This window comes from Eleginops maclovinus, chromosome 18, assembly GCF_036324505.1.
Source record: "Eleginops maclovinus isolate JMC-PN-2008 ecotype Puerto Natales chromosome 18, JC_Emac_rtc_rv5, whole genome shotgun sequence".
NCBI lineage: Eukaryota > Metazoa > Chordata > Actinopteri > Perciformes > Eleginopidae > Eleginops > Eleginops maclovinus.
Window position 1 is genome coordinate 3105782 of NC_086366.1, and position 72089 is coordinate 3177870.

The 72089-nt window shown below is 42.7% G+C and overlaps 2 protein-coding genes and 1 long non-coding RNA gene across 4 annotated transcripts in view; 2 read left to right on the forward strand and 1 right to left on the reverse strand.

Annotated features, from left to right (window-relative positions):
• The first annotated feature begins 478 nt into the window (after window positions 1-478).
• LOC134879699 (uncharacterized) lies at window positions 479-2517 on the forward strand. Its single transcript, XR_010167861.1, has 3 exons — window positions 479-560; window positions 790-843; window positions 2027-2517. It is a non-coding gene; the product is annotated as an uncharacterized LOC134879699 (long non-coding RNA).
• A 7498-nt stretch (window positions 2518-10015) lies between these two features.
• LOC134879744 (SPRY domain-containing SOCS box protein 4-like) lies at window positions 10016-53588 on the forward strand. Of its 2 annotated transcripts, XM_063906234.1 has the most exons (4): window positions 10016-10289; window positions 22302-22389; window positions 37424-38306; window positions 52403-53588. In XM_063906234.1, exons 3-4 carry the CDS (start codon window positions 37598-37600, stop codon window positions 52528-52530), a joined length of 837 nt encoding a protein of 278 aa, XP_063762304.1. In that variant the 5' UTR covers window positions 10016-10289; window positions 22302-22389; window positions 37424-37597; the 3' UTR covers window positions 52531-53588. The 2 variants fall into 2 exon arrangements, with proteins under 2 accessions (XP_063762304.1, XP_063762305.1); XM_063906235.1 differs by lacking the exons at window positions 10016-10289; window positions 22302-22389 and adding an exon at window positions 29173-29356.
• A 16213-nt stretch (window positions 53589-69801) lies between these two features.
• The window catches only part of LOC134880335 (calsyntenin-2-like), a 260050-nt gene continuing 257762 nt past the window's right edge, over window positions 69802-72089 (reverse strand). The window contains exons 16-17 of the mRNA XM_063907247.1: window positions 71364-71548; window positions 69802-70029 (exon numbers count right to left, since the gene is read on the reverse strand). Coding sequence (XP_063763317.1) covers window positions 69823-70029; window positions 71364-71548 — 392 coding nt within the window. The 3' untranslated portion in view covers window positions 69802-69822. The remainder of the gene's footprint in view (window positions 70030-71363; window positions 71549-72089) is intronic.

Sequence of the window (72089 nt, forward strand, 5' to 3'; positions counted from 1 at the left end):
CTCTCCTCTAAATGTACTTAAAGTAGTGACAGTAAAAGTAGTCATTGTCTGATTGGTCCATTTCAGAATAATATCTCTGATATGTTTTATAATGATTGATCATTAAAGTGTTCTCAGAGCTGGTAAAGGTGCAGCTAGTTTGAATGGCTTTGTATACTGCAGGGTAGCTGCTGGATTTACTGCAGGTGAACTACAGTCTGATTTAAGGGAGATTATATTTACCATCATTAATCCTAATCTGCCTAGCAACAAAACGACAGTAAAGTACAGTACTTCAGTAAAGGTCATTTCCACCACAGATTATTCTTGTTATTTCTTGCTGATCTTTTTCTAATTGATGCATGTATTTACACAGCTGCATAAAGTGACACAGTATTGCCGTTGAGATGCAGACAACATCATATATGTATTGTGAGGAGCGCTGTGTGTTTACTTTTAAAACACAGACTGAATTGGAACCTTTTAACTGCGTCACCATGGAGTCCAGCAGTGCACCTTTCAGACCTGAACCCACGAGAAGACGTCCATCAAGTTATCCCAACTACTCTCACACATCAGCGGTAAGAGAAACAACATTTCTGCAGCTTCCTATGTGATGGTCTGTAGTTTACGAGAGCGTATCGTTTGGATTAAATTGACTCTTTAAAACTTATGTTGATATTTAATGAAAGTAGAGTTTGTTGTTTTGTATAAAATGGCAACTGGTAGTGAAATGCATGACCTGCTGACTCTGCACAAGTAAGACTGACTTATGGTCTCTAAATAATATGGTAATTCCTGTTATTGCAGATGGCTGAACATCAGGTAGGAGATAACAGCAGCAGAATGAGTCCATCAGCAGAGGTAAGTTCCTTTAACTTTAAGAAGTCCCAATCCCGGTTAAATAAGTATTTATATTTGAATGAAAACAATCAAACTGTGTTTAAAGCTCAGCAGTCTAGAGTCCGGTGGTTGGCACACGACTCAAGTTTCCATAATTGTTTCCATGGTTGTATTTTTTGAGTGTAAACCAGGATTGGTTGCTAGGAAACCTCTGGCAAAATCAATCAAAAAAGTAAACAGGAAGTGACCCGTAGCAAAGAGGGAGTGTGCTAAAGCTAAAGTAGCATACGCAAGGAGATGGTAACATCTGATCATTCACATTTACTCAGAGGAGTAGAAGTACTCAGATGTTGTACTTGAGTAAAGTAGAAGTACTCAGGTCTTGTACTTGAGTAAAGTAGAAGTACTCAGATCTTGTACTTGAGTAAAGTAGAAGTACTCAGATCTTGTACTTGAGTAAAGTAGAAGTACTCAGGTCTTGTACTTGAGTAAAAGTAGAAGTACTCAGATGTTGTACTTGAGTAAAAGTAGAAGTACTCAGATCTTGTACTTGAGTAAAAGTAGAAGTACTCAGATCTTGTACTTGAGTAAAAGTAGAAGTACTCAGATGTTGTACTTGAGTAAAGTAGAAGTACTCAGATCTTGTAATTGAGTAAAAGTAGAAGTACTCAGATGTTGTACTTGAGTAAAAGTAGAAGTACTCAGATGTTGTACTTGAGTAAAGTAGAAGTACTCAGATCTTGTACTTGAGCAAAAGTAGAAGTACTCAGATCTTGTACTTGAGTAAAGTAGAAGTACTCAGATCTTGTACTTGAGTAAAGTAGAAGTACTCAGATCTTGTACTTGAGTAAAAGTAGAAGTACTCAGGTCTTGTACTTGATAATATTAAATAAAAAAGGTTCCTTAAAAAGAATATGCCCGTGAGCGCCAACCCCTCCGTATTTACTTTTAGAAAAACAACAAGTTCAGTCTGAATCAAACAACCAATCAGTGCGTCTTTGTGCAGAAGTGTTTTCAAGTGAATAGGTAGTTATATTTGTTTCCTTTATTCAGCCGTATTTTAGGCTACAACAAGTCAGGATGCATTTCGAGGTTTCATTGAAGCCTTACTATTTTTCTGTCAAGTCCATTTTTTACCTGTATTCATGTGTCCTGTAATACACCTGTGTCGCTATCTCTGTTGATTGGATATTTTGCTTTTTAGAAAGAGACCTGCAAAAACCCAGATAGACTTTATTATGAGGGTGAGGAGAGTATCATCGGAGAACAGCTGGATCAACATCGGTCTAGCCGCACTGGAGAAAAACCCCACTCCTGTGACCAGTGTGAGAAGAGCTTTAGCCAGGCAGGCAATTTGAAGCGCCACAAGCGAACCCACACTGGAGAAAAACCCTACTCCTGTGACCAGTGTGAGAAGAGCTTTAGCCAGACAGGCAATTTGAAGCGCCACAAACGAACCCACTATGGAGAAAAGCCTTTCACCTGGGACCAGTGTGAGAAGAGCTTTAGAGAATCAGACTGCTTCAGGATCACCGTACCGCCTCTTATCTTATCTTATCTTGTTGGAGTAAACCTTCACCAGTGCACTGAGACTGTTCAGAGACAGTGAAGTGGACTTCTTGACTCAATGTTAAAAGATGTCGTGTAGATTTTAAAAGTTGATCAAATGTTTTCAATAATATTCATATGCGTGCACTTCTGTTGTCAACTTGTCCTTTTTTCAACATTAAAAACAATACAGAGCTCCCTAAAGAACAAGGCACCACAGAAACTCAAATATAAGAATGATCTATCTGTGTTGTAATTCAACAGCCGTTAAGCCTCTCTCTAACCTGTGTGTATAGAGCCTTCAGCCTCATATAAGCTGGATAGAGCATCCCTTTGAACCATAAACTACAACCGCTGCTGACGGAACTCATTCAGGCCATTTTACCATCAGGAAAGAGGTCCACAGGGGTCTGTCCTCGGGCCATTCATGTTTACAGTAGATATACATCATTCTTTCCAGTCGATATTTTAACGTCAATGTTTTTGCTGATTCTGTCGCTTTATCACAACCCTTAAATCAGTGCCAACAGCTAGACAAATGTCTATGAGTTATATAAAGTAAACATCCTTAGAAACCTTCAGAATATACACGGTGCAGCGGATGTGAAAATGTCTTGCAATCATTTCAAGAAACAACCTTTAAAGATATGTTGTACATTTCCAGAGCCTACATTTTACAAGACACTTAAATATATTAAGAGAAATATCTGATGTATTTTAGTTTCCTAAACAGGAGGTTTTATCATTCAAATTCAGGCATCATCTAATGCTAACTTTTGGAGGATAAAGAAGAATTGCAAAGACACAAATTTACAAAGTTAGTGAAATAAATTCCTGAATGTGTACATAGCAACTAAACTCCCAATAAATAAAGGTGACACTAACGGACTAAACTAGCCTCATTAATTCCACAGAACGAGTCCGCGCTGAAGCTAAAGTTTCAAGGTGTTGAATAAAGGAAATAAAACCAAACGTTACTAAAGTAAGATTATACGTGCAACAGAAAATATCCGAGGCAGCTCTCCTTCTTCATCATCCAAACCCCGGCATGCAACAGGTAGACTAAATACCATTGAACTACACCCAGGTAACAATCGCTGTGTGAGGCAGTCCATATGATAATATCAATAATGAATAATGAGTAGATAATATATTCTGGAGGTTTTCTTTTCATTTTTATGGAAGCACAGCTTGTCTCAAAAGGATTTATTATCCGTGGATTTTATAAATACATGTTTAATAAAGTGACTCCTGAGTTTTGTGTCTTTTATAATGAGATCCGTTACATTATTAAAGCTGTTAAATTCATGAAAAATAAGAATGCAACAGAACTGTTGAGCGTAATAGAGGAATATGATCTATATAAAAAGCCTTGTCCCTTTTAGATGTATTTATTTTTGGTTTATTTTGTCTCTTTTTGATTAGTTTGTCTTGTCTTTTGTATGTCCCTGTTCCTAATGGCAAATTGCGAAATATCTGTAATCCAAGTTGTATTGTACTTGTAAATGTGAGAGTTATTTTCCAGCCACCAGATGGTAGGGTTGACCTGCTTAGCTCCAGCCCATGACTTCCTGTAGCTCACAGTCACTGGAGCAGATACTGAAAGAGGACCTCCTGCTGCTGCCTCATTTATCAAGCCAACATAAAGGACAGAGAAGCAAAGACCCACCGCAAAATGTTAGAGCTTATTCTGCAGCTCACACACTGTTGTGACATGAAAGGAGGCAGAACCACTACTGTTGAATTTTGCAAACTAAAGCAAAACATGGACTAAAGCTGCTAGATGAATAATGGCACAGCCTCAGCTGGAAAACACTTACCTAATTCACAGCTCGTTTCCTGGCCTGAACAACAGCAGCATTTCGTCACGTTAGCTCCAGCCAGGACCGAGTCAGCCCGAGTCACACACCGCATGTGTTTATTCTGTCACACTGAAAGGGAGGAGTGTGTTCCCCAAACATGCACCACAACCTGCCAGTAACACCAGCGTCCAGGGAGTTGGTTGTGTTTTAATTTGGAGAAAATTGTGACCTGACAGAGCCAGCGGAGTGGGGTTGTGTAATGACTGTTTACTCTGAGCTGGAGGAAAATGGAAAGGAGGACAGAGACAAAGAAAGTGCTGTTTTCCTTTTTCTCTGACATGCTTTTGGTTCTTTGTTGTGGTGTTTTCTGTTGTCTGGCTTAACCCTGACAAAAAAGGATAAGTGCCCTGTGAAACAAAAACAAGTCAACTTTGACAAACAAACAAAAAACTCCTTGACATTTCATTGGCTGTCTAAAGACTCCCTGTCCTTCCACTCCCTTGAATCTGTCTGTTTCCGTTGCCTCTTGAACTTCCTCATTGTAATCCCGACCAGTAATGGCAGCCTCCCCATGAGGCATATTCCTGCAGGTGACTCACTAACTGACTGAAGAGATGAACGAACTTCAGGCCGAGATGGAGCAGCCGGCGCAGCATGGCTGTCTGTCGGCTGCAGAAATAGCTGCAGGTAAAACGCTCAGTAGCCACAGGTCATGAGCAGCTAGGCTCCAGATTTAGACAAACAATCCTTGTTGTTGATCAAAGAGGACAAAAGGACAGGAGGAGACATTATTCCCATTTTCAAGTTCATTGTGCCTCTACTCTACTTCAAAAAGCTCTGTATTTTTCTCATACTGTCTTTCACCCTCTGTCTTAAACCACAGCTCTGATTGGTTAGCTGGCCGGCTCTGTTGTGATTGGTCAACCACTTTGAGATGTCCCGCCCCCTTAGCCTACAATGTGTTTGAGCGCAAGCAAATAGTAGCGTGAGTGTGACATAGTGATGTCACTATGTTCCAGAAGTGAAAAAAGGAGTAAAATGAAGGCGTTTCACGCGGGAGGGAACGCAGGGATTTCAGCCTTTGCAGCCCATTTACATGCACCAATATAACACACTATAGGAAAGGGAAAACCCCCAAAAACCATATTAGGTCCTCTTTAACGTGGTTGTGTTGTGATGACCCGATATTGTGAACACATTCAGATTTATACATACCTTCTAACATCAGAGTTGTAGTTTATTTATATTTAGTTGTGTTGTTTAAGGACGTTATTCTCTTTTATTTTTACTTTAATCACCTGAGAGTGCTGCAGCATAGTAAGTAGTCCCAATATGATTCACCTGCTCTGTGAAGTACTTATTCTGCACTCATGCAACAATTACCAGCGGTTGTTTGGAAACACCTTTCATGTCAGCCTCCTTTTTGTAATTGTATCCCGAGTTGGATACCGTGTAAGGTGTCTCAATCCCTCTGGAAACATGGCAGGAAAATCACCATTACTGACAGTTTCATCAACTTTAATCTCAAAGTAGATACACAGGGGTTTCTGGTATTTGCCTCCCCTTGTTAAAGAAGCAGCCACAAATTTGCAACTCACCCAAAGGAAAGCTTTTCCTCTTCTTCCAGTCCTGATCGTTTTCACATGAATGCATCAGAGGCATGGTTTGGTTGAACATGTATTAATAAGCGCAACAAAAACTAAGCCGGAGCTGCTCAATTTGTCATCATTCTTGAAGGTATGAGGGCGTACAATTGGATGTAAAATGTCACACTTATTGCTGCTAGATGAGAAGTAAAGGGATTACCAAAAATTAAATCTGAGGAGAACCTGAATGTCTGTATGAAATGACACACTATTTATTCTATAAGTTGCTGGTGGAGAAAAGATTGTCGAAAATGTTGTGGCAATCGAGCAATCAGATGGTATCTAGTGGTGCAGAAACAAGTCCTAAAGCCTGGAAATAACTTAGCTTCCTAACACTTCTGTTCCCTTTTTGAACCTGTTTGAAGTTAACTTGAGATAACTTCTGTGGTGGTCTTCTCAGACATAAAGCACGTCAGTAATTACCCCACTTGCGAATGTCCCAAACCATTGTGCGTCCTAAAAATGGCTTAAAGAGACTACCAAACGCCATCACAGCCAACATTAGCTGCCTTTAGCTTAGCGTCTGTGATCACTAAGCTGCTGTCGGCCTCCGTGATGTGGTTCGTTTGTAGCCTAATGTTAGCTTTTTACTTCTGCCGATTGCATCTACGCTTGAAAATGTACAAAGTGTGTTAATATGTGGAGTTTATCCTGCTGAACACGTGTGTTAGGTATCATGAATGAGTGTTAGCAACAGAACTTCATATGAAATGGGCAAATCCCACTGCTTTTTGTCGAGGGAACCCTTACGATGCTACTGTATATTCCAGGTCTGGGCTACAAAAATACGTCATGACTGCACCCCCCTACATGATTAGTGAAATTGTTCATCCTTTATTGCACAGAAACCAGACACAGAGAGTATGACGCTTTGTGTGAGCCAGTCTGGTGACATTAGACAAAAAATCAAATTTAAATTGACTGAACTTTGGCTTTGTTTGAACCTTTCTACCCACTGTGGTCGACTGTGAGCAGCACAGTGGCTCGGGGGTGAATCAGGGACAAATCTCTGCAGCACACACACACACACACACACACACACACACACACACACACACACACACACACACACACACACACACACACACACACACACACACACACACACACACACACACACACACACACACACACACACACACACACACACACACACACACACAGTAAATCACCTACACATGGGGGGCAAAGGGAAGGGAAGTTGAGTCAACTCTAAACAAAGTTGTCCCCTTTACTTCCTAACAAGCAGTCTTCCTCATGGTGATTCGGTGACATTGTTTGACTGTCAGTACACCATCCAATTACACCGGCTCCACTACCTGCTGGGGGGGGGGAGACCCACAGGATGACAACATGACACATTTAGGAGTGGAGAAAAGACAGACAGGAAGGCAATTCAGAGGGGAAAAGAGAAAGGTGAAAGGAGCCTAGATGCAGGGGGTAGCGAGGAAGAAGACGTAACGAAAGACTGAGAGGGAAAACATCTGAAGCAAAGTGTGTGTCGGAGAACTCGGGGAGGATTCATGGAGCGCCGGTGAGAAAAAGGCCCGGCTGGTTCCTCTGAAGTCAGGCAGTGAAAGGCAAGCCGACGGGCAGACTCACACACACACAGCCTCTAACACACACTGCCTCAGCCTCATTCACAGGCAAAGGGCATGTACAATGCTGGCTCTTACACAACACCAAATCCACTGTGCACACACACACACACACACACACACACACACACACACACACGCACACACAGCATGGGAGCTCTGACTCATGTTCAGTTGGAAGTGTCTTCACTGACATTAACTTTCTGACTTTTTGAGTAACAGACACTTTACTGTTGGCAGTGACAGCTTGATAGGTGGATAGATAGACAAATATATATATATAAAAGGTGTATGTTTCAATATAAAGTGATGTATAACTCTTAAATGAGTGTAAACCTACGTGATAGCAGTATTGACTGTGTAGTTATTGCTAACGCTATTGATTTAAAACAATAACAGTCTATGTTTTCTTTACCTATTTCAGTTTCAAGTCCATAGCACTTTCTGTTATTCCCAACAGAGCGCTGTGATTGACCAATTATACTTAAGGGTGTGCTAATCTAAGCTAACTGGCCCCAGATTTATATTTGACACTCAAACACGAGAGATTTATTGATCTGTTCTTCTAACCTTGGAAGAAATGGATGATGAATAAGGGTATTTTGCAAAAAACGGTTCAACTATTCCCTTTATGACTCAGTGCAAAGGAGCGAAGAAAATCACTGAGTGTTTTTTACGCTGACAGGCAAATGATCCCCGCTGTGTTAAACCCATCAACTTCAATTCTCTGGTTCTCTTTGGAATTGATTTGAGGCCAGCTGCTCAGGGAACGATGGTCTAGATTTCACAAAGAGCCTAAATTCATACCGGCCTCTTTTACAGACTGATGAATACACCTGCTGTCGATGTACCCTCTCAGGCGGGACACACAGATGTATCATTTAGTACGGGACAAAAGCAAGGACGTTCAGTTTTAAAATCTTCAAATGCTCATCAGATTAGCATTGTTTTACATGAGACTTGGTATAGAAACTGTGTACATCAGTGTGAAGGGTCAGTGCGGTGGTTGCAGTGAAACCTCCCCAGAGTTAATCTCATAGTGGTGAGCTGGTTTACACAGTTTAGTGGTGAGTGGCTTTAGATGCTGGGAAATTAGCTTGTGTTTAATCCATGGAAACAGCTGCTGCCACTTAATGGCACTCTAAAGGTACTCTTCTTTTGAACATGAATTATTCAAAAGGGAAAATCAGTATAAAGTATCCAATCAATTAAAGATGTGGAACGATTGAAAACGATACAGGTAATCTGCATGATGTAATAAGACATAATGTGGACATTTTAATTATAAAAAAGAAGTGACTTTTCAGCCCAAAAAATTAAATAAAATGGATGTTTTCTGTCATTTCTTACAATAAGAAGCCTTCATTTTGACTTCGATCTACAGTTTTTCACCTGTGGTCCTAATCCTCTTTTTTACAATGCAAGTGAAATTGTGTGTACGACTAAACATACCAATTAAAGCACCACATTTAAGCTTCAAGAGATCCTCAAGAGCTAGACAGATTATGATGATGTGATTATGCTCAAAATAAAACTATGCTCAAGTTTCTTATAACAAGAAGGAATTAAACAGGAAGTTTGGTCATGAAATACAAAATAAAAGCATGGAATAAATCACGTTTTGGAGTAAAATAACTTAGAGAAACACTAAAGACACTTAAGAGCTCTGAGTTGACACTAATATGCAGTAATGTCTGCATATAAGATGCAAAAAAAATACCCTAAATAGCGTTTTTATGAAGAGTTGTGCAGTATTTTTCACATTTTATTAAATGTAACTGTACTTAGTCCCTCAGATAATTAGATTTTGTGTAAATATTGTCCTGGTTTAAAATGTGTTACAATACTCTTAATAAAGTTTGATAATCGGACTAGTTTGTATTTTTTTCTATGCATTCTTCCTTCTGTGTCTTTGTATGCACTACCAAAGCAAATTCCATGTATGTGTAAACCTTGGTAATACAACCGATTCTGATTTTGATTTTGATGCACGTGGTAATCGGAAAACGTGTGAGTCATGATGCATACAAAATAAAAGCATGGAATAAACCACGTTTTAGAGTAAAAACAAAAAATGCACTTACAAGCTCTAAGTAATTGCTCCATAAACTAGTATGCAGCGTTATACCTGCATTTTAGTTACAAAAACATCCTTAAAATGGTCTCTACAATAGGGGTTTTATGCATATCATCATCGGAAAAGCTGTTTTTACTCTGGCTAACTTCACACCGGTCACCTATGATGATGTGATTATGCTCAAAATAAAAGTATGCAAGGCATGAAGTGGCCTCCACCCTGCGTCAAGGTTTTAGAATTAAACAGGAAGCTTGGTCATGGGGCCTTCAAAATAAAAGCATGGAAGCAGCCGCGTTTCGGAGTAAAACACCTAAGAGCAACTTGAAAAACATCAGCACGCATTGAGAAATTGCTGTATTCATTATGGTGCAAGGTTATACCTGCATATCAGATGCAAACATACTCTAATACGTGTTTTTACAAAGGGCTTTCGTGCTCATCACACTCGGAAAAGGTGTCGTCAATCTGGCCAGCTTCACACTGGTCACCTTTCTTTGATCCCGACCCTGCAGCCAATCAGCGGCCGGCAGAGACACACGAACGGTGGTAATATCCACGGGCTGGAGGCAGGAGGAACAAAGAAAGCCGTCCTTTCACTTCGTCAATATCCACACATATCCACGTCGGAGAGGCACGTTTTTTAAAAATTACTTTGAACACTTTGAGCACTGTTAAATGTCTCTCTGCGTCGCGAGTGCCGCTGCGCTGTTTCGCTGAGGAAAGAGGAAACTTGGCGTCGAGAGGTTTTTGTCGGGTCGCCTTTCTCCAAACCTGGATATCTTGAAGGTAGCGCACGGTGAGTTAATTTTCTTTCCTCTTCCGAAAAACTGTAATATAATGCTTTAAACAACCGTAAACAGAATCGTGACTGTCTGAGGTTGTCGCTGTGCACCGGGAGAAGAGGAAAACTCCTGCTTCAAACTTTCCTCTTGTTTTCCGCAATCAATCCTATCTGCTGGGAGCTTGTTCCAAACTCCATTACATATTTAGTTGATTTTAGGTTTTGTTTCCCCCTGACAAACAAATACACAAATAAGAGCTTATCATGAGATGTTTCCTGACTACGTGTAGCCCTTACACCCATTCGGTATGTAAGAATTAAGATGAGTGGCTTATTTAATTCATTTTAAACCCGTTAATTGATATTTCACACAGGTATGACTGCTGCTACAGCTATGTATGACCCAATTAGTAATAAAACAAATCTAATTCCCTACATTTCTTTTCCTGCGCCGATTAATAAAGAACACACTACTAGCACATTAAATATACTTTATTATTGTTATGGTTCAACTTGTAGCTATAGCCTAGATGATGTCAATACTAAACTCCTTGAATATGATTAGAGGTTTTGGCTATTTTTACTCCATTGAAGAGAGAGGACGGACGGTTCAAGTGAAGTAAAGTCAGCTGCCTTTTTAAGAAACACTTAACACAGAAAAGGCTTTTCTTCATGCACAAAAGACTTAATTCCTCTGTATGTTTGCTGAGAAAATGACAATAAGAGACCTGATTCTGTGGCTTGTGGAGTTTTAAAGCTATTTATTTAAGCTTACATTATTCCAGGTGAGCAAACAAGGCAAGCTAATGCCCTAAAACCTATAGCAAGTGGACAATTTGACTTCCATTAGTGCCCATTTGATTTAAAGTGGGCTTTGCCATTCAAAGGCTAAATGCTTTGCGTAACAGCACCATCTGCTTTGCCCTCCTGGGCATTTGCAGGCTACTGTCCAGATAGTGTTCTGAGAGAATTGTGTGGGTGGAGCACAGCAGATGGTGAGATGGAGAACATAGCCGGCTGATGTGGCAGCAATCTCACTGTTGGTCACTCTTTTTTCAGTTGCAGTAAACACAAAAAACCAAAAAAGGGAGCAATTTTATCCACCGTAGTCCGCCTGCATGACGAACGGTTCGGTCATCAATGAGCTTCCTTATACTGCTGAAAGCCAGGTCACAGAGGAACTGTTGACCCCCTCACTCTATTTCCCTCCATCTGGGGTTTGACCCTGTGACCCCTGTCTGACATCAGTTGAACCCCCCCCCTGTCAACACCAGTGCAGATCTCTACTGTTGAATTACAGGAAGCTCTGGGACACTTCCAAGTTGATTTGCAGCCCAACCTCCATGCATGTGTTGCGTAATATACCCCACTATATAACATGTCCCTTACAGCAGCAGTGTTCTGCTTATAACGTGGAAAAGGAAGTCATTGAGCACGATAGGGACTTCTAGGGGATGATTCCCATTTAACAACATGTGATTTAGCTCAGGCTTCTATCCAGAGTGACTTGCATACACTCCAATATTGCCCACAGTAGCAGGTTTGGGGTTAAGTATAGAACTGCGGACCCTCTGATTGCCAGATGCCATTTACCTTTTCAGTTAGACTTAGTCTTCTAACTTGGGCTGCACAATTTGTAACTAGTTGCGATTAATATTGCATAATCATGGGGTGATTTTTAAAGTGGATCTGCACCAAACAAACACATTTCTTAAGTCTGCAGAGAACAGTTTTTTTGGCTTCTGTGCAGCTCCACAATACTTTAACACATATTGTGCTTTCTGACATTGAAATCATGCACTAGTCCATATTAGAATGTGTTTATTGTGCAGCCCTAATATAAATGTGTATCTTTCACTTGCAGCAAAACTCTTCTCCGTTCTAACTCGCAAAGGGAGGTGGTCTTGGTTTTTGACCTGCATGATCTAGAACATACTGTGTTCTTTTTAACTGATGAGAAGTTACAGAAATTGGTGTTAGTGTTGCTCAGTCAAGCTGTAATGCAGCCTGGAGCGTTTCTAATTGATTTTCCTTTGCCCTCAGAGTTATAGTTCCCTTAGCTTTATGCTGCATACTGTATAAGAGGTTCACGTTAAGGACGACTGTGTCTGCCAGGGAGTGCGGGCGTTGCTTCGATCCCAGCCACTGCAGTCAACATGTCGATGTATCCTCGGGCTGCACCTAACCCCTGAGTCACATGGGTGAATGTGCATGAGTGTAAGCTTCCTAGAGCAAGGTGTACTGCTCTGCATGAATGAGGTGTGAATGACTGGTAGTCTGTAAAGCGCTCTGAGCTGGGCTGCTCCCATTTAAGACATGCCTCATGTTAAGGTCATGTACCAGTAGACTGTCAAGGGAATGATTAATGTAGATCAGATGTATCTTGAACTCATTTTCAGTCACTTGGTTGTCAGGAAATCTTTGTTCTGCAGACATAAATCGATCTCCACTCTCGTTAAAGCCTGTCGAATAATTGTCCACCGCTACCCTACTGTGCACCCGTTCTCTCTGCAGCACCCAACACTTAATCTCTCTCATGCACACACACACAGCAGCACACACACCAGCGATGCTTACTCGGCAGAATGTATAATGTTGTGAAATCCCATTAAGAGCGATCCGGCTGCCGGGCCGGGGCTGCATGGGACAGCACGTTATTTTAAAAGGCCAGCGGTGCCCGTGTGTTTGCACTGAGTAATGGAATCCAATCACTTTAGGGGCTCGTTTTCTGAATAGAAGCGCTTGTTTTTAAAGTGCTGCCACTGGTGTTTAGTTGCTCTTGAAGGCCGTTTAAATGATTTTTGGATGAGCTTCACCCGCGGAGAATCTCTGTTCTCCGTGCCGCTGCAACACTCCGGTACCTGTGGTGAACACGGCGTAGTTTTGGCCCGTTTAGAAGCTAGAATATCCATCCTTTGTTTACTTTGCCCTGTTCCCGATCAGATCGTTTATGAAAAGGCTTTCTGCCGGGTTCAGTTTTGAGTGCTAGCCATTATCAGCTCGGTCATTTTGTGGGCTTTCTCTACAGAAAGGGATCTTGGGTAAGTCGGTTTTAAGCTCTGACTGCCCACCAGTACCACCCATTTGGTTCAACCTGCGATCCACTTAACCCTTGTGTTGTCTTCCTATCAAGTTTTGTCCTCATGGTTGGACTATTTATAAAGCATAGAGTATAAATAAAGGACTTTTAAGGCAGCTTTATTCCACAGGTTTTACTCAATACACCGAATTTACTCAAAATCAAACCTAATTTCTGAGTAAAACGGAAAACATTTGGAATGATTTTACAAAGTGTGTGTGTGTGTGTGTGTGTGTTCTGAATAATGTCCCTAACGGCCCCTCCTACTACTGACTTTTATTTATACAGCACATTTCAAAACAAGGCAATTTAAAGTGCTTTACAAAAACGATAGGCATTTAAAAAGCAAAGAGAATAAAGTGAACATAAAACACGATACAATAATTACAGTGCAACGTTGGACAAGAATGTTCCATCAAAGCGGGAAAAATAAACGTTTTCAGCCTGGATTTAAAAGCAGTAAGAGCTGCAGCTTTCTGGGAGTTTGTTCCAGATATTTGGAGCATAACTTACTGTCTGACTGTCACACCAGCAGCGTCCCCTGCTGCATACATTGTTTTACATTTGAAGTGACGATGTTTGGCAGCATAACACCGTTAATGAGGGTTGCACGATGTCAAGTCTCTCTTGTCTACATGAATTATGGGCGAGTTGTGGGAACGTCTTCGGCTTCTGCAACAACTCTCACCATGAGCAGCTCCAGCCTCTGACGTGTGCAGCTCTGGCTCCCGGTGCAGATTGCTTGTGTCGCAGTTGAACCAATTTTGGGAGCCGGCTGCAGGGGAAACCTTTCACCGCTGTGATGGTAGCACATTGCCACACGATCAGGCTGTCAGTCTTCATTGGATATGACCTGAGAGAACCTCCTCTCACCACAGGAGTTAGATTTATTATACTTAACCGTGTGTAGTCAATCCTGCTCATTGTGTTGTTTTTAGGGGCTGATTGTTACAGCATTTGTTGCTCCACATGCAACCGGTGCTTCCTGTCGCCGCTGGGTGAGTGATGTGTGCCGGATTCTCCCCCAGCTCTGCAGGCGGATGATGGATGTTCGTCACTGGGGAGAGAGAGCATCGTGTACCAGACGCGTTACTATAGCTGCTTATCTTTCTTATCTGAGAAGGATGTGGTGTAAAGTGCTTCTCCTGGAAGAAGCACCCACCCACGTGTTTCTATACTGGTACACCGAGGCTCGGCATGCAATGAGAAGTCCTGTGAATGGATCTTGACGGTGGCTGTGTTCACTTTAATGCACTTAAAATAACAGTGGAGGAAAGTAGACCGTCAATAGAGCAATAGCAGTATGCTTCAAAGCTCGGGTGTTTCTAATGTAGCTCAACTTAAAGTAAAGTTATATATGGAAATTAGAGCTCTATATTTCACACCATTTTATAAATTAGGTACGGTAATTGGGGAAGTAGTGGGACATATAGTAACGGTCAGTTTCTTATTAACTGCGGCAATCATAGTGGGTTTAAATGCAGTCTTTTTGTGAGCTGGTTTTGTTCATTTCTAGGGATGATACTTGAGATGTTTCCCTGTACGACAACAACCTCGTTAATCAACCTGGTAATTGGGTACCACTTTAAAATAAGACTACCCTTATAAAGGGTTTACGAATAGTTTGCAACTCATTTATTAATTAGCTTGTGAATACTTTATGAATCAGTAATCAGCTTTTAGAAGACAAGAGATAAACAGGGGGACTGTGACCGGCTGCTTGCCAAATAGTGAGCCCACATTTATCCGTACTGCTAAGCCTTATATCGGCTACTTGGCTTAAGAGATGCCAAGAAACATCAAGATGGATGGTGGGGAATCAACTCAGTGAACAACAGATACCCAGGATGCTGTCTGATGAAGAAGAGGAAGGAAGTCATCTTGCCAGATAGTGAGCCTGTGTTGATGTATGCAAACTATGTCAGAACTGGTTTATAAGTGGTTCTTAATGGTTAATAATGTGTTTACAACCTAATTATGAATCCTTTAATGGTGGTCTTACTGTAAAGTGGTACCGATAATTGTTATCCAACAACATCAGTGCCTTGAAAGTGATTAAGATTGCTTAAATAGCCGGTCAGCTGCTACTAACGGGTGTAACCGTATTTAATTGCCAGCCACAGTGTGTGTGTGTGTGTGTGTGTGTGTGTGTGTGTGTGTGTGTGTGTGTGTGTGTGTGTGTGTGTGTGTGTGTGTGTGTGTGTGTGTGTGTGTGTGTGTGTGTGTGTGTGTGTGTGTGTGTGTGTGTGTGTGTGTGTGTGGACAATTTCAAAGGAAGTCTGTCCTTTTTCTCAACAGTTATTGTTTTGTGTGTACACACCGCTCTGGGTTCCTTACAGAAAGGACTGATGCTGTGTGTGTGTTCATCCTGATCTGTTAAGCCTCCCTATATATCCTACGAAGGCGTTATTCAGCCTTAAGAGGGGAGTTGGATGGTGGGCAGATGAGGAGAGAATCGAGTGGCATATAGGAGACAAAGTCTGAGGAGGAGTGATCAATAGATGGGGGCAGAGGGTGGTTACTGTAGTCAGAGCCTTAATGAAGTGTTCGTGTTGCAGGCAGTAAATGAATGTCTACAAAGCTTCTGAAGCCATTATCCCTAGTGCTTACAGGCTGTAATAACAGATATGGATGCAGTACTGACTCCTCAGAAAAGCCTCTTTAATTGGAAATGCTTCTGATGAGTCTTCCTTTTTTGATTAAGTTTCACAGGTCCACACAGTAGCTCATTATTCTCAGTGAGGGTCAGAATACGGTCTCTAAAAACCGCAAAGTGGTATTTTGAACACCAAACAGGGTGATTTCATAAGTGCACTGTTGTGTAATAGCCGAAATTCCATTCCTGAGCGGCGAACCCTGGATGGTAGTTCCATTTTTGTTCTCATTAATTATTTACTTTACGTGCAAAGAACACCTTTTAGATCCTGACTCCTCAACCGTGTGTAAAAGGGTAGCTTAACTTTAGAAGCAGGAAGTTTCCTCTTCAATGTTCTGAACCAGACGTCCCTCCGTATCCTCCTTATCTTCTTCCTCAAACAGTCTGCCATGCAAACTCGTCCCCCCCCCCCCCCCCCCCCCCCCGGGTCATTGTGAGAGTCACCTGAACACACAACCACTGTGAATCCTCTCACCTCAGGAGACCTCGGGCAGATTTTGGTGCACAAAAGCAGTCGTACATACCCGCTTACCGGGGGATAACGGGAGCACAGCATGCACACGTCAATATTCTGCAGCGGAGGCTCAGAGGAGTCTTTCCTCAGAAGTGAGTACAGCGCACTTGTGATAAAGCTCAACACTACATTTTAAAAGTGGCTGCCAGGCTTGCAAACTGTCATCAGCTTAATGAAAAACATTAAGTATTATCGCCATTTTTAGTCCCTTAAGCATTTTTAGTAACAAGTAAAGAACGAGTAGTGAAGATATAAGGTAATTATGTCGACTGATGGCCGAGATATACACTTAAAATACAGCAATTCTTCAAGAAATGTGAGAAATCTTCCTCTGCAGAACATCTATTCCAACCCATATTTAAACTGGTTTCTGTAGAATGTATTTGACACATTAATGGGGGACAGTTGGGCTTCATCCCCTTCTGTGTTTAAATTGACTTCCATAAGGTTATTTCCACCCTTTTAATTGAAGTGTCATGTGTTAGCTTAAAAAAACCCACATATTTTCTGACTCTGTTCATTTTCTTTTCATCAGATTTTGTGAATAACAATTTTTGGATTAGGATTCAACTATCATAGGACGTCAGACATGAGTTTAACACCAAAGCTTCTCAAGGTAAACACCCATAATGCACCCTAATTAAAACACAATTGAACCCTGTAAGATGGGATATTGATCTTGATTGTTTCTTTATTTAAGAACAGGTAAAAGGCCAGTGTTTGCACCATCATCATGCATGCACATTTTTTATTTTTCACAGGAGAATTTGCACATATTCTTCTACAATTCTTCCAATGTGACTGGAACATGCACACACCCTTTAGCCTCAACCAACCCGTGAACCCAGCTATTGTTTTGCCATATTACACCGACATGAATAATTGAGTCGTCTCTGTGCTCGTGGATCTGCTTCACTGACGCTCAATAGCTTTGGGAAGGATCTTTGTTCACGTTACTCGGAAGAACCCTCATAGTCTCTCCAGTTTCTCTATATTTGTGATTGAATATGTGGGGCATGTTCACTTTTAAAGGTGTGAATGCAAAGAAAAGGATACTACAATGTTGGTAAGTGCAGATTTATTTAGTGCTTTGCCATTGTTACACCAAATGTTGCCCATTGCTCTGTTGCAGAGTTCTCCTGAGGTGAAGGTGTGTGTGTGTGTGTGTGTGTGGGGGGGGGCGGCGGCGGCGTACGGAGAGTAGGAGGTTAGATCAAAGCAAGACACAAGCAGAACTGACACATCTCAAACCATTCTCCAAAATATGTTTAGCATTTTTTAATTAGAAATCTGTCAAATTCTCGAGCACAGGAATCCATTAATCCGTCCAATGAGGAGCTAGTGAGATATTTTCTTACGGGTACATGAGGCCACGAGCTCACCGACGGCACAACGAGCTAATTTAGCCGCCAAAGCGACATGGTACTTTTTGATCTGCTGCTATGCCTTTCAGCTAAGCTCCATGTCATCTGAACCATCGCGTGGCCTACATGCCAAGCGTCAAGTTGTCTTTGAGCATGACCAAGTTAAGTTAAAATATGCTGCTTTTTTGTGCAGGAAATATGTGAAGGAAGGAGGCTTAGGCCAGGGCTGTGACTTGCATTTCCAGGTCTATTTTTGGAGACAGGTGACAGACATTTGTAACTAGGTGTACCTGGGCTCATGCAAAGGTATCCTGTCCTGAAAAAGTCTTGCTTTATCGCTCGGTAGGAAGCATTTGAGAATGAGGAGCAAGGCTGAGGCTCTCATCACCGTAATTTCACGGGCTTTGACAGGCCTGCGCAGGTGTAGTGATGATTATAATAGACTTTCATAAGAGGCGCCTTCAGGACACCTTACAATGCATCAGAGTAATACTCAAAACACATTTCAGATGGGGAAACATCTGGGTTAAATATAATCAACTACAAGGAAACCAAAGAACACTATGATGGAGTAACGTGGTCAGTTAAGAGCACCAGTCTGCACGATTTACTTTATCCGTAAGTAAACTTAAAGAGGACATATTCTGCATATTTTCAGGTTTCATGTATGTGACATGTCTCCACGCTTTAATGTTCAGAAAGCTCTTTATGTTTCTCATGCTGCCTGTGCTGCAGCTCCTCTAGTCACCCTTTGTCTGAAACCAGAGCCCAGTCTGCTCTGATTGGTTAGCTGGCCGGCTCTGTTGTGATTGGTCAACCTCTTAGACGTGTCCCGCCCCTTAGCCTATCACGTACAAAATGTTGGTGGGCTATCCAATAGTAGCGCCAGTGTTGTATTTCATTTTGTAACAGAAGTAAAGAAAGAAACGTTGAGATTTTAGCCTTTGCAGACCATTTACTTGCACCAAATCCTATATACCACACAAAAGGGACACCCCCGAAAATCATATACAACGCTTAGAGATGTCGCGTGCAAACATGTCTACCCGATAGAAGCGCAAGTGTTACATAGTGATGTCGCTATGTAACAGAGGTAAACAAAGGTGACCAATGGAGGTGTTTCAGGGAGGGTGGGGGGTCGGTTGGAGAAAATGGATTTTAGTCTTTGCAGACCATTTACCCCCCCCCCACAAAAGCACATGAAAGTGAATAGGCTAGTCATGGTCTGTGCATTCATACCTGTTTATTGCCATTTCTATTTTTCTCCCACAGAAATCAGAGTAAACTCTTCAGGGTTTCTTTTCGAAATGAAAGTTGAACCTTTGTTTGCCCCCTGACGACCCAGGTTCTGAACAACAGACAGTAAATCAGTTCTTCTGCGGCGATATTTACGAACCACCCTTTTCTCTTTCTTATTGCAGCCGTGTTTACGAGCCGCCCGCTGAACACAGCGCAGTGCATCGCGCTCTGCGAGGTTATGGGTTCACACGTTTAGCAATCTCCTGTCTGAGGTGTGAAATATTCGGGGATTTATTTACGGTTTCTCAGCAGTTGGTTGCGTTCAGCATTAGGGGAGGGGCTGAGGAAGCACCCAGGAGCTTTAGACAGAGTTATCAATCTTCACACTTTCACTTTGTATGCATCTTTATTGTACACGTTAAGAGTCCACTTTTTCATCCCAGGCCCCCGTACACACCCCCCGACTCAAACAACAGACGTGATCGGGAGAATGAGTGTTTTTTGAAGAGCAGGTAGATGAGGCAGAAAGGATTGAGAGCAGTAGGCTCCCAGGGGCCTCCTACTGATAAATGGTTCACCCCTTCTTCCCTGTAACCATCATTAAAACTGTCAAATCATTAAAAGCTGCAGCTCTCCATAACCCCCCAAGTTCCCCTCCTCTTGTGGAGTACGATAAACTGCGCTCCCAAGTGTTTTTGAGCTAAAATTGAGTCATACCTCAGTTACTGATTGTCCCCTTTAATCACCAGCAGATGATAAAATAGCAGGAGAGGAGAAGGTGCTGACAAATACTCATGCACGTATCAGAGAAGTGAACAGAGGTGCTGCAGCCCAGGCAGTATCTGAGATAAATGGAGAGCTTTTTGAACATTTATGGCACAGTAGAGGCACACAATGCTAATCTGAAGCCTGATAATGAGCATTATGTCATCTTTACGAGATAATCATTGGTTTTCTTGCCGTTTAGTTGTTGATGCTTTTATTTTGAAGGCAGCTTTGGTCACAGGGTTAATGAATATTAATTGGAGACAGGTCCAGGGTATGCCATGAGGCAGCATAGGAGGTAATGTAATTGTACTTTTTGACAGTGAAAAGAGACTAACATGCACCAATGTTGTCCTTTCCTTGACCTTTGCTTTGCGTAAGAGACCTTAGCAACTACACCCTGGGTTAAGTAAAGGCTGTCACCTTTTGTGGTTAACCAGATAAGTAGTGTGTCATTGCCTCAAGTTGAGAAACCTTCCCAGCTTATAGTAAAGACTGCTTCCTCGGATCACCTTGGCCTTTGTTTCCACACTCTGGCTGTTACTGGAGCTGTGTGAGGGAGCAGACAGGTGGTGAGGAGCGAGGGTTATCGGAGAGAAGGCTTCTGTGTAAGCCATCCTGCTGTCTCCTCACACCACACACACACACATCCAGGGATCTGTTGGATGGATGTGTGTGTGGCTGCTACTTGTTTGCTCTATAATTTAATTTGCACCCTGCTGCCACCATATTGAATCAGTGGATCATTTCTGAAGCCATTGCACCCGTCATTTAGCTCCCTGTTGGACCTGCTGTCTTGCAACGGGTGTACTCTGGATTATAGATACAGGTCCTAAAAATAGCTTGTTGCTTATTTGTCTTCTGTTTATTGCATGGCTTTTCACTCAAAGATAAATAGTGGCACAGTGATGATGTATCTCTGTTGGTAGACCTGGAAGTTGGCATTGCAAGGGTTCCCTCGACAGAAAGACAGTTGGATTCCTTCGTTGGATTTTGGAAAATTGAGGAAAACCCGATCTTTGCTCAAGACATTTTTTTATGATGAATACGGTACATGTTTTCTTCAGCAAGATACTCATCACCACCTTAGGATTCTGGAAACCTAAATGAAATGTCAAACAAACAGCAGCATTGTCAAATGACTTCCTGTTAGCACCACTAAGCTAAAGGAAGCTAATGTTCAAGGTGACTTAACCGTCGCGTTAAGCTACTGGTGAGCAACTACCGTGACACACAGAAGCTTTAGACATTCCCCAGTGGAGTATTTACTGACATATTGTATGTAGTAGAAAGTTCTGAAAATCTCTTCCACGTGCTTTATGTCAGGCAGTTAAGCAAAACAACAAAGTCAGAAAAACAACCTGAAAGCTGTAAAAACGAGCATATTTGCGGGTGTTTGGACTCTTCATGCACCGCTCTATTGATCTATTGATACCCTGTATGTCTTTATTTTTAGCAGGTAAAGTGACGTTAGGAATTTGATACCACAGAGGTCTAAAGAGGGTTGCTTTTGAATCCTCAAGCTCCCAATGATAGCATATTTACAACTACAGTGCCATCCTACCTCGCTGTGCAGACCTGTCACCGCCAAACAGTCCCTCCTTTGCTCGTTTGAATTCATAAATCAAGATAAGATCCCTCACAAAGTTTTGCATTTTTCTATAAATACATTCAGAGGCTCCTGATAACCAAGCACACAGAATAACAACTCCACTGATGCTCCACACTGAGTACTTCATAGCGTTTTAGAGGAGTAAAGTAGTGCTTGACCACAGTCTAGTAGTCTCCTGTCTGTCATCCCTACTTGAGACACTCATTCATAACTCTTGAAAGTACCTCATTCATAAAGCAAGGCTGAACTGACACCTTTTTCTGTGTTTTTGCACCCCTCAGCATCGCTGCGGCAGTATTTGTTGGCCTGATCACCGACTCAAATTGCGAATGGCAGCCAGGGGAAACTACACTCAGTCTCTTTCAATGTTTAAAGAGGAGCAGTCTTAACATTTGATGACCATTGGCTCATGAATATTGAAAAGGTTCTTCCTCCTTGTTCCTTTTTGTTCTTTCCTTTCTTATCTCTTTGTATCGCTGGCTTTATCTCAGCCTGAATTTGAACTGAATCCTCAAAGATATTATCCCCCCCCCTGCACTCAAATGGCACTTAGTATATATAATGCAAGACATTATGTCAGGCCATTGCCTCTAATCGTGCCGTGGAGTCCTCAGTGTTTGAGCTCGTTAAGATCCTTTGCCTACCATTGTTAATAAATGAGGAGCAGGTCTTTCTACAAATGGGCCTATATGTACAGACGGTCAAAACTAACATGGATGCTATTAGGCTTGTCAAAACAGCGCCCTTCCAGTATCGTGCAAACCCCTCATTAATAATCCTTTTGTGTTTTCTCAACAGGAAGTAACCAGAGTGTGATACTGTGACCCGTGTTGTCTTGGAAGAGATGCACTTTCTGCAGGACGCGTGCATTCGGATGGATTAAGAGGTTAGTTTACAATCCGTTCACCGAGTAAGAGTACCCTCCTTCTTTCCATACTTCAGCACTGCCTTTGTTTTGCAGCGTTTTCTGCCTATATTTAAACCTAAAGCCGAGCATTGTGTTAGATGATATTGCTGGTGAGATAGGAAAGATTTGTGGAGGAAAGGAAGGCTGCATAATGAGTCAAACATATTATTGAAATAGCAATAGTGCATTATCAAAATTGCAGGAAGAACAGTATTTGTTAAAGGCTAAGAGCTAGAGCTAAGAGCTAGAGCTAGGCTAAGGGCTAGGCTAAGAGCTAGGCTAAGAGCTAGAGCTAAGAGCTAGAGCTAAGAGCTAGAGCTAAGAGCTAGAGCCAGGCTAAGAGCTAGAGCTTAGAGCTAGAGCTTAGAGCTAGGCTAAGAGCTAGGCTAAGAGCTAGAGCCAGACTAAGGGCTAGAGCCAGGTTAGAGCTAGGCTAAGGGCTAGGCTAAGAGCTAGAGCCAGACTAAGGGCTAGAGCCAGGCTAGAGCTAGGCTAAGGGCTAGAGCCAGAGACTTCCCTGGAGGAATTTCCATCATGAAACCTGTGCTCTACTTCAATTCACAGCAAAATATTGTAGTTTTTGCTCCAGTTTGCTTGTCTGACAGCTTTAGTTCCTGCTTATCTTTTTTTAAATGTGAAGTTACGATCACATCCACAAGCTTATAAAAGTTCAAGACAAACCAACAGTTTTTTGCGTGTGACTTTCTCTATTACTTTATTAATGAGGCTTTAACTCGTTATCGACTACATTCACACTATCGCATCAGTGCTTTTTGTTGGTCACTGATGAGTGATATGCCTTTTGTTTGAGATGACTAAATATCCCCTCGGTGGTGACGAGGGGTTTCAGTTAAGACGGATCCTCTTAACAGTCTATATCCCAGCTGCAGAAACCTGATCAGACTGCTTTGGGCTCACCTGTAGGAACGGCGAAACTGAGACAAGCCGCCGTTGCTAAATATTTCAACAGGTCCCAGCCCAAAAGCAGCTGATGTATACTACAGGATCAGAGAGTTGGGGGCTAAGGTTTCATCCTATAAAGGCCTTGGTCACTAACCTGATCGCTACGGTTCATTTCACAAGTGTGACGGGGCCTGCAGCTGTCACACACGTCGCTGTTTTTGTGTGAATTAAACCTAAACTTAATATAGTTTAAGTTACAGATCAGATTACAAAAACATATTCCTGACTTTGTTGAGAAAAGCCAAACAGAATGCTAACCATTCTGTGTGTTTTTAGGCAAAAATAAGACTCATGAATAATGCAAACTACCCCAAAGCACGGCACAAAAACAAATCCTTGATGTTACGTTCGCCAGAGCAATTATGATTATGAACTATGTTGTGGATCAGTAAAAATACAGGCACCCTTCAGACACATATTTTACACTGAAGCCAGATGCTCTTTTCCCAACCTTCTCTGAAAATACAGCCTCTCAACATTTAACCTTTAACATGCTAATAGAAAGTAGTTTTGGATCAGTGCTGTCCGAATCACAAATACGTTTGACACTGAAAGTGGCTTATGTGTCTCACCTGAAACACCCGAGTAACAAAAGGAGATCAAATGGAGTCCTTTGTACAAGGCAGTACAATCTATTAGATTGAGCTTCCCTTGCAGCAATCGTTTCGACATGTCAGGGTTGATTTATATTGGTTTTTGTAGACAAATTACTTGGAAAAGCTGGTTGTAAAAAGCCTGTTTTGAGACCTAACAACCTGGATTAAAATATTTCGTGAAGCCAATGAGTCGGCGAGTCATGTCTTGTTTAATTTGTAGCATTTAACTTTTATGTAGAAGAAGCATTGAACATTTTCGTAGAGGAAACATTGAAGCTTGAGCTGAAGATGAACGTTAAAACGGGCCTGACCAGGTTAGTCAATGGTTTGAACAGACAGCTCCTGAAAACCATCCTGCCCTACTGGAATGAGCCCAGTGCGAGTGACTGTAATCCTCTCTGAAACAGCCCTCAGACGAAGTGAGGAAGCCAGTAGAGCGAGTCACTGAGTGTTTGTTTTGTCTTCAGTGTGTGTGTGTCAGTTATTGTGAGCTCCTGCCAACACTACAGGCAGAAAAACAGGTTCCGTCTCTGCGTGCTGACTCTGTGTGAACATGGCAGCCGTACAACTGTAACTTCCCTTTGTAGATGCAGGTCATCTCGGTGATCCCTGGTTAGTGTCCTTATTATCCACACAATGTGCACTGAACATACTATGGATCAATGCTGCACTCGCTTATGAAGCTGTCAGTGTTCCACTCTTAACTCCACAGTGATGTTTTAGTACTAATGAGGACAAACGGTGTGTCTAAATATCCCGACAGTTTAAGACCACAAACCCTAGGGTAGGTGCCATTTTAGCTGGAAATTCTGTCATTTACGTAATCAATCATCCAACGAATTGCAGCAACTGTAATTATGCCCAACTTCAGGCATCCGTTCCTTTTTCTCTCACCCAGCAAAGCCTGTTTTTGGTGAATCCTGTCATCCACTCGTCAAGCTGTGAAGTGAGCAAAGACTCTCCTCTCCGACTTGGCCATCATATCCAATCTCAGACTCATTCGCCCACACGTAGTTTGGATAACAACATGGATATTTCATGTGCATGTCTTTACCCGCCGGGTCCTGCTAATGGTCAACAGAGACTGCATTACATCCCATTTACCAAGGAAACACAAGACAAGCATCAGCACTTTGGAGCGGGCTGCACACAGAGGCCCTGATGCGAGGTACGGGTGAAAGAGCTTAGCAACGAGAGCACTGCAGAGTCGAGGTGTTGCATAAAAAAGATCTTGCCTCATGTGAAGGTAAATATCAACTTACTCCAACTTGTGTATTTTGGGGGTGGAAAGAGTAGCGGCGTTTGTTTGCCGATCACATCTTTGCCATGAAAAGATTTCTGTCTTTTCTCCGACGCTCGACATTACAGCGGAGTCAGCGTTTCACCTTTTTATGTCTCCGCTGTTTGGATTGCGCCGCCGTGTTTGTGGACACAAGAAACAACTGGACTCTCAGAGAGCGCTTAGCTTTTGGCTCCGGCCTCCAACACGTGGTCGCTAACGGATTCTTCCGCCGGGCCAACGGAGACACAGAGACGGCAAACCCTGCTACTCCTCTTCAGCTGCTGGGAGTGTTTCTGTCTGAGGGGCGGGAAGTCATTTGGACAAATGACTCTTTTATTGACTGGCCCACTACCGTAGCTGACTAGACTGTTCGATCTGCGCATAGTGAAGTCATCCATCCACTTCATGGTGGTGAAGGGAGAATGGCTTTAGACTTTCTAATCAAAGTGTACTTCATATGGTTTATGCTCCTCATTTCTATGAAGGCACAGAAGCAACGGCACTCTGCTGTATGTTTTACCTCATTAGTTTTGAGTATCGACTCCTATGCATTATTTATCTTGACCTCTCTTTATCACTCTAAAGAGGAGTGAAGGAATGAGTCCTAAACCCGGCAATGAGTCAGCAGTTTACTACTTGTGGTTCCCCCGTCTTGAAGTCAATGTGTTTTTATTTTTAAGAACGTGTTTTTGGTTTAAAGCTTAAAATAAGGTCTGGTTAAAATGAGCTTAAGACATGTTTTGCTTTTTGTTCTACGATTATAAATGAAACCCTACTTGCGATGGTCCGAATTAAGTGACTAAATAATGTAATCTTGCCGCAGATTTGCCGCCGTTAGCTTAGCTGTGGTGTTGCGCTGCCATGCGAGCGTGCTGTAGTTCCTTTTATAGGCTAACGTTGGCTCTTTACTTCTGCTGATTGCATTTATCCTTCAAAACTGATTAAAAACTAAATAGGTTTGCCAATTATCTTATTTCCTGCAAAATCCAATGGAAAAATCCCATTGCTTTTTGTAATGGGAGCCCTTGCGATGCTTACTTCTTGGTTGGCCTACACATCCGTCATCACTGAAACACTCTGTTGCTGTTTTTCTGAAAACTCACCACCTCTTTACTCCCTGCAATCAAGTTCTTTGAGTTTCAGTCAGACTTGTGCACCAAAGATTGTGAAAATGCATGAATGCCTGTAGAGTGTACTTTTAGCCTGCCCTCTCTCTCCCTACTTGAGGTCATTGTGCATCTTGCTGCTCTTGTATCAATGCACCACACCACGTCAAAACAAGGCAGTTCTGCAGCAGCCCTCCGTGTGGGTGGGTGTAGCTGAATCTGTTATGAATGCTGTGAGCGTGCATTTAGTTTAACAGCGAAAGAAAAAACTCCAGTGTGCATTTTTTGCACGACTTTAAACCAAGTCACGTTGTGTTAATGCATACAGATCTCTGCATAAAACAGGGACGAGTGCAAGCTTGCAGAGAGGAATGCCGTTGTGTATTTGCTGAGACAGGGTTACAAGTGAGAGGAGGGCTTTCTCCTCTCCCAGGGGAGAAAGATGAGAGGGAAGGAAGCATGGAGACATAGGTAGGGAGCGGGGGGGATGGTGTCAGAGCAAAGGGGAGAGGACAAGAAAGGAAGTATGAGTGGAGTAACGTATAATAACTGAGCTTATAGAATTCTAATCTCAAAGAGCCACTTTCAAGTCTTCCGCTGGGGCAAACGTAGTGGCTCAAAATGTAACCAGAACCTATTTTAGAAACACAAAAGCAGAAGATGGGTTTCACTTTTGACCTTTTTCTCTAGTTCCACCCTCAGGAGTTCAAACATGTTTAGCATGACAGACGTTGGCACTATGTTTAATGTCAATCCTGCGTTGGCAAAAATACCCAAAGAAGAATCGTGGAAATGTCAATATTTGTCTGAATGTTTAATCCGTCCAAAGAGTGTTTTTAGTCAGCCTCAGGGTCACCAGTTTGGCAGCAGTGTGCTCGTCAAATTATGGGCTGACAAGTTTTGTTTTCTTTATACCACATCCTTAAAGCCAAAGTGTTTAAGGTAAATATAGCAAAACGTCTACATTTCCAAAGCTGCAAAAATGTGCATTGCCGCGTTTAGCATCATATGATTTGGTAGTCGTGGGACGAATAAGCGCACATGCCCAGATGCCAATCCATCCTATAATGATAATACCTTGTAAAGGGGCTTTGAGTTTCTAGAAAAGCAGTCTATAAATACAGAGTGAAAAGTCATAAAACAACAAACTTGAAATGGATGTATTGAATATAGACAACAAACAAATGTTTATCAAGGTTTCAATTTAAGCTACATTTTCCAAAGTTATGTTCCTCTGAGGGTTGCACAATTAATGGATAAGTGCCATATCTTAATTGCAGCAATACTTGAAGGTCAAATGTGTAAAAATATCTTGATGAATAAGCATGTAACGTATCGTTGACTGAAACCTGAAACCGTCCTATAACCCGTATTCTCCAAACTTAAATCCTCTGAAAAAAAATGTACACCATGATCCTTGTGGTATGTTTTTTAAGTATAATGCAACTGTATTATCACAAATCATATTGCATTTCAAAAATCAGTCAAAGCATTGTTTATTTTCCAAACCATGCAGACGTTACTGTGAGCAGCATGCAGGGTCTGTGTCGAAGGGAGAGTCGGTGGAACATGAGCTCCTGGTAGATGTGGAACTCAGTGTGCGCTGTCACACAGAGCTGCTTGTTGTCGCTGTGAACCTCTGTGCAGTCGGGAGGGTGAAGGGGTGGGGGGGTGGGGTGTCCAAAGGCTACAAGACGACTCCAGAGACCCAAATGAACTCTCTTCACATTGTGTCTGAGGACAGCGTGCTCCTGGGATACAGACCCTCTGACTTCATCACTCCAAGTTCGTGCTGTGATGCATATTTTGTGTTAATATTGCATGATCATTGATCTTGCAAACACAAAGAATCCCAATCTAGATTTGTTTTCAAAATGTCTATTTATAACTGGTTGTCAAAGAGTTTCCTCACTATGCAAAAAGTCATACTGGTGTGGAGCAGTGGGCCCTGTTTTGTGGGGTGTTCCCTTTCCCGTAGTGTGTTTTTAATAGAGGTTTTTGTGCATGTCAATGGTCTGCAAAACTCTGTTGCAGTCCTTTCTTTTCTACCGCGGCATTGTTTCATCACTACGTAACACTCGTGTCCCTATTGTCTAGCACTCCAAGACACTGTATGTGATAGGCTAAGGGGGGGCGGGGCATCTCTAAGCAGTAGACCAATCACAACAGAGCCGGCCAGCTAACCAATCAGAGCAGACTGGGCTCTGGTTTCAGACAGAGGGTGAACAGAGGTGCTGCAGCACAGGCAGTATGAGAAACATAAAGAGCTTTTTGAACATTAAAGCATGGAGACATGTCCCAGGAGAGACACTACATACTGATATGGACCTGAAAATGTGCTGAAAACGGCAAAAATCAGATGCTACATTTGAGAGTTTGAAATCATGTTTGAATGCAACAAAGACAAACATCTAAAGGGAGTCTGCTTTCTGCAACACGTTGATGCCTTCCCTCTAGTTCAAAGTGGAAACGAGATGTGTGTGTGTGTGTCCACATTTCTTTTCACCGTCTACTGGAGGCGTCCATTCGGTTCCTCTGTGAGAGAGAGAGAGAGAGAGAGAGGGTGGTTTTTTGTTCCTGCTCGGGGAACCACTTTGAGCCCTCCCCTTCTCCCTCCCTCCCTCCTTCCTTCTTTCTTTCCCTCTCTTCCCTCCCTCCCTTCAGCAGCTGTTTTCCTGCCTGAGCTGGGAACTGGAGCCAGGCTGTTTTCCTTCACGTCACAAGCAGGAACTCACCGAACTTACCGACACTCACACACACACACACACACACACACACACACACACACACACACACACACACACACACACACACACACACACTCTCTTTTTGTCTGTCTCGGCCCCATCCCACACTCGTCTGGCTGTTGACTGTGTACTGACCTCATTCAGGACTTGAGACCGAGGAGCGAGTATTCACTCTCCTCTACTTTGCTGCTGTCTCTGCTTGTTCACACTTCTGTGCGAGAGCCGCCTGACCGTTCGGGAAATGCTTTCATGGTAAGATGCCTCTTCTTTCTTCTCTTCTCACTGGACACTTTAGTCGCTGAGGCATTGTCTCGGGTTTCCTTTCCCTCGAAGACTTTGCTGGAGTTGCTGCAGAGAGTTTGTAAAAGTCTTTGGAAGTCTTCACCGCAGCATTCTGTGGTGGTCCCAAATACATAAAGGAATAAATGAAATGCATCAACACGTAATCAAACCTCAATGAAATCCATCGGGGCTGCAACATTTGGAAAAGATGACTTTATTGAGAATATTTCTACTTGAAAATGTGATAGGATTTATGATATTGGAGTGAATGGATTTCAAAAAATACATATCTGTATCTCAACAATTCATTCAAAGCGTACTTAAGCGCGTATTCAGACTTAAACATATTGTGCTTACTGCATTCTGAATATCTTTCACTTGTCAATATTGCAATTTTGTTCAAATTTTAATGGATTTGCAGCCCTTAAATTCATGTTACTATCATTAGTTGAAGTGCGTTAAAAGTTAAGGTTTCTGACGGAGTTCTTGTTGTAGTGATATCCAAAGTTTGATTGGTCTTGGTACGTATAAGTTGCTATTTCAATGTCCGCGTGTTGCATCTTAACTTTTCCATAATTGGGTGTTTATGTAAAAGGGAATCACGGTGATTAATGGATGTACCAGCCTCCCTGTGTTCCCCAATATGACTCTTAGTTATCATCTAACACGAGTTAATTATTTTATACTCGAGTGACTGAGAGGTGGGAGAGTGACGCATGATTGAGGACTTTCTGGATTGTGTTACACTAAGGCTGCACCATGAGAGATCAGATAATTACACTTGACATAACCTGTGAGTCTGAGCCGAGTCGGATGTTTTCAGTCCTCTGGTTCCACCCATTTTTTGCCCTAATAGTGGCCTTTACAAGAACCTCGTGAATGTCTAATTTTGTCTTAATGTTTAATCGATCCAGCAAGTCTTTTATTCAGCCTTAAGGTCAACAGTTTGGCTGCAGTGCTGTACTCTTTTTAAAAGGGCAGATTGCAGACTGAAAACACATAACCAACATAGCTTTCTTTAGAGAAAGTTGAAGCTAAATTGAATCTCCTTTTTTGTATAAGATGGATAAAGCAAATGTTAAAAGCTGTGGTCAGTATCGTTCAAAGCAATGTTCATAGGTTGAATGACGCTACTATGAGTTAAAGCACAATGTGGTTTGGACTGCGGATGGATATCTTGTGTCTTACTGATGCGCTAAAGACATTAAAATGCTACGTTGCTTTAATCAGATTTATCCAGAAGAGATTGGGTTACAAATGGGATTAGGGTTCTGGTCGATCGTCATGATAAGAACATATATTGTTACTAAGAAAGGGAAATAAATCCAGACTCCATTCCTCATCCCCCAGCAGGTAAATGTCCGGTTCCCTCTCCCTGTTTCGGACCTCACAGCTATCACACGTACACTAAAAACAATCTTCCTTTCTGCACGACGTGTCCCGATGTGTGAGATGGGTCTGACAACATCTCAGCGGCCCCGTGAGTCAGACAATAGACAGCATTTTGAGGCTTGTCAGATGGTGTGATGGTGAATCATCCCGCTGTGATGATGCAAGCTGAGACGTGTTATTAGCTCCTCTTAGTCACAGAGGACCTGTGTCACAATTCTGGATTGACGGCCAAATATTTCATCTTGGACTGTACTTATACAGCGCTTTATCAGGTCTTTTCAACCCCTCAAAGCACTTGACATACCAGTCATAATCACCTCATTCATACGGGGCAGTACCACGCAGCCTTAGGAATAGATGCAAACAAAAGCTGACTAATGCATCCTCAACTTCAAGCCCTTCTGCTAAAAGTTGCTTTCATAAAAACAGTAAAACCACGGCCCTGTTGACCACCGCCATGCTCATACCTCCTGAGAAATAAGTGAGGACTAATTGGCATTCTGTATTCATGGTAAAAGATCTCCACGTTGCTGCAAAAACCAACCTTTTCACACAACTGTGAAACTTAGAATCCTCAGTCTTGTTATAGGTTCGGGATAAGAATCGGCAGTAGGTTTTAAAAGATGCTCGTGTTTCCGTTCTGTGCTTGTAAAGGAAAATACAGGCAGCATGAGTAATCCTAAGAAAAGGCAACAGCTGCAATTTGAAATGTATAGCGTTGCTTCATTTAAGATTTAGTGACTATCAATGTTTAATGCTTTAGTTATACTCTCCAGCTGCCCTCCCCTAACGCCTATCTTTCAACCTTACATATCATCACTTGTGGTCGTTTCTCCTTCTCATGTTTATGAAGTAATATCACATAGAAATAAGTAGTGCACTCTGCAGAACGGTTGAATATTTCAGCGCCATTTTTTTTAAATCTAGGAAGCATTCAATTCAGGAAGAATAGGTGTTGTAAAAGTCTCACTGATGGGTCACTTTGTGTAGAGTGGTGCAGGAATGAGTCTGAAAATCCAGAAGGGAGTTGTCAATTCACCACCTCTGGATCCCTCATTGGTTCATTGCTTTAAATAAGGGCTATCGTTAACACAAATGAAGAAATGTTAACCTTTGTTCAACACAAATCAGTAAATACCCAACTGGTGAATGTAGGAAGCTTCTATGTAATTTACTTTGAGACAAATTCACGCTAACATTAGCTACATGTAGCTTAGGAGTGACGCTAAGTCGTGCCACGTGGATGCAGTTCACTAACGTTTACTTCTGAAGTGCATGTGTGTACCTTTAAACAATCCAAAAGTGGTTTTTATATGTGGAGATCATCCTGCTGAACAAAACATACAAGCACCATAAGTGTGTGTCGAATATTCCCAATAAGTCCAATCGAAATGCTAACTTCTGGAGCGGTCTAAAAAAAAACCTGCACCGTTATATATACTAAGTTGCCATCTGCAAACTCTGTCCATGTATTCCCTCGTGTACTGGTTAGAAAACAACTTGCTAAGGAAGAGTTTGTGTACATGCATACATGCTCATGTCGTCATTGCTCTGATGTTCTGATAAGGGTGTGTGTGGGTGACACTTCAAAGTCCCCGTGTCTCAGTTTTGCTCATGTTGAGACTAACTGTGCATGTTTGATATGCTCACAATGGCTGTCACGCTACCAGCGGCCTTCTTCACGTCACTGCCTCTCCGCTCAGAGATAACACGTCTGTGTGCCGTGGATTCTGGTCTTGGAGTCGCCGCCTAAACCGTCCCGGCTCCTCCGTGCACCCGGTGTCTTTTGTTTCTCCCAGAGCGTAACAAAATCTCTACCCTTTTCAAGGACATTTAGGAGATCTTATTCTGAAGAAAGGGTCTGACTCTCCTCCCCAGGGAGTACATGTGCTCCTTATTTTGTTATTTGTAGGAGCACAGTGGAAAAACAGAAGGTCGTAAAATGTACTCGCACAACTTTTTCAGGTTTGCATATTTCAATTTTTCGGAGCAAATGAATGAGAAAATATGCGCCATTATCGCATTTCTCATTTAATCTTTCTTAAGCTTTTTCCCAATCAGTGTCCCATCATTCACCACTCACTACTCTCTCCAAGTCCCTGCCTGAAACGCCTCCATTGGACTCCTTTTTGTTGTTTACTTCTGTAGTGACATCACCATGTAACACTCCGTCAGACTGCGTTATTGCGCAACAGTGTGTCTGCCTGTTGTCTACTAGAATGTGTGTGTGTGTGTGTGTGGGATCCAAGCCTTCTGCTGTGGTTGAATTTCCAACATCTACTTCTTGAGTCATCTTGTTATTCTGTCCTTTCCCTCACCTTTTTCATATCAAACCAGCGTCTTCCCCGTCTCCTTATCCTCCCCCCCTGTGGTAATCAGTTTTCTAGATGCTCATATTGATGGGTAACTCTTCCTGTTGGCGTGAAACCAGCATTATGTGACCTTGTTCCACTATGTCTCTTGGCGTCTTGCTCAAGAAGGCACATCGGTGGTCAAGCACTGTGGTGAAGTTGACTGGAAGTTTTTATATTCACTAACTGGAAGTGGCTCTTTTGATGTCGGCATTTCCATGTGTATGACATCGAATATTCCCCAAGGGTTTAGAGAGGCTGACAGCAGCACTTCTCTGACTTTCTGTCCGTCTGTCCAAAACACCCTCTGGCTGGAATCCCTGAACACTGCCTGGTCTTGGCAGAAAGGAAAAAAAGGAACTGGGTTCTGTTTTATAGACTGCTGGATAGACTGCTTGGTTAAACTCACTAATTTCTATTGAAGTACTTCTGTGATACTTGAACCCACGGTACTCCGAGGCAGACGAATGTGAGACATCTGATTTCTCCAGGGAGGCTATAGTATATGACCAGTGCTACCATTGACGAGCCTAAAATGTGCTGGTAATAATAGACTCGGACAATGGGAATTAGAGGTTATTTCCAAATCTGAAGTCCGTTATTCGTCCCACGATGGGGAATGTTACAGAGCAGGAGAGTGCAGACAAAAGGTGTAAAGAAACATATGAAATAGAGAGGAAAGCACACATTAAAGAGGCCCTATTATGCCTATTGCGTCTCCCCTTTCCTAGACTGCGTTCTATAGGTTTTTAGTGCATGTAAATGGGCTGCAAAGGCCAAAATCCCTGTGTTCCCTCCAGCTGAATTTTCTCTCCCACACACTCCCATCCCTTTGCCTGAAACGCCTCCACTGGACTCCTTTGTTTACTTTTTGTAGTGATATTACTATGTTACGCTAGCGCTGTAACACATTGTGCATGATAGGCTAAGCGGTCGACCAATCACAACAGAGCAGACTGCGTTATTGCACAACAGTGTGTCTACCTGTGGTCTACCAGATTGTGTGTGTGATCCGAGCCTTGCTGCTGCAGTGGTTGAGTTTCAAACAGCTGTGTATGATGGTTTTGTGAATCTGGAAGCAAACATGACTTGTTTGCCAACTCTGCTCCGTCTGAGTCCCATAAATCATCTCCTAATTTCTTTGGCCCATTGTCCCCCCCACTGATGGTTGGAAATTGAGGAATTGCCAGCAAAAATATGAGTAGTAAGAACCGTTGTGAGTGTGTGGTATATTGAAGGGATGTCACAATAGTAGAAAGTTAAATTACAGCTGGGCATACTAGTTCCTGTTGCGTTAAACAGGTCATAATTACCTCTCCAGTATCTATTTTATTACGCTACTGAAAGTGTCTGTTTCTCACCAAAACCAACCTTTTAAAAGACCATAGTTGAGCCCATATTTTTTTATGTTGCTGAATAAAGGAGGAAACGATATGCCGCCTTTTCAAAATGTTGCCATTGACTCGGCTCCAAAGCATTGTTTCTCGTGGCATCTTTATTATACTGCACTCATTAGCATATGTCAACTGAGTGGTTGATATCCCCCGTGATTACAATGGCTTCATGCGTCAGGCCTGGTGTGGATGAATTAATATGGAAATGAAAAGCGTGTCACTCTTTACGCGTTATGAGAAAGCGTTCTGTAAATGAGTTTGTTTTTTTTGAGTCCTCAGTCTCGCCCATCCATCAAGTTTGTTGGCCGTACATTTTCTCTCCTTATCTTGCACGTCCTTGCACCTCAACATCTCATAATGTAATAACTTTGTGACTCATAAGCAGACGGACAATAATGAATTCATGCCTTCTTGTCGTCTAAAATATGGCAGGTGAGACTTCAATAATGCAACGCTCGGCTATCTTAAAAAAAGGTTTTCATTAACTCAAAGTAATTGCATTATTAAGTTTGAACCAAACTTCCTGCTGTAATCAGCATAGATGTTTACCGGGGTTCTCTAGTAAAATATAGCATGAGGCGCTAACGTCTCTTCCGGTCAAAATTAAGCCCCGCCCACTTTTCGGTGAAAATCCTGCATTAGAGCGAAGCAGAAAATAATAGTGTCTTCATGTCTTGAAGCTGCTGAGTCATATATTGCACCTCAAACAACGAATAAATCCAGAGTTCGTTCTTTACTTCCTCTCCAGAAAAAAGGAGAGTAAAAGAAAGGATCAGAAATCTCAGTCTCAGTGTCAGCCTGCTGCCTGCCACTCGTCCCCCGGCAGACCCACCGGACATCCCCTGTTTATTCTCTGTAAGCTGTCTCTGCCGTCTGACCAGACATCTGACCCCATCTCCATATTTCTGGACTCATTAAACCCTTTCTGACCAACAGAGAGATTGTTTTCTGGCATCAATTTAACATTTAACATTTTGGGTTGAGGTACGAACGAGGTACAAAACCCGGCTCAATTCTAACATGACCAAGTTTGACCCAAACTTCTTGCCGTAATCCAGCGTGGATGTTTACCATGAATAGCACGGCAGTGAAAAGGCAAAGAAAGTAGTGATTCAACGATGATTCCTCACAGATTAAAATTGTGAATAACGCAATCGATAGACGGAACTCAAAATGCAAACATTTCAATACAGGGATTAGAAGTAAAACAGAACTGGCTTTATAGTACAATTTAAATCCGAAAGTGAGAATATATCCGGTCCCTTCATCCATTCCACTGTATTAACAGTACACACACCTGCATCTGTGTGTGTGTGTGTGTGATTAAACCCCCCCCCCCTATGGGTCTATACCAGTTAATGTTCTGTACTTTCCCTAGAAGAGTCATGTGGAGAGTGTCCCTGAGAAGCTATAGGGGAGTGAGGAAAACACAGGAGGGAGTGTTAGAGAGAGGACAGAGTCAGTTCAGCTTCTCTAACACTCGGTTATACTCGGAAACATGGTTTAAAGTAGATATATATTTAATCGGCGTGAAAGCCGAGTGAATACACATTACATTTTCTTCAAGAATTGCAACACATGAGTCTGCTTTGTGGCGAAGGGATTGGCTAAGAGGGAGTTCTGTTTCCTGAGGACGTCAGCAGCAAGTTTGCACAAATCCTCCCTGTGTTTGAGTTCATGTCTAATTAATGGAGGGTTGCTCAAGGAATGTGTGTTACTGAGGTACTGAACCCTTAAAGAGTCCCTATTATGCGTACTGGGGTTTCCCTTTCCTCTAGTGTGTTTTTGTATAAGTTTGGTGCATGTAAACGGTCTGCAAAGGCTAAAATCCCAGAGTAAGAGGGAATGTCTCCACCCCTGCCTGAAACGCCTCCAATTGGACTCGAGTGCTTTTTGGGGTTTTCTTTTTCCTGTAGTGAGTGTGTTATCTAGTTTTTGGTGCATGTAAATGGTCCGTAAAGGCTAAAATCCCGAAGTAAGAGGGAATGTTTCTCCGACACACCCTGTCTGAAATGCCTCCATTAGATTATTATGCTTTTTGGGTTTTCCCTTTCCTGTTGTATGTTTATATACGGAGGCTGTGGCTCAGTGGGTTAGCAGTGGTGCAATCCCCACTTGCAGTCAGCATGTCGTTGTGTCCCGGGGAAAGACACTTCACCCCGTGTTGCTCCTGCTGGGATTGTGCACAGTATTGAATGTATGTAAGTCGCTAACAAGTGACAAGTAATGCAATTTTAAGTTTTGGTGCATGTAAATGGTAGTTGGTACACTCATTTCAGATTGTGTTATTGTGCTGCAAAATGCCAAAGCACCATTCTAGCCTTCAACTCAAAGTTGTTATTGCTCAGATGTGTGCTTGTCCACATATCAGACTGGTAACTGAAGATAGGAAATCATGCTGGAAGTGAAGAGAGGTTCATCCTTCATTTCTCCTCCCCTGTCACCCCCCTCTCCCCCCTTTCCTCGCTGCAGCTCTGGCTGTCGGCCAGCACTTGTAATGCTGTCTGTGTGTTGGATGCGCATACATAAGTCTTTTGTTTATCAAGTTTTATGAGCGCAGCAGGGCTGCAGCTAACGGATATTTTCATTGCCAAGTGTTTTCCTTCCATGCGGTGGAATAATCAGTCCATAAAACATCTGAGAAGCAGTTTCCCAGAGTTCAAGGTGACCTTTCAGACGTGTTGTTCCGACCAACTAAAAGATCACGTTTTTATTTGTTAAGCTAAATTGCTTCAGTATTTTATGTAAAACAGACTTTTGTAGACAAGAAAAACAGCAAACTCTAGAGTCGTATTTTTGAGACTTTTGGCAATCATACTTGCTTTTTGTTGTTGTTGTTGTTGTTGTTCTGATCATCACTAAACATGAGATACTTAATGTTTTGTATATGTGTGTTTCAGGACTGTGTTTCCCCCTGGCTGAAGGCGTCTTGAGTCCTATAGCACCTTTCCACCCAGCACCCTTTGTGTTACCACTGCGCCCATGAGGTAACGTCAGGACCCAACCCCCCCTCATTACCACCCTCAGTCCATCCCCCCCCTCCCCCGTCCCTTCCTCCCTCGATCCTCCCAGCCATGGGCCAGAAGATCTCTGGCAGTATAAAGTCAGTGGATGTTCGCGGGGAGCCCTCATACCGGCCGGTACGCCGCGAGCTGCGGGGTCCGGACTTCTGTCGGCCCCCGCGGCTCGACTTGCTGCTGGACATGCCGGCGGCGAGCCTCGAGACGCAGCTCCGCCACGCCTGGAACCCCGACGACCGGTCGCTCAACGTCTTCGTGAAGGAGGACGACAAGCTGACATTTCACCGGCACCCGGTGGCTCAGAGCACGGACTGCATCCGTGGGAAGGTGGGCTACACCCGGGGGCTCCACGTGTGGCGGATCCACTGGCCGGCCAGACAGAGGGGCACGCACGCGGTGGTGGGCGTGGCCTCCGCCGAAGCCTCCTTACACTCGGTGGGCTACACTGCGCTGGTGGGATCGGACTCCGAGTCCTGGGGCTGGGACCTGGGCCGGAACAGACTCTACCATGACGGAAAGAACCGGCCCGCCTCCACGCCGGCCCCCACGTACCCCTGCTTCCTGGAGCCGGACGAGTCCTTCGTCCTGCCGGACTCTTTGACGGTAATAATGGACATGGACGAGGGAACGCTGAGCTTCATGGTGGACGGACAGTATCTGGGAGTAGCGTTCAGAGGACTTAAAGGAAAGAGACTGTATCCCATCGTCAGCGCGGTGTGGGGGCACTGTGAGGTCACCATTCGCTACGTCAATGGACTAGATCGTAAGTTGCAACACACACACACACACACACACACACACTAGAGTTTCATGGTAGGCAGAATTAGCAGCATTAAGGTTTCCTTTATAACTGTACATTAAATCCCTATGATTCAAAGCGTCCTATAAACCCAGTATGAAGTATATCCGTGTCCCTGCAGTGGATCTGGGAGTTTTTCACAATGCGAAGATGATTTTTTGATGTATAAACCTCCAGATATGCTTATATTTAGATTGTCTCATCAAATATGTAAAGGCCCAGGGCGATATCTGTGCTGCATCAAAGTCCAGTGACAAATCCCAGTGTGGGACCAGAGGGGAGAGGAGGAGATTCTAGGAAAGTCTTCGGTTATGAGCAACGGTCTGTTGTGTGTGTGTTTGTGTGTGTCTGGATGTATGACAAATGTTTCTTAGATGGAGAGAAAGGATACTGAGTCACTCTTTCAGCCTACACTAAACTCCTCAACCTCTCGAGGATTCGCGCAAACAGAAACGAGGGATGGGTTGGGAGAACCGGTGTGGCTAATTCCTAAACGCTAATTCCTGAACTTGGCTTTTCAGACAAGTTCAGGATTTAGAGTGTAACACAAGCCAGAGAGGATGGATACATTCCTGTATGCACTGTTCTAAAAACAGCCTGCAATGAAAGGGACTGATGCTTTGTTTACCAACAGGAAGCAGCTTAAATATCCTTTGGGTGAAGCACTCTCATGTCCTCACACTTCCTCAGAGTCTCACTGGAGCTGTGTTGAATTACTGGGAAGATCTGTTTCACCACTGCCCAGAAGTCATCATTATGATCTGTGTGTGTGTGTGTGTGTGTGTGTGTGTGTGTGTGTGTGTGTGTGTGGTTGTTTTCCCTGATACTCTCTTCTGGTAAATGTCAACGTTCACACAGTAAACGAGTCATCTCAATTAAGTCTTCCCCTCAGATTGTGTAACAGCTCTCTGTCGTCCCTCCCGCTCCAGCCGCCCTGCTGCACAAAGAGGTGTGTGTGTGTGTGTGTGTGTGTGTGTGTGTGTGTGTGTGTGTGTGTGTGTGTGTGTGTGTGTGTGTGTGTGTGTGTGTGTGTGTGTGTGTGTGTGTGTGTGTGTGTGTGTGTGTGTGTGTGTGTGTGTGTGTGTGTGTGTGTGTGTGTGTGTGTGTGTGTGTGTGTGTGTGTGTGTGTGTGTGTGCCTCTGAGCTCAGTCTGGCCCTGGATAGCGGGAAACATGGTGCTAGGTGTTGTTCTAATATCTGGTTAGCAGCTTAGGTGCACATGATGTACAATTAGGGGCTGCACCATTATGAACAAATACAGTCATTTGCCGATATTGCCAAATCATTCAGGATTTCTGAGATATTCTTATTCTCATCTGCAGCAAACAAAGACTTCACTTAGTCCGTAGAATATCATTTGCATCCTGGGATATCTCTGCAGCTCCAACATCCTTTATTCAGAATACTATTTATAATGAATATTGCACTAGCCCATATTGCTACGGCCATTAAATGCCCAAATATTGTGCAGCCCTATGAAGAATATGATCCATACTCGTACTCGAGTGTCACCTGAGGTTACCCCTGTGTCGGTGTTAATTTGAGGCGAAGCTAGAGTGAAAAATGTGCTGTTAAAGCACTGATATTTAGGAGCGATCTGCGATTAAATATCCTAAAATGTCTTGCTTAAGCTAAAGAAAAATGCATAAGTTGACTTTATCTTTAATGGTTAGTAGTGCTGATCATTTTGAGAACATCCTAAAGCTTAAAGGTCGGTGAATATAAGGTTTTGTTGTTCTTACTCTACCTGGCAGGTGGTTAGAAAGAGTAGTGTCAGAATGTGTTTGCTTGAAGGGTAACTCGATTATTTTACATTTCAAAGTCTGTTTACTGATCTTGAGGAGTACGTGTGTGTGTGAGTGTGTGTGTGTGTAATCTGATAAACCGCCTCAAGTCATGTCACTTGTTGAAAAGGAGAAGAAGTTAGAGAGAAGTGAGTTCAGCAGAGAGAAATGTGCTGAAATCCTTCATCAAAATGACTGACTGAGTTGCATTGTGGGTAATTTCAATGGCTGGTTTAGACAAGGAGGAAGAGTGTGTGGGATAAAAAGGTATCTCCCGCTCTGCCGAAATGAATTTGATTTGTGGTAATTGCTAGCTATTTCTAGCCTGTGTCCCCATAGATGCTAGAGATGGAATTGGTTGCCCTTTTAGTGGAAAATAATACGGGTTCATAACTTAATTTATATCTGCCTTACAAAAAGACTGAGACTACTCCAAAGTATGAACCACTGGAGGCTACGGCACGAATCAAGCAAATGACGCCAGAAAACAATATCTCTCTGTTGGTCAGAAAGGGTGTAATGAGGCCAGGAATATGAAGATGGGGTCAGATGTCTGGTCAGACGGCAGAGACAGCTTACGGAGAATAAGTAGGGGATGGATGTCTGGTGGGTCTGCCGGGGGAGGAGTGGCAGGCAGCAGGCTGACACTGAGACTGAGATTTCTGATCCTTTCTTTTACTCTCCTTTTTTCTGGAGAGGAAGTAAAGAAACCGGAGCTCTGGATTTATTCGTTGTTGGAGGTGCAACATATGACTCAGCAGCTTTAAGACGTGAAGACACTATTATTTTCCACTTCGCTCTAATGCAGTATTTTCACCGGAAAGTGGGCGGGGCTTATTTTAGTGACGTTAGTGCCTCATGCTATGTCTTTCTAGAAAGACCCCTGAGTCCAAATTGCGATTTTGATACATTTTGAACTACATTGTGCAGCCCTACTAGAGGCTCTTTACTATATGGAGATACCGTTTCTCTAACTTTATCCTCTCAGTGCATTGATAAGGATTTACGCTCACATGGTTGTTTTTTGTGAGACTTCTGTAGCTTAAAAATTGGAGCTATGAACCCGTCCTGTTGCTTTACTGTAGACATCAAAGACAAGGCACTTATTTTCTATCACTCCATCCCCTGCTACGTCCACGGCTCTCTATTGCAATGTATGTAAGGTGAGTTTGCAAGCCACTCAAAGAGCTCGATTTCCACCAGAGAGCACATCAGATCGGATAACAGGCGTACGGCACACACCCATCTTCTAGTACGGAGAGGAGTGGAGCATTAATATGTATGCTGGGAGATTGCTCTGCCTCCTGTTCCCAGTTGTTGCTTTTATTCATCCTATAGCAACACGGAGATGATTCTACTGTTTGCTCACTTACCTTCTTTTATTCCCTGGGAAGCCAGAAGAGATGGGTATCCTTATTCTTCCCTCTCCTGTCTGAATTGTTCCTTTTAATTCCCTGCTATAACGCCGATCCTCACCCTTCCTGCATCTCAGCGAACACTCTAGTCCTCCAGCCCCTCTGTCCCAGAGACACTTGAAAGCCAACCCGACTGAGACACGATTTTCATCGGTCTTTCTAACTTTGGGTTTGCTGTTCTATTCTCTCTATTCCTGGAAAGCCATCCCTTTCTCTACCCCACAACGAACCTCATGACACCACAGTGCTCTCCCCAACGCTGATCCCGACTCATTAACACCTGAATAAAGGGAACAGGAAGTGCTTCACACTCACATGCTTGCCCTCCCTTTTTTAGAAATGCCCCCTGTCTGACTCCGACTCTCATTGTGTTTCATCCCCTCCCTCCCTCCCTCCCTCCCACCCGCTCGCTTCTCTACTGTCTTCCTTCTTTTACCGCCTCATCCCTTTCAACACTAATCCTTCCTTTCAGTGTTTACCCGCTGTGTTGCTTTGGAAACACTTTTTCTGTTGGATAGTAGGGTGGTTGATTGTTGACCAGGAAGCTTGATCACTAGTTTGTTGGATTCAGAACTTCCCCTGAGCAAAGAGGCGTCTGTCTTCTGCAGCTCAGAGCTGTTGACAATCAGTGTTTCTATTAGCTGGAAAAGTCTGTTGAAGTCGGACTCATAAGCCAGTTATGTTTTTTCCCGTTGCACAATTTAAGTATTACAAATGGGTTGAATAGACGAGTCGGCATCAAAACAGAGCCTGACCTTTGAGCCAGACAGGCCTCTTTTTTTTACCTTTTGGTTTATTTATTCATAGTTTTTATCTCATCTGATTCATTAAGTCCTACAGTTAAAGGAAACTCTTTGTTGGCGGCATTAAATCAAGTTTGCTTGAGTAACTATATGCTCTTATTTTGAAGTAGAGACCTGAAACCAGGATCAGCTTATGTGATTGGCTGACGGCTGATCACATGATCGCCCTTAAGACAGACAGACTCATGGACATATTATTTAGCATGCCTGCTGATCATTTCCATGGGGTTAAATGTTATTCCTGGTGGTCTTTTTAAGCTCCAGTTGCCCTGCTGTCTGTCAGTCTCTATCCTCGCCTCGCCTCTGTCTGTTTATATTCGGTGAGAGCGCTCTGTTGTCTGAACTGAGCTGGGGATGCATCTGTTTTCTCTCGGTCTCATCTGTTCTGATGCTCTAAGGCTAAACTTACTGAACCTTTTCTGGACAGAGAACCTGGTTCATAAAAAAACAAGTGATTGAAAAACAAAGCTTGGTTTGTGACATGTCTCCATGCTTTAATGTTCAGAAAGCTCTTTATCTTTCTCATACTGCCTGTGCTGCAGCACCTCTTTTCACCCTCTGTCTGAAACCAGAGCCCAGTCTGCTCTGATTGGTTAGCTGGCCGACTCTGTTGTGATTAGTCAACCGCCTGGAGCGCTAGCCAATAGAAGCTGCAGTGTAATGTAGTTGTTTCATTATGTATCAGAAGTAAAAAAAAGAGAGGTAGCTTTGGGATTTTTGCCTTTGAAGACTATTTACGTGCACTAAATCCCAGTGTCCGAACTACGGGGGGACTCGGGGGATCCGAGACCCCCTGAAACTGACACGAGATCCCCCGAAAACATGATTTGGGAAATGTTGGGGGGTCTCTAAAATAGTGTTTTCGAGATCCGCGCTCTGAGTCAAGCGCAAGAGCAAGCGCCCCCCCCCCCGAGAGAAAAATGGGACCCCCCGAAAATCTCGGCATAGTTCGAACACTGCTAAATCCTATACAACACACTAAGGGAAACCTAAAATGGCCCCTTTCAATATAACCCAAGGGTTCTTTCCCCTACTCTGTTTACTTTCATAGCCCAAAAACTAAGTATGAACTGAACTGTGTCTTAAAAATCCAGGTCTGAACCAAACCGTGTTTTTGGAGAGCCATTACTCGCCTATAATCCAGGCATGCAGGTGTTTCATAGCTCCCTCTGTTACAATCCTGGCTGCTTGGCTTCTATTTCCTAAGCAGAGCGGGAGAGCAGCAGCAGGAAGAGCGTCTGCCAGATTGACGGCAGTCCAGGATTCTGTCTGGAACTCTCTAGCTTAGCGGTGCGAGGTAATGGGAAGTCAGATATCGTCAGTGGAAGGAATCAACGTTTCACTGAGCAATTGCTTTCCTCCCCGAGTCGACGATTCAATGTGGACACCTGTGTTCCCAATCTCGTATAGAGCAGTACTTTTGCATCCTTTCCTCTCTGTTCTGCTGATCTAATTCTGTCTGTTCCTTAACATATTCCTCCCATCTTTACTCACCTATGACCAGTCGGTGTCTGCACCTTAATGGCTGTGTGTATAAGACACATACACCCGTCATCCTAAAACTAGGACACACAGACCAACAGTTTTATGCTAATGTATATTAGATAAGCATGTCTGTGAGTCTGCACCATTACCTAGGTGTATCATTTGTAAGGAAGAATATGCAGGAGTACGGTAATAAACCAAAAATTGGGCCAGAAAAGATGGACCTGTCTCACCTTTACGTCTAAGTAGGACATAACTGGGTCCCTCATGCTGGGCTGATGTCTGCCATGCACACAGATTTGTTTTGCCGTGGGCGAGAGAGTGGAGGAAACTAAGAGCGTCCGTCTCACCTCAGTGAGGGCAGACTGACTGACGCGCCTCCTCCCCCTCTCGACTCGGTGTGAGGTGGATGTGCGCTCCTGCCAGCCCGCGGGGGCCTCTGTAGTCTCAGCACTGCATCGGGCGCTCCTCCGTCCTCAACCACACTTTCCCACACTCCGTCTCCTCTTTAGTGTGCCATGAATCTGTCAGGAAGTAGACTCCGGCTATAACGAAAAGAGCTTTGAGTGGGAAGAGGAGAGTGCAGAGACGGTTACACGATGGAGGAGGGAACGATGAGGGATGAGCTCCACTATCCCCCTCTGGTTAACTGCAGGGCTTCTATAACCGCGTGGATTCATTATTAAACATTTGAACGTCCTTCAGGGTATGCACGTGTTAAAAATGCTGCTTTATAGTGACGTGGATTTACTTTATTGACTTCATTTGGGGGATTGTTTTGTTACAGCGGCACGAAAACCAGGAAATATACAGTGAAGGAAATCGGTATTTGATCCCCGGCCTTCTTCAAATCAAATACTTATTTCCCCTGATTGTTTTAATGCACACTTCTGGATTTTCTTTTTGATATTCTGTCTCTCACTGTTGAAATAAACCTACAGTTCAAAGTACAGACTGTTCAGTTCTTTGTAAGAGGGCAAACTAACAGAATCGTCAGGGGATCAAATACTTATTTCCTTCACTGTATGCAAATCAAGAGTCGTTCATGTATATCAGTATCGAGTATCAATGAAAAACAACATGTCAAATATACAGAACAAGTTAGAATACACTAAGAGACCAACATACTTATTTAATATATAAACTAGATATGATGTACACATATTATCCAGGTGATACTGTGGCGCGGGTTTTGTATATTAGATATATCTAGAACGTAACGCCCGTTTACAAGATGGCATGTAATGACATAAAATAGGTTTATTGAAAGAAAAAATAAGTGAAATCTGGTTCTAAAACCCACCTGTTTAGCTTGTATTTGAGTTTGGCTTCTTTGCAGTGAATATATCTGCCCTTTCTTGTCCTTCTGAGTCTGTTTCTTCATGCTTTATTGCACTTGTTGTACGTCTCATTTAAGCTTCAGCTAAATGAAGAGTAATCCCAGGTTTTGACAGACGTTACATGTGCGTGAAAGAACATCAGAAATGGAATTATATATATTTATATATACGTGTCAGGTTGGTGATGGAGCTGAAAGAATACTCCACGGTTTTCATGAACCCGCTGAATGAGGGAGGACACGGCTCACTGGAATTGCAATGGCTATTTATAATTGTTTTAAGGGCTGCGTGATTCAGGAAAAACAAGTGATTGAGATGATTTTGACTGATCCACTGTTCACCTCCTGGGTAACTGAGCTTTCAGCTAATTAGAGTGGATTCATTATTAAACGTTTGAAAGTCATTCAGGGTTTGCACATGTTAAACGTGACATCCAGGCTGCCTTATATAGGCAGGTTTGACATTAAATGGACGTGGAAGAGCATTAACTATTCTTTTTTATGCAATGATCTATGTTAGGTTAGTGTTAGAGCCTCATTTGAAAGAAATAATACACTAATGTCTGAATGAAGTTGATGAATACGGCCATGTACAGAGATGTATTTCCCACTTATACAGATTAGGGCTGCACAATTTGCATAAATTACTAATTGGGATTATCTTTGCATCGTCAGGGTTTTGTCTAAACCGGGTAACAGGTTATCTACTCCACAAACCCTGTGCGTCCTCAAACCGAAATGCAGATTTCCCCTGTAAAATGTTAAAGTGATGCCAGGAAACAATATCTCTGTTGGTCAGAAACGGTATACTGAGTCCAGAAATATGAAAATGGTGTGAGATGTCTGGTCAGACGGCAGAGAATAAATAGGGGCTGGATGTCCGGTGGGTGTGCCGGGGGACGAGTGGCAGGCAGCAGGCTGACACTGAGACTGAGATTTCTGATCCTTTCTTTCACTCTCCTTTTTTCTGGAGAGGAAGTAAAGGAACCAGGATTTATTTGTTGTTTGAGGTGCGATGTATGACTCAGCAGCTTCAAGACATGAAGACACTATTGTTTTCCACTTTGCTCTGATGCAGGATTTTCACCGGAAAGTGGGCGGGGCTTAGTTTTGGCGGGAAGAGACGTTGGCGCCTCATGCTATATTTTTTCTGGAAAAAACCCGTGATCGTTATTGACAAAATATATTTCGTAGGAGTATCTCTACCAATCAAATATGTTCTCTACAGTCTGCACAATACATATGTTCACCACCAGGTCATACCTCTACCAGCTTTAATCCCAACTATGAATCACTGTGCTGTGTTTCTGCTTAGTTTCCTCAGTTGATGGACAGTGTGTGCTCATCACCTCTGTCTGACAGGGACCTCTAGTCGCCCCCGGCAACCTTTGCCTTGGAGACCAGCTGTAGTCAGCAGGGATTGGCCGTTTTTCAGGAAGTCTGTGGCATCATCCTGTCGTCAGCTCCCTCAGGAGAGCAACGCTGCTGCAGGTGTGGCAGGGAACAGCAGTGTGAGGGCAAGAAGGAGACATGTTTCACTTTTTAATGGCAAACAATAACACCTCCTCTAATCTGTTGTTAGATAGTCATCCGTTGCTTTTCCAACTTTGACTTGACACTTTTCTAAATTCACATTGGCATACATTTGATCCTTCTAACAGCAGTCTATAAAAAAATGTCTGACTTTAAAACTAGTGCATAAGTTACTCCACTTATTTAATGAACGACACCAGGAGCGAAATGTAAGGATTATTCATAAAGTGTATTGCACACACACGTCATGTTGCCTCCATAGTTGCCATATGAATGGTTACTGACGAGCATTGCATTTAGAGGTCATTTCCCCCCCCCATTTAATTCATTTCTGTGGCTCGAGGCCATGATCGCGTGGTATCTAACAGAGTCCAGTGCAGTATTACACAGAAGATGCACCAGAGTTACATCAAACAAAGTCCATTAAGTGCAACGGTGTCTCTTGCTCTGTCTTTTTCTTATTTATTTGATGTGTTAAGTATGTTGCCCTGAGGCCTGGAAATAATGTGGCTGTCTGCATTTGACCCCAAAAACCTTTGCATCTTCAATATAACGGAGAACAATGGGAGCCACTTTTGACAGAACATGTAAACGGTTGGCTGAACTGACAATGCAGTCTTCACCTGTTCAACTTTCTTCAGCCGTGCAGATGACGGACACTTGATCACCCTGCTGTTACACCTGACGTGAGCAAACCACAGGCATGTTGCCTCTACATGGAATAACAGCGGTGGTCCGACGGCGTTGAACTGCTTCAGAATGCAAACACATTAAAAACAATATCATTTTTCATGTAGTTTCCCCAGTGATGGAGCTTTTAGTAGAACATTTCCCTCACCGTCTTATCGGTTTCTCTCTTCACGTCTCCCTTTGGCTCAACATTTGAAATTGGCACACACAGGCAGCACTTCAGACGCACACAATGCACGGTGCCACTTTCACTCTACGCTCCTCAGTACACATCAGTGGTGGTGTGAAGAGCTGGTTACTATGGAAACTACACATATTTGTGGGGGCTGCTAAGGGTAATATTGACTGATGGGTTTGGACCAATGGAAAGGGAGTGCTTCTCTCACAAGACATGATGGAGGTATGTGAAATGGGACAGCCTGATAAACTATTTGACGCTTCAGAATATGCACCCAGACACTAAAAACAAATGGTTTATAACATATATTACATTCATATCTAGAATCAGAGAGATTTAATGTATTATACAGGACTTATTTACAAGAGATAAAGCCCCAAATACCCTAAAACTGAACTATTAAAGGGTCCAGAGAATGACCGAATATTGGTTTTAAAATAGGAAAGGTACAAAAGTCACAGATGTATGACGAGGGTTAAATTAAATGCATTTCAAGAGTACAGGAAAATACATAACACGACTAACTCTTCATCCACGAGCACAGGTCAGATGTGATTGAACTACCAGTGTGAGAGCAGCTCAAGCACTCGTTTATATTTGAGATAACGTGTTTATTTTGGCATGACAGATCACATGGCTGTTGAACATCACTTAAACTAACACCACTGTCTTGTATATATGGATATAGGTGGTTGTCTTTCTTTCCCCCCGTGATCCAAGTCTGTGAAAGCCAGTGAGTTAGGTTTCAGGTTCATAAGTGACGTCATTTGTGGGTTGTATGGCATTAGCAACAAACCAACTGCAGTAATCCCCGCCCACCCTCATATCTGAGTCCCTTCCCACAGCACCGCTGGGTAATTTTGGCCTCCGGTTTCAGCAGGATGTCTCAGAAGACACTGTGCAGTTTGAGCTTCTACCCGTTCCGCAGTGTTCGCCGTTACCATGGAGCTGCTCGGGTGCAAAGGGGGCGTGGCCAGCAGCGGCTCATTAGCATTTAAAGCTACAGACACAGCATCACTTGAAACAGAGAGGTTTATGGCATGCTATGCTTCTGTTTGGTATTTGGAGCAAGAAAACTTCAGAGACATGTTTTGTAAATATGTGAGACCTATGTTGAAATGCAGTATAACACGTGACCCTTAAATGCTGAGTAAATATTATTGAGTCTTCCAGTTGGTAGCTGACCGTTTGTAATGCAACTCAGATAGAAACGACCTCCCGTGAGTACATCAGGTCAGAATGTGCAGACTGTGCGGCGGAGGAACTTGGTGGGTTATATAAACAGTGCAACCCGGTGCACGAGTCCTGCCCCCTAATCTGCCAAACTGATGTGCTGAAGCATGGACTTGTAGACACAGGGTAACAAGTGTTGTGTTCCCTCGATGCTGTAAAGTCTCATTGCACACATCACTGCACATTGTCTATATTCACTTGATTCAACACGCCCTCTGAGTCGGGCCCTCGCCGTGTTGACGTGGCTACAAATCAGTCCCGCTCGTCCCCGAGGTGCTCTTACAAAGGCGTTCCATTATCCTCATGCCAGTCAGATAAATTAAGATAGCTGTACTCTCTTTCTCTGCACCGCGTCAGCTGCTGCTCACTGGTGGGTTCCATTATTTCCTTCTCACTGCCGCTTGAAAGGTCGCTCTCCAGACTGCAGCGGAGGAATTCAGCGCTGCTAAAGTTCACCGTGTATTGAGAGTAAAAGCACAAAGGAAAACATGGGGGGGTTGGGGGGGGAAGATCTACCGTAACACAGGGTCTCAACTTTGATTCTGACACAGAACAAAGAATGATTGTCTCTTGTTGAACATTAAAAAGCTGTCAGATTTATAAGTCACTATTAGTACTCAGATCTTGTACTTGAGTAAAGTAGAAGTACTCAGATCTTGTACTTGAGTAAAGTAGAAGTACTCAGATCTTGTACTTGAGTAAAAGTAGAAGTACTCAGATCTTGTACTTGAGTAAAAGTAGAAGTACTCAGATCTTGTACTTGAGTAAAGTAGAAGTACTCAGGTCTTGTACTTGAGTAAAAGTAGAAGTACTCAGATCTTGTACTTGAGTAAAGTAGAAGTACTCAGATCTTGTACTTGAGTAAAAGTAGAAGTACTCAGATCTTGTTCTTGAGTAAAGTAGAAGTACTCAGATCTTGTACTTGAATAAAAGTAGAAGTACTCAGATCTTGTACTTGAGTAAAGTAGAAGTACTCAGGTCTTGTACTTGAGTAAAAGTAGAAGTACTCAGATCTTGTACTTGAGTAAAGTAGAAGTACTCAGATCTTGTACTTGAGTAAAAGTAGAAGTACTCAGATCTTGTTCTTGAGTAAAGTAGAAGTACTCAGATCGTGTACTTGAGTAAAAGTAGAAGTACTCAGATCTTGTTCTTGAGTAAAGTAGAAGTACTCAGATCTTGTACTTGAGTAAAGTAGAAGTACTCAGATCTTGTACTTGAGTAAAAGTAGAAGTACTCAGATCTTGTTCTTGAGTAAAGTAGAAGTACTCAGGTCTTGTACTTGAGTAAAAGTAGAAGTACTCAGATCTTGTACTTGAGTAAAAGTAGAAGTACTCAGATCTTGTACTTGAGTAGAAGTACTCAGGTCTTGTACTTGAGTAAAGTAGAAGTACTCAGGTCTTGTTCTTGAGTAAAGTAGAAGTACTCAGATCTTGTACTTGAGTAGAAGTACTCAGATCTTGTACTTGAGTAAAAGTAGAAGTACTCAGGTCTTGTACTTGAGTAAAGTAGAAATACTCAGATCTTGTTCTTGAGTAAAGTAGAAGTACTCAGATCTTGTACTTGAGTAAAGTAGAAGTACTCAGGTCTTGTACTTGAGTAAAGTAGAAGTACTCAGATCTTGTACTTGAGTAAAGTAGAAGTACTCAGATCTTGTACTTGAGTAAAGTAGAAGTACTCAGGTCTTGCACTTGAGTAAAGTAGAAGTACTCAGATCTTGTACTTGAGTAAAGTAGAAGTACTCAGATCTTGTACTTGAGTAAAGTAGAAGTACCAGAGTGTAGGAATACTCTGTCACAGTAAAAGTATTCTAAATGTTCCTCCAGTGAAAGTAGAAAGTACTCTCCTCTAAATGTACTTAAAGCAGCGACAGTAAAAGTAGTCATTGTCTGATTGGTCCATTTCAGAATAATATCTCTGATATGTTTTATAATGATTGATCATTAAAGTGTTCTCAGAGCTGGTAAAGGTGCAGCTAGTTTGAATGGCTTTGTATACTGCAGGGTAGCTGCTGGATTTACTGCAGGTGAACTACAGTCTGATTTAAGGGAGATTATATTTACCATCATTAATCCTAATCTGCCTAGCAACTAAATAAATGTAGTGGAGTAAAAGTACACCATTTACCTCTGAGTTGTAGAGGAGTAGAAGTACAAAGTAGCATACAATGGAAATACTCAAGTAAAGCACCTCAACATTTTAAGTACAGTACTGGAGTTACGTTATGTTTCTAATTACTTCGCACCTCTGGTATAATGTGACACAAAGCACACAAGGTCACCTCACCTCCATATATAGAGTTGCTGACAAGCATTGTAGCATGTAGACGGCATTCATTTACTTTATTTATGTGGCTCGAGGCCAAGATCACACGCTGTGGTGCAAAAACGGAACACATTAATAACAAGGCGATGGCACTTGGCATTACTGAAGTACAACAAAGGTTCTGATTGGTTGTAATAACAAACATATTTTAACATGTGAATATTTCTTTGCAAATCTACTTTTATTGAGCGGAGTTGATCTGATTCTTGTCCAACCAGACTCCAGTGGTCTTTCCTGAGGCCTGGTGCTTTGCCTCCCTGAATAGGCTTCAGACTTGGCTTCTTATTTGTGTGGTAGGGGGGGGGGGTGCCCTCAGTCTGTGGTAACGCGGTGCACTTTTAATAGACTGCGGAGAGCAAACGGCTCAATCAGTCACAGAGGAGGCTTGTTGGCATTGATGTGCTTTTCTGTATATATTATAATTATTAACACCTTCCAAAAATCTATTTTTATCACTCCAGATTTGGACGGCATCAACACGGAACAATCATGCTGTATAAGACTGCTGTTGATTCTAGAAGCTCAGCTAGGGCCGCACACAGGATCAAAATATGCTGTATGGACTGCTGCAATATCAGTCCAAATAAACCGAATTGAATATTTATGCAAACATGTCGTGTTCATAGAGTGTGTGTGTGTGTGTGTGTCTGCTCGTGTCCTTCACACAGCGTGTCAGTGGACTCTGAGCAGCAGGGACTCGGCCCTAACGGATGGTGCTTTCAGGTGCAGCAGCTGGACATCCGTAAAGAGACAGCCGTTAAAAGTCCGTCTCCGTCTGAAACGGGCATCACCTGCCTCGTACATTACTGGTGTTTTCTTTGTGTGTGTGTGTGTGTGCTCAACTTCAACTCAATCAATGCTCATTATCAGCTTCATATTAGTATTTTGTGCCTCTACTCTGACATGTCTCCATGCTTTAATGTTCAGAAAGCTCTTTATGTTTTGAATACTGCTTGTGCTGCAGCACCTCTTTTCACCCTCTGTCTGAAACCAGAGCCCAGTCTGCTCTGATTGGTTAGCTGGCCGGCTCTGTTGTGATCAGTCAACTCCATAGCGATGTCTCGCCTCTTAGCCTATCACGGACAATGTGTTGGAGCACTAGCCAACCGAAGCAGGAGTATTAGGAGAAACTTTTATCCTTTGCAGCCCATTTACATGCACTAAAATCAACACTTCACACTCTCACACCTCTTCTAATGAATAGTACGTATCCTCCCACCCTGTGTTAACACTTGCACTGTTTGGACCCTAACCTTGTGTCTCTCCCCACCCCCACAGCGGAGCCCCTCCCCCTCATGGACCTGTGCAGACGAGTAGCTCGACTGGCTCTGGGCAGAGAGCGCATCCATCAAATTGATACCCTCCCTCTGCCGCAGACGCTCAAGAACTACCTCCAGTACCAGTGACACCCCCCCCCCCACACACACACACACACTCGGGAGAGGCCCATTTGTTGTGATGGTTACAGCCTCCAAACTGAACCTAATCGCAACCATCAGACATCTGCTGAGGACGTGGACGATGACTACAAACAGGAGGTGGAGGCGGCGCTGAACAGGGATTTGTTTACAACAGTTGGGTCTCTCTTTTTGTTTTCTCTTTTAGTTGTTTACCTCCTCCTGTCTTCCTCCTGGACATATGACTAGAGGAGCTGGTGGATGAGATGAGGATCCAGTCTCCTGATGGCCGGACATTCTGTGGTGGTGGGTGACAGTCCCCCGTCCCCCCCCCCACACACACACACTCTGTTGAAGCCTTCTCGTAAACATGTTGGTATTTATATTTATGTTCCCAACAACACAGCCGGCTCTGTGGAGATGCAACAAACCCTCTGAGCCCACGGGGGAGGGAGAGGGAAAGCAAGCATGAGAGAGAGAGAGAGAGGAGGAGCACACACACACACACACACACACACACACACAGATCTATTTCCGTGCACCACACATGCATTACATACAGTGTGTACACAGAAACAAAGCTCCGAGTGTTTGTAGTAAGAAGACAACTAACTGACATCAGGATGTACCACCTACAGGCTGGAAAACAAGTCTGGATTGAACGCTTGAGTCCTCTCCACTCCTCTCCCCCTCCCCCCGTCTCTTCATCCCTCGCTGCGGTTTGATTTAAGCCTCCTCCGTGTTCGGTGAACTCAAAGGACCTGATAGAGATTTATCTGCAGGTGAAGCTGTGTCTTTGAACGCTAACGTGCCTGCTCCGAGACAACGACGATAAAGAATACAAAAAGCACATGTCAACACTTCTGCTGTCATATTTAAAATGCTGCTTTTTCATCTTCTTTTTTTTTGTTCCTGATTTTACTTCTGAAAAATGATGGTCTTATGATGAGATTCTTTTTTAATTATTTTTCCTTTCTCCCATTCCATGGAGGATGAGATGTGTAGAAAAATGTGCCGCCATGAGGATCTTTTAAATGTGAATAAGAATAAACTCCGCTGAACTCGCACCGCCTCGCCTCCTCTGCTCTTTGAGAGACACCGTGGAGGTTTGATATGATCTTATGCTTGAGTAAAAGTAGTAGTAGTAGTAGTAGTAGTAGAAGTACTCAGATCTTATACTTGAATAAAGTAGTACTCAGATCTTGTACTTGAGTAAAAGTAGAAGTACTCAGATCTTGTACTTGAGTAAAAGTAGAAGTACTCAGGTCTTGTTCTTGAGTAAAGTAGAAGTACTCAGATCTTGTACTTGAGTAAAGTAGAAGTACTCAGGTCTTGTACTTGAGTAAAGTAGAAGTACTCAGGTCTTGTACTTGAGTAAAGTAGAAGTACTCAGGTCTTGTACTTGAGTAAAGTAGAAGTACTCAGGTCTTGTACTTGAGTAAAGTAGAAGTACTCAGATCTTGTACTTGAGTAAAGTATAAGTACCAGAGTGTAGGAATACTCTGTCACAGTGAAAGTATTCTAAATGTTCCTCCAGTGAAAGTAGAAAGTACTCTCCTCTAAATGTACTTAAAGTAGCGACAGTAAAAGTAGTCATTGTCTGATTGGTCCATTTCAGAATAATATCTCTGATATGTTTTATAATGATTGATCATTAAAGTGTTCTCAGAGCTGGTAAAGGTGCAGCTAGTTTGAATGGCTTTGTATACTGCAGGGTAGCTGCTGGATTTACTGCAGGAGAACTAAAGTCTGATTTAAGGGCTGATCATATTTACCATTGTTCATCCTAATCTGCCTAGCAACTAAAGGTGTTGAATAAATGTAGTGGAGGAAAGGTACACCATTTACCTCTGAGTTGTAGAGGAGTAGAAGTGTAAAATTGAAATACTCAAGTATAGTATCTCTAAATGGTTCTGGAGTAAATGTACTTAGTTACTTCCCACCTCTTCAATTATGCATAATAAGCTGTGATGAAGCAGCAGGAGATATTCTGCATCTAAAGAGTGTATGAGACCACGGGGAGCTGACAGTCAGCTGTCACCTTCATCTCCTAATTTAGTGGCGTTTGAGTTTTTGTCAGTGTGACCGCACACAGGGGTAAGAAATGAGACGGACAAAGCTGTGAGGAAATACATTAACACACACACCTTCTGATTTAACAGTCAGGCCTCTGAAGGGGCGTTATTATGCTCATTTTCAGGTTTCATATCAGTGTTTTGTGACTTTTCTGCACAGGATCATTTGCAGCAAGGCCGGTACTGTCTTGTGCTGTTCCCGTTGTGTTTACTTCCTGTCTTCTGTTGATTTCTCACAAGTCCAGCGCTCTGTTTTCTAACCTCTTTCCTTCCTCTTTTTCTTTTCTTTACTCGGGACAGTTTAGCCATCATGGATCCAAAGTGTCCTTCTCCCCACAAATATAAAAATGAATATTCCAGAAGCACTCGAGTGTTTTCTGAAGGGAGGAAACTAATGTTTGTCATCCACAGCTGAGGTCAAAATCCACCGGACCTTCTTTCTGCAGATTGATCTAAGTGCACATAGTCCCCTTGATCCTGCTTAGCAACAGTCGTATTCTGCTTAGCAACGGTCCGTTAGCGAGACTTAACCCCCTCTGAAGTGTACAAATTCACCAATCAGAATCGAGTACTGAACCGGCGATGTAATAACTACATAAATACATCATGAATAAATAAAAGACACCCTCTATTTATCTTCTTTTTTTCTGTCATTTAATAAAGTTTTTCAGTTTGCTTCTCATGTGTGGTGTTGCCATGACCCAGACCTGGGTGCATTACCAGTGAGTTTTCTTTCCAGTTGTTCTGCTGGTAATGTCAATAACTCAAATCCCATCAGCTTTTAGACGAGTGTTTTTGCTCCAAAGGTCGAACGTGACAGAAAGTGCTTCGCTGCTGCCCAGATCCTGGTTCTGGTGTTGTGTTGAGATGTTCTGGTTCCAAACCCGACCCCCCTGCTCTCTCAGTGAAAGCCTTTGATCACAGAACAAAGCCTGTGTGTGATCAAAGTTTCGCCCTGCATGTTTTCCCTGGTCCCCCCAACAGGAAACCCATTAGTGCGGTGCAGCCGATAAAATCTAAATAATAGTAAAATAATCGCTCTGATCTTCCCCCCCTTCTGGAGGGAGAGCGCCGGCACTAACACAGTACAATTATTGAACATTTAAAGCTTTAATAATGACAACAAAACTGTGTCTGTTCTGCAAGAGAGACTAAAATAACTATCATTCTGGAGTTCCCACAAATTACTCCATTATCTCAGCCAGGGGGCGTTACAGCAGAGCACCCCCTCTGTCCTTAGACCCTTGCATCGAACAAAGAAACCTCCCAGAGAAACCACACAATTACTGGGAGGAAACTGACAGAAACCTCGGGGAGAGCAACAGAGGGGGTCCCTCTCCCAGGAGGGGCAGACCTGGAGTAGATGTCGTATGGATTAAAAAAGATTTACAATACAGACCATTCAAAGGACAAAACATGATAATGTGGACTCTCCTGGGACATGTCTCCATGCTTCAATGTTCAGAAAGCTCTTTATGTTTCTCATACTGCCTGTGCTGCAGCACCTCTTTTCACCCTCTGTGTGAAACCAGAGTCCAGTCTGCTCTGATTGGTTAGATCTGTTGTGATTGGTCAACCACCCAGAGATGTCCCGCCCCTTCTTAGTCATCACGTACAATGTGTTGGAGCGCGAGCCGATAAAAGTGCAAGCGTTATATAGTGATGTCACTTTGTTGTTGAAGTAAACGAAGGAGTCCAATGGAGGCGTTGTTGAGGCGGAATTTTTGGATTTTAGTCTCTGCAGACCATTTACATGCACTAAAACGTATAGAATACACTGCAGGAAAAGGGAAAACCCCAACAAGTATAAACGGGTCTCTTTAAGCTGCTCTTAAAGGATAGAGGGTGTCTTCCCCCCCAAACACAAACTTGAAGGCCGGTCCACAGTCAGATCACCGGCTCATGTTCCTCAGCATCAAACACACCCTACGGTGGAAGACGGCTCGGTGCACGTCACTCCAAAGAGATGCAATCTGCTCCATCCTCCGGCTCCATTGATCTCCGTCTGTATCTGAGTCAGCAGAAGGAGCTGCTTCAGTAATCACCGGCCGCTCAGAGAGGATTCTCCAGCACGACTACAGCTGATGTTTGATCCGGCTGAGAGTGACTGGGCTCTGATACATCCATATTCAGCAGCCAGAACACCGTCCCTTCAATTCACCTCCTCTGCTTCCTCTCCTCCTCTCTCCTCTGCTTCCTCTCCTCCTCTCCTCCTCTCTTCCTCTGCCTCCTTTCCTCCACTCTTCCTCTGCCTCCACTCCTCCTCTCTCCTCTGCCTCCTTTCCTCCACTCTTCCTCTGCCTCCTCTCCTCCTCTCTTTCTCTGCTTCCTCTCCTCCTCTCTTTCTCTGCCTCCTCTCCTCCTCTTCCTCTGCCTCCACTCCTCCTCTCTTCCTCCTCTCCTCCACTCTTCCTCCTCTCCTCCACTCTTCCTCCTCTCCTCCTCTCTTTCTCTGCCTCCTCTCCTCCTCTCTTCCTCTGCCTCTGCTCCTCTCTCCTCTGCCTCCTCTCCTCCTCTCTTCCTTTGCCTCCTCTCCTCCACTCTTCCTCTGCCTCCTCTCCTCCTCTTCCTCTGCCTCCTCTCCTCCTCTTCCTCTGCCTCCTCTCCTCCTCCACCCTCTGCCTCCTCTCCTCCTCTCTCCTCTCCTCCTCTCTCCTCTGCCTCCTCTCCTCCTCCATCCTTTGCCTCCTCTCCTCCTCTCCTCCTCCATCCTTTGCCTCCTCCCCTCCTCTCTCCTTTGCCTCCTCCCCTCCTCTCTTCTCTGCCTCCTCTCCTCCTCTCTCCTCTGCCTCCTCTTCTCCTCTCTCCTCTGCCTCCTCTCCTCCTCTCTCCTCTGCCTCCTCTTCTCCTCCATCCTTTGCCTCCTCCTCTCCTCTCTCCTCTCTCCTCTGCCTCCTCTCCTCCTCCATCCTTTGCCTCCTCCTCTCCTCTCTCCTCTGCCTCCTCTCCTCCTCTCCTTTGTGTCCCTCCTTTACTCCTCTCTGCTCACTCTATTTAAATCCACCCATCCCCATTCCTCTTCATCTTCTTCCTGCTCTGAAAGTAAACCTTGTGTTTCAGCTCTGAGCAGAACCCCCCCGCCCCCCCATCATGCATACATGTGATCCATATGCATGTATGGAGAGTGGCAGAGCAAGAGATGGATGGTTGGAGGCCGGCTGTCTGCCTCAGAGGCGGCCGTACATCCATCATTTATGGGGGGGGGGAGATACCCAGCGCCCGCTTTGATTGGTAAGTTAAGTAAAAGCTCACATTTAATATTTCTCCCCGGCTCCCAGAGATATCTTCCTCAAAGTTTCTTTGATGTACTTGTGGAATTTGTGCACAGTCACAGATCAGGGTGTGACTCAGCGCTGCATTCGTGTTCAAAATATGTCCGGCGCCGACATCAAAGCTGCATCTGTTCCAGTTTGCTGGACTTCTTTGGGTTATATTTTAGGAATTCATGTGTAAAAAAGGTTTTAGATGAAGACTCGAAACTTTTAAAGACATTGCATGAGGTGGTTTCCATGACAATGCTACCAAAACAAAAACCATAATGGCCTCTACTTTTACTTTGAGATGTTTTTTAGGTTCATGAAACTTTGTGATGGATAATGTTGGCTTTCTGTTTCATGTTCTTGGTTTCTTTTTCCTGTTTTATTTTGAAATGCATTTCTCCCTGTGTCCTGTGTTACTTCCTGTCTTTGTGTTTTACCCCTGTCTGATCGTGTTCACCTGCTGCACTTTTCCTCCACTACATGTATTCAATCCCTTTAGTTGCTAGGCAGATTAGGATGAATGATGGTAAATATAATCCTCCCGTAAATCAGACTTTAGTCACCTGCAGTAAATCCAGCAGCTACCCTGCAGTATACAAAGCCATTCAAACTAGCTGCACCTTTACCAGCTCTGAGAACACTTTAATGATCAATCATTATAAAACATATCAGAGATATTATTCTGAAATGGACCAATCAGACAAAGACTACTTTTACTGTAGCTACTTTAAGTACATTTAGAGGAGAGTACTTTCTACTTTCACTGGAGGAACATTTAGAATACTTTCACTGTGACAGAGTATTCCTACACTCTGGTACTTCTACTTTACTCAAGTACAAGACCTGAGTACTTCTACTTTACTCAAGTACAAGATCTGAGTACTTCTACTTTACTCAAGTACAAGATCTGAGTACTTCTACTTTACTCAAGTACAAGACCTGAGTACTTCTACTTTACTCAAGTACAAGATCTGAGTACTTCTACTTTACTCAAGAACAAGACGACCTGAGTACTTCTACTTTTACTCAAGTACAAGATCTGAGTACTTCTACTTTTACTCAAGAACAAGATCTGAGTACTACTACTTTTACTCAGTACAAGATCTGAGTACTTCTACTTTACTCAAGTACAAGACCTGAGTACTTCTACTTTACTCAAGTACAAGCTCTGAGTACTTCTACTTTTACTCAAGAACAAGACCTGAGTACTTCTTCCCCCTCTGCTCTTGTCTCTGTGATTTGTGTTTTTGAGTATATATATCTGTCTTCTCTTATGTTGGTTGTCGGTCCGTTATTTCGTATCTGTGATTTCTGTCTGTCGTAATTCCTGGTTTCCTGCTTCCCGTCTTTGTCTGGATTGTGCCCTCCGAAGTTTTCCCATTTTGTCTCGCTACTTTCCTTTTGTTTTACCTTGCCTGCTCCTTCAGTTTTGTACCAGCTTTTATTCTGCATTTCCATACCCATGTGACATTTTCTTCCTATTTTAACAATACTAAGCAGCTTTTAACCAACTCAATGTTTAAGCACTAGACTCAGCCTTCAATACATAGTTTTCAGTGAGATATCTGAACATGTTTTTTATGCCACCTGAAGAGTAAGTTCCCTATCTAGAACAAAGCACTAAAAGTTGGAGGAAGAGGTATTTTAGGGTTAGTGAACGAGAGGATTGAAAGTGTTAGTGGCCTGGAGCGTAAAGGGAAGTACAATAAGGTGGAACAAGTGATGAAATAAGGGCTTTTCTCAGCTGCATCATGTACTTTTGCAGCATTGCGTGGCGATAACATAACGGCACAGACGTTTAATAAGTGAAAAAGCTTCAGAGATTTAAAAATAAAACCCACAGAGGCACAAACCTCATCTTCAAGGCTGTTAGTGTTTTGTAAACAGAAGCTTAATGAGCGAATACGGTCCAACCAGCGGCTTCTAATTCCAGCAGCGAGTGTGTGAAGGTATGCATGAGTCACACTCTTATCTCTGCCACACACACACACACACACACACACACACACACACACACACACACACACACACACACACACACACACACACACACACACACACACACACACACACACACACACACACACACACACACACACACAGTAGGGGAACTCAGTGTGAGGCCAAATAAAAACAGTACGGAGCATTTTTCTGTTATCCGTGTTTCTGAACTCTCTCCCTCCTAACATCTTCATTTAGTTGTAATTTATCTATGGAACAAAAGCTAGGACTTTTCTAAAGAAGAGTCACTCTAATTGGTTTGTTTACGTGAGTGAGGTGTAAAACAAGCTTGGGTAAAGTTCCCTCGGAGCGTGTGTGTTAAATGTTCCTGCTCGGACCTCCTGCCTGCCGTGTCAACCTTTCCAAATGTCACCCTGAGCCCATTAGTCAAAAACAAACCACCTTACTGTAAGGGTGCATCTAAAATTAGTGATAACACATCCCTGGTGCACACACACACACACACACACACACACACACACACACACACACACACACACACACACACACACACACACACACACACACACACACACACACACACACACACACACACACACACACAACCTTTATTACTGTTTGCAGCCTACGGGCATTACAGCTGAGTGTTCTGAGTCATTCAGTTCAATTAGAAACATTTAATTGCGTTAATCACATTTTTAAAATGCTAATATTTACTTGTATTTTTGGGGGAGATCAAACAAATACACATGAGATCAAACAAATACACATGGTGTTTAATAAAGAAATGCAGAACAAACTGGAGACAGAGTCTACCTCTGTGTAACCGCACAGCTAACCAGTACAAGTACTCAATTCTTGTACTTGAGTAAAAGTCGAAGTACTCAGGTCTTGTACTTGAGTAAAGTAGAAGTACTCTGATCTTGTACTTGAGTAAAGTAGAAGTACTCAGATCTTGTACTTGAGTAAAAGTAGAAGTACTCAGGTCTTGTACTTGAGTAAAGTAGAAGTACTCAGATCTTGTACTTGAGTAAAGTAGAAGTACTCAGGTCTTGTACTTGAGTAAAGTAGAAGTACTCAGATCTTGTACTTGAGTAAAAGTAGAAGTACTCAGATCTTGTACTTGAGTAAAGTAGAAGTACTCAGGTCTTGTACTTGAGTAAAAGTAGAAGTACTCAGGTCTTGTACTTGAGTAAAGTAGAAGTACTCTGATCTTGTACTTGAGTAAAGTAGAAGTACTCAGGTCTTGTACTTGAGTAAAGTAGAAGTACTCAGATCTTGTACTTGAGTAAAAGTAGAAGTACTCAGATCTTGTACTTGAGTAAAGTAGAAGTACTCAGGTCTTGTACTTGAGTAAAGTAGAAGTACTCAGGTCTTGTACTTGAGTAAAGTAGAAGTACTCAGATCTTGTTCTTGAGTAAAGTAGAAGTACTCAGATCTTGTACTTGAGTAAAGTAGAAGTACCAGAGTGTAGGAATACTCTGTCACAGTAAAAGTATTCTAAATGTTCCTCCAGTGAAAGTAGAAAGTACTCTCCTCTAAATGTACTTAAAGTAGCGACAGTAAAAGTAGTCATTGTCTGATTGGTCCATTTCAGAATAATATCTCTGATATGTTTTATAATGATTGATCATTAAAGTGTTCTCAGAGCTGGTAAAGGTGCAGCTAGTTTGAATGGCTTTGTATACTGCAGGGTAGCTGCTGGATTTACTGCAGGTGAACTAAAGTCTGATTTAAGGGAGATTATATTTACCATCATTAATCCTAATCTGCCTAGCAACTAAATACATGTAGTGGATTAAAAATACACCATTTACCTCTGAGTTGAAGTGGAGTAGAAGTACACAGTAGCATAAAATCTCTCAACTCCAGACAGGCTGGATTCAGCGTTTGCTGCAGAACTGCTCCCACCTACTGGTCATCTGCGCTCAATACATCACTAAGGATTCAACTAAACTGTGTGTGTGAGGGGAAGAAAAACACCTGCTTTCCTGAGGGGTTTCATTTGTTGTCTTTTGGATTATTTATTTAATTATTCTCTTGCCTATGTTACCTTCTTTGAATCCTGTGTGTAACATGTACATATGCTGCTAATATGTTTGAACTATGAATCATGATTGTACTTGATGAATGAATGATGTAGTGTGTAGTGAAATGAATCTTTGTGAACACACATATAGAGCCACGTGCGTTGATAAGCTTCATTTCTGCAGTGAATGACACCAGACACTGCTCTAATGGCGCCTCACAATTAAAATTAAGTGGAATTAGTGTGTCCTCAGCAGTGGAGTGTGAGGTGTCTGACAGTAACCAGACCAGGTGTGTTTAAGAGGTCATTAAAACAAAAGGATTTACTGCGCTTCAGAGCTCTGAGAATGCTTACTGTCTGAAGGGGGGACTCACTAACCAGCAAAACACATAGATGAGAGGAATCTGTTTGGGCATACGTGTAGGGTTAGGGGGAAATTAACAAAATAAGGAGGTGGATTTATTGTTTCATTTGTCTTTGTAGAGTCCAGTTTCCAGGCGTCCACTTCGGCATTTTTTGGGCATCACTCTGCTAGGATTTATCCGCCACGTTAGCTTACAATTCTTAACAGTTTTATTCTTAAATAAATACCAATTATCTTTTTCTGGAATTCATTGATTTATTGATTGTGTGATGGGAACATGGGGTACTGTTTTTTAAAGGGGCCCTATTATGCTTTTGGGTGTTTTCCCTCGCGCTTGTATAGAGCTAGAGCTCCAACACGTTGTATGTGATAGGCTAAGGGGCGGGACATCTCTAAGCTGTTGATCAATCACAACAGAGGCAGCCAACTAACCAATCAGAGCAGACTGGGCTCTGGTTTCAGACAGAGGGTGAAAAGAGGTGCTGCAGCACAGGCAGTATGAGAAAAATAAAGAGCTTTCTGAACATTAAAGCATGGAGACATGTCCCAGGAGAGACTCTACATACTGATATGGACCTGAACATCAGCAGAACATGTCCTCTTTAGAAGCATTTCTGTGTTCTTGGATTTTACTTTTCCAGAGGAGATGTTTTCTAACTATTTCCATGATCACACACCAGTGTTTTTCAAAGAAAGCAGCTTTTCAAGTCTAAATAAAGGACTGGAATTGGGTTATATGCAGGGTTAGGGTTCCATATGAAAGTGTTTTCCAGCCTTTTTAATTCTGTGGTTCTGAGCACAGGGCGTCAGGGCGTGTACTGAAACAGAGGGAGCTTTGTTTTTGTTGTGGCTGCAAGCTGCCAGTCTACAGCAGTGTGTGCTTTTAACAGCCATCATAACCAGGACCAGGACCTGCTGTCAAATGAGAGTTTCTGAACCCGCCTCCAGAAGCAGGCACGTCGTAGGGGTTTGGTTTGACTATGAGTCAATCTATAAATGTACGGTGATGTGGCTCGCAGCATCGACCACTAGAGAGTTCTTGCCCAAACTGTTTCACACACCTCCTGTTTTCCTGGACAGCTGACAGGACCCGTGTTCTTAGATGGGTTCAAATCCAACAGATCCTCACATCCCCTCAGTTTGCGTTCATGGTAACAGTTACTGTAAGACTTTAACATCATACACAGTGCCTGGAGTGCAACAAAACACGATCAGTACACTGACAGGGATCCTCTGCTTCGGGTTCAGGCGAGGTGCACTTCATTATTCATAAACTGCTGCCTCATGCTCCTGTGATTGACGCTGACGCCATCATCAACTGCAACATTTTTTTTGTTGTTATTTTTGTCTTACAGTATTTAACATGTACGTTGTTTACTTATTTCTTCATATTATGCAGAGGTGGGACTACGTACATTTCCTCAAGTACTTAAGTAACCTTAGGAGATTCTAAATTCAATGTTATGCTACTTTGTACTTCTACTCCACTACAATTCAGAGGTAAATGGTGTAGTTTTACTCCAAAACATTTATTGAATATCTTTAGTTGCTAGGCAGATTAGGATTAATGATGGTAAATATAATCTCCCTTAAATCAGACTTTAGTTCACCTGCAGTAAATCCAGCAGCTACCCTGCAGTATACAAAGCCATTCAAACTAGCTGCACCTTTACCAGCTCTGAGAACACTTTAATGATCAATCATTATAAAACATATCAGACACAGGGTTATAGTTGTGATGATCCCTGCTTTGCTCAGGGTTTGCACATCATTTACTACATGCTGGGAAATGACAGCTAGTGATTGTGAAGAATAGTCAGTATCCACTAGATGGAGACATTCGATCGAATATGGACTCAAAATTCTGGCATTAAAGTATGAAAGAGTAACACCTCCAGTAAAGAGGTGCCAATCATGAGTTTGTAATTTACAAAGTGCACACCAATACATTTCAAATGGACAACAGATACATTTCTGCACTTGGCTCCTTATTTTTTGTAGAGGTGAAGGGTCGAGTGGTGAAACAGAGATGGGGGGATGTGTAGTGGACGGAGCTGGTTGTCTGAAAGAATGAGCGAAGAGCATTTTCAGACTGAGGCTGAGATCAAGACGGTCAAAAAGTGCGAGAAATGCTTTCTTATCCGTTGACTGCAGTTATGCGGAGGAGGCTGTATCTGGGATTACCCTGCATCCGAGGTGTCAGCAGGAGGACAGAGAGGTGAACACATACTTAAGTAAGACACAAACTAAGTGTCTGAAATCCATCTTTAAAACAATGTTCAGTGGGAGGGAGGGAGGGAGGGAGGGAGGGAGGGAGGCATAATTGTGCACTTTAACTTCAGGGAAGAACTTCCTTTAAGACTGCTGGAGCGCTGAGATTATTTTTACTGCACTTTGGCTGTAAAAAAATAATCTGAAATAGTTCTGTGATCGTCTCTAAATGCAGCACTTGAAGTAGCTCTGCATATTTGCTGAAGGTGATGGACTTGCATGATTCTAATTTATCCCATATGTTACATTCTGCTCTCATATTTCCACAAAAGAGATAGGGATGTATAAAGTATCAATCTATTATCTATCTATGAGGACCTACATTGACAACATGGATTTTCTAGACCCCCAACAATAACCATCACAGCACAATACCCACTTGAAAATGATGAACCTCATTCAAACTTGACCTCAAATCTTACATTTGAACTCTTAACAGCTCTTTAGACATTCGGTCTAAAGGGGGAGTGGCAGACACGTCTAAATCACCTTTGCTTTAAAGTCTACATCAGTTGTAGCGTCACAAAACAGACAAGACACCTACACAATTATCTTTGCACATCTTCCTCTTGATCTTAAATGTCATAGAATCATTATTTTAATTTTACACACAGCTTCCTAAAGTTGTGATCGTCAAATCAACCACAGCCCTAGAGGATCATCTCTTCTGGTACTTAGAAATTAGAGGAAATTAATACCCAACTACCTCAGTGGAATTGAATTGTTTGCAGATGAGCAGCTGTGCGTGCCGCTGTCCGTGGTGCTGATCTGCACTTCAGCACCACGGACAGAGCACACGATACTTAAAATGAGCAAACATTGAACGCAACACAGAGTGGGTTTAATATTCAGACCATGGAACAGTAGATGACAATAGTGCTGGTTTTAGATGCTAATAATTATGTGTACTGGAGCATATAAACACTGTACTAATGCTTATCTTACTTAAGCACGTCTACCACCGCTGTCCTTTATTGTGTTGTGAGATATATAAAAGACAGGCAGACAAAGCAAACTAACTCCCAGAGAAACACATCTATTTCTCACCGGCGCTTTCCTTTGTGCCTCCTGAGGGACCCCCTGCTGTGGCTCCACATATTCATTACCCTATAATAACAGTGGCTGAAGGTGTATGCAAGCATTTCTTTACAGGGTAGAATTATGACTCATACAGCGGCAGCAACAACCACATATGATTGAATACTACCTTGACAAACATCACTGCAGGACTTTCGTACAGAAGGACAATTAAATATATTTGTTTGCTGGCCTTGGCATTGTATTTTATTATTTCGTACCGTACTGAGCTTTTATAGAGTATTTTATGAGTGTTTTTTAAATAGGTTCATTCTTTGGAATAATATGATTTTCTGCTTGACTTTTTTAATATATCCGCCTTTCTAGACTTTATTCATTATTTAAATCATCGTCCTCTTATATTCATCTTGGTTTTTAGTTTGAATTGTACCTTTGTAAAGCAAATTAGAAAAGCGCTGTATAAATTCAATGTATTTTATTATTATTTTGACACAGTATTCTATGGCTGTTTTACTATTTTCTGACAGACTATACTCTGAAAACATCATTTTTACATATATAAAATAATAGTGTGTGTGTGTGTGTGTGTGTGTGTGTGTGTGTGTGTGTACTAGCTGGACAACAAGATACATTTCTGCACTTGGCTCCTTATTTTTTGTAGAGGTGAAGGGTCGAGTGGTGAAACAGAGATGGGGGGATGTGTAGTGGACGGAGCTGGTTGTCTGAAAGAATGAGCGAAGAGCATTTTCAGACTGAAGCTGAGATCAAGACGGTCAAAAAGTGCGAGAAATGCTTTCTTATCCATTGACTGCAGTTATGCGGAGGAGGCTGTATCTAAGGTGTTTTAAACTTCAGCAATGTACAAAACATAACTGTGATTTCTACAGAAATAATGATCATGGTTGCAGATTTATAGTTGTGTATATAAACATTCATTATAGTATACTTCAAAAGTTAGATGTGTGATACAACACGGGCTGAAGAAAAGCCTCTGAAATTCTGCAGAAACACAACCATACAAATTACGAGACCCACAGCTAGATTCAAAAACAACTTTTTATTGGTCGATTCACAGAAAGTGCTGTAGTGACCATTCCAAAGGAAAACAGACCAAAGAGTCCAGGAAAAAAAAGGAAAACTTAAAAAAACAAACTTTTACACATTATACAAGGTATCCATGTTATTTCCACGGTCCTCCTCTTCTAAAACAAACGTCAGGACAACATTAGGGCGGGGGCCGATGCAAAATCCACCAAAGGTTTCAGGGGGGGGGGGGGGGGGGTAGGGGTGCAAGGAGGGAGGTGACGGCACGAGAACAGGTGTCACAGTGGATGAGGAAAACTCTTAAACAACATATGAGATCTTTACATGAACATAGAGCTACGGTATACACACACAGCAGGTTCTCACAGCTACACCCACAGGACGGCCGTCTCGCCAGAGCTGCGTCTCAATTCAGATACTTTTCAGAGTACACGGCCATGTTGTGTGTGGATGTTGACTTGGTTGTGCTGTGTCAAATTGCACAAGGCCGCTGTGCCCTCTCAGGAAGTTGTGGACTGCGTTGTAAGCTAGCTATATGTTAGCCAGGTAGTTGTTAGCCAACTAGTTCTAAGCCAGCTAGTTTTAAGCTAGCTAGTTGTAAGCTAGCTAGTTGTAGGCCAGCTAGTTTTTAACCAGATAGTTATCAGCCAACTAGTTTTAAGCTAGCTAGTTATAAGCCAACTAATTGTTAGCCAGCTGGTACGCCAGCTAGTTCTAAGCCAGCTAGTAGTAAGCCAGCGAGTTGTTAGCCGACTAATTTTTAACCAGCTAGTTGTTAGCCAGCTAATTAGCTATTATCTTCACCGTAGAAAAATCATTACTGGCTGCTTAATTGACCCAGTAAGAGTAATGGTGGCTTCTTTTCGGCACCAGTGTAGTGGTAGGTTTATATTATTTGTATAGTGCTGTGTTCATTAATGACGGCTCTTGAGTGTGAGAAGTGTCCAGCGTTCCACACTCAGCTTTTGAAACATTATGAGTGCACCATTTGGGTCCTTTGTGGTGCATTTTGCCAGACTTCAGTCTGCACTCACAGAAGTATGCAAACTGAGACACAGTAGGTTGGAGGAGGACACTCTGTAGTGGTTGTGACTGAAACAAACCCGGTTTTACCTGTGGCAGACTTCAGCCACAGCACATGTCACATGGTACTCATTTTCTCTTTTGTCTCTGGATTCTTTGCTGCCAAATGATACAGACAGACTGGATTCAGGACTGTCACAGCCACATATTAATGCCCTTTCACTTCAATGTGAGGACCCCTCCACTGGGTTTTTCTCATTACGTCAAATGTGACAGAGCCAAATGCATGTCACCTTTCATATTGAAGTTGCACCAGGCAACTCTGCCATTCAGCGGCACCAACTGCTGCTAATGAAATGGGATTTATGTAGCCTGACATCACCTCTCGACCCACTTTTCTTTCATTAATGCTGCATTTCATTCAGAGTTAGCCGTTGGAAAAGTTTCTCGCAGGTAAAGTCTCATCAGAAATAATATTACGGGGACGGCTTGGTTTGTTCTGTGAGGTCTGTCGGCATAAGCTCGCTATGGTATGGACCGTTATCACAGAAGTTGAACATCAAAGTGATTCGGTGATATCCTTTAAATAAAGTGCATGCTATGACGTTGTGTTTCGAGCCATTTGATGAATGTAAGTCCAATATGTATCCCCTTGTTAGCTCTGTCTCATTACACATGTAGTAATCTTATATAGCTTTTTATTATAATGTGTATGTTATATTATTATATTATAGATTAGAGCACATTTAACGTTTCATTATAATAGTTTTTCGGTTCTATATACTTCATTTTAGTTCTTTTAATAAATACATACAATTTACATATTTGTGGGTTATGATGACTTTGTTTAAAGTTGTTCATCCTGTGATTTAAACAGTTGAAAACGCTCAGTTTGTGTTGTTTTTAGTGTCCAAAACCACATTGTTTTAACTGTAAAACCACTCGGTATAAAGTTTATATGATGTTCTATAATATCATTCACTTATAATGTACAATAACATGTTGTTATATGGTATAACTACGACAAATGTGTGGAATTATTTAATTCAAATAACTCAAATACAATATTTCTTTGTCCGGCTTTAATGGTTATGTTATATCTATCTTCAAATGTCAAGGCCATTGCACTTTTCCTTCTTAAAGGTGGCGCTACCTCACTGTGTACATCCTTGCAATGCAGCATTAATGAAAAGCAGGACTTCTTCTATGGTGCTATAATAGTGTAGCTGTCTTTCAATACTCGTTACGGACCTCACCTGAGACTGAGATTTCATTTGAGCAGATCTTTTGGACTTCCTCTGTCTCTTAAAACGTTCCCAGTGCAGCTTTAACTCCTGCTGAGGGTCCACGGTGGGAACATACATATGACGGGGGGGTCATGTGTGCTGTATACAGGTGGAGAGGAGGGGTTTCTTGGGTGGGGAAAGTGGTGTTTGGGAGTGGGGGTGGGGGGAGGGGGGTCACCTACTATACTGACTATTTACAAGAAAGGAGCGTATAAAAATGTACAAGGAGACTCCTCTGTCCTTCCCCGAAAACCCAGACCCCTTTGCTAGATCACCATGACTACACACAGATCGTCATCTTCATCATCATCATCATCTTTTTTTTTGAGTACCATTGAAAATATGCTATTTCTGTAAAATCACCTGGCTTTGCCACAGAGGCTAGAATAAAGACGATGAAGTATACAAACCAAAAATAGTCACTTTGTTTGCTTTTTTGCAACTCAGTTTTCTTAAATAAAGACTGGTTTGCATCGATATGGGACATCAGAGATCTCAGCGTGGGACACCAAAATGAAATCAAACTTTATTTAACGTAGTGGCGGGGGTGTAATGGGTGGGAGATCATTATTGACGTAAATTTGCCGTACTGTCCCTTTAAGACGGATAAAGGTCATTTGATGGACACGCAGTTTTAGAGTCATGTCATCTTTTTTATCAGCTGTATAAAACGGGAGGTGTGTGTCTCAGTGAAGTGTTCCAGTAGGGGGGGGTATTACCTCATATTTAGAGCATCAACATCACATAAAGTCTTTTTGATTCCACCATCTGATTTGAGGTTTCAGCATGGATGTGTTGCAGGATGTGTGTGTGTATGTGTGTGTGTGTGTGTGTGTGTGTGTGTGTGTGTGTGTGTGTGTGTGTGTGTGTGTGTGTGTGTGTGTGTGTGTGTGTGTGTGTGTGTGTGTGTGTTTGTGTGTGTGTGTGAGTGACTGTGAGTGTGTGTGTCTCAATAAGATATCGTTGTTTTGTCCCAGTTTCGGCCCGTCTTGCTCGAGCGTTGCACCCTGGGTAGCTGGACGTCCACTTCCTCCTCGCTGTCGTCTGACTCAGCGCTGGTGATGTCATCCTCTTCCTCCTCATCATCGTCCTCTTCCTCCTCGTCCTCTTCCTCCTCGCTGGCCTCCTCCTCTGCAGCCTGGGGCTCCTTCAGGTTCTGTGGTGAGAAATATGTCAGAAACTAGCAGGTAGACAAATGTTCTTTAGCCTTTTGAGTGTTTATACAGTATTGCAGAACTCCATGGTTCAGGCGTCACCGCTTTAAAGTCCAAACCACTCGACCAGTCGCAAATTTGCTCTAAGATTGTAGGTCGATCGTCAACCATGATGAATCGAACTACCGTGACAACATATTAACGGTGTTCTCTGACCACAACCATGTCCAGAACAATGTGAATTATTAACATCAAAACAGAGTCCCACAATGTAGTAACGTTAGAGTGAAGCTTCCTTTGGTACATTAATCCAAAGTGAAACACAGATTAAATCCCAGATCAAATGTACCTTAAAGTGTATCGCATCATCCCCTATTGTATCGCATCATATCGCATCCTGTCGCAACGTATTGTGCCGCATTGTGTCATATCGTACCGTTTTGTACCATTTTGTGTCATACTGTATGGTACCTTTTTGTATCGTACCGTGTTGTTTTGTATCGTATCCTTTCGTCCCGCATTGGATTGTACCGTATTGTTTTGTATCACATCGCATGTTGTGCAACATTTAATCCTGAAAGTTAATCAAAAGAATTGTGTAGTAGGGCTGAACGATTAATTGCATTTGCGATAATATCAGCGATATGACAAAACAAGATTTTCCAACCGCAAAGGCAGCGATTTGACTGGTCACGTGATCTGGCTCACGTGACTTGCGCGTGAGCTGAGCGGAGCCGAGAGCGAGCAGGCAGGGAAATAAGTCAACGCTGCGCTTGAACCTGTTGCACAATGGCCTCAGGCTCGTCAGAAGAGTGCACGGCTGGAAGTTTGGTACCAAAGAGGGGCGGCACGTCAGTTGTGTGGAATTATTTTGGCTTTAAAAAGGAAGATGCTGCAACGTCAGGTATTGTGCAGAACGTGCCTCGCTACTGTTGCTACCTCACGAGGTTCACGATTGTAATCACGATTGATTTATTGCTTGTGTTTGTTGAAAAATACATGAGAAGAGGACCTTGAAAAAATAATCGCATATTAAATCGCAATCGCAATATTGAGGAAAGAAATCGCAATTTGATTATTTTCCAAAATCGTTCAGCCCTATTGTGTAGTAATGTATGGCATCGTCCCGTATTGTAGTGTAAGGTAACATGTCGTACTGAAACCTAACGTATCAAATCGTATCGTACCTAAATGATCAGTAGTAAAAGCAAGAACTCATATTAGTTAATTGTTTTAATCCCTAAGCAGAACAAGGACATATCCTATTTTCTGTCGTATGTATTCCAGTCACTAATTCTTAACATCTTATGTATTCACGTATCCTTCCCTCTCCTACCTCCATGGGGTTGACGGTGATGGTCAGAGCCGAGTCGTCCCAGCTCCCGTCCGCCTCCTTAGCCGTCTCGGCCAGCTTCACCTCCTGCTGGTGGGTCAGGTGGATGCGGTAGATGCCGAACACCACCGCCACCACCAGAGCGGCGATACACATCACGATCACCACGGTGGCAGCACTCGGCATGGCTGAGGACGAGAGGAGAGGTGAGAGAAAAAGACTTGAGATCAATAAAAGCCCATTAAATGAATCAGTCGTACTAAAGTTAAAATAGATCCTATATATCCCACAATGCAACTCTACAGCATCTTTATAAGACCATCTCTTCCCATTTCCTTTGAAGTCCACACTATCCTACAGGATCTAGAGACACATCATAGTCTCTGTAGCAATTCATGTTCAATGGTTATCCGTTGTCTTGGATATCGATTGGCTTGGTCTCATTTTTTTTCCTCATGTCTTTGTACAAAAGGCCTTTTCAAACTTAAAGAGGATGATGATCATGATTTTAAATTATTCTGACAGCCTATTGATTTGTAATTTTCCAGGAATATTGATCTGTTTTCGCTGCATCTTCATACCTTTACTGATAAAAAACCTCTCTCTTTCTTTCTTGCTTTATTTAAACCATGGTAGCGTCAAGGTCGGCATTCTCTGTCCGTCATCCAGACTGAAATATCTTCCCAACTATTGATTCATCGCCATGAAGTATTCTGTAAACATCTCCAT

Bases quoted from the DNA above. Each gene is read 5' to 3' on its own strand.
- LOC134879744 (XM_063906234.1), top strand. From the start codon at position 37,598: ATGGGCCAGAAGATCTCTGGCAGTATAAAGTCAGTGGATGTTCGCGGG. The intron at 38,307-52,402 runs GTAAGTTGCAAC...CCACCCCCACAG, and splicing joins CTACGTCAATGGACTAGATC to CGGAGCCCCTCCCCCTCATG.